Here is a 72089-nt window from a genome sequence, read left to right as displayed (position 1 = left end):
ATATGTTTACTTATCATAGTATCATGTTAACTATATATATATCCATATATATGTCATCATATAGTTTTTACAAGTTTTAACGTTCGTGAATCACCGGTCAACTTGGGTGGTCAATTGTCTATATGAAACATATTTCAATTAATCAAGTCTTATAAAGTTTGATTGCTTAACATGTTGGAAACATTTAATCATGTAAATATCAATCTCAATTAATATATATAAACATGGAAAAGTTCGGGTCACTACAGTACCTACCCGTTAAATAAATTTCGTCGCGAAATTTTAAGCTGTTGAAGGTGTTGACGAATCTTCTGGAAATAGATGCGGGTATTTCTTCTTCATCTGATCTTCATACTCCCAGGTGAACTCGGTTCCTCTACGAGCATTCCATCGAACCTTAACAATTGGTATCTTGTTTTGCTTAAGTCTTTTAACCTCACGATCCATTATTTCGACGGGTTCTTCGATGAATTGAAGTTTTTCGTTGATTTGGATTTCATCTAACGGAATAGTGAGATCTTCTTTAGCAAAAGATTTCTTCAAATTCGAGACGTGGAAAGTGTTATGTACAGCCGCGAGTTGTTGAGGTAACTCAAGTCGGTAAGCTACTGGTCCGACACGATCAATAATCTTGAATGGTCCAATATACCTTGGATTTAATTTCCCTCGTTTACCAAATCGAACAACGCCTTTCCAAGGTGCAACTTTAAGCATGACCATCTCTCCAATTTCAAATTCTATATCTTTTCTTTTAATGTCAGCGTAGCTCTTTTGTCGACTTTGGGCGGTTTTCAACCGTTGTTGAATTTGGATGATCTTCTCGGTAGTTTCTTGTATAATCTCCGGACCCGTAATCTGTCTATCCCCCACTTCACTCCAACAAATCGGAGACCTGCACTTTCTACCATAAAGTGCTTCAAACGGCGCCATCTCAATGCTTGAATGGTAGCTGTTGTTGTAGGAAAATTCTGCTAACGGTAGATGTCGATCCCAACTGTTTCCGAAATCAATAACACATGCTCGTAGCATGTCTTCAAGCGTTTGTATCGTCCTTTCGCTCTGCCCATCAGTTTGTGGATGATAGGCATTACTCATGTCTAGACGAGTTCCTAATGCTTGCTGTAATGTCTGCCAGAATCTTGAAATAAATCTGCCATCCCTATCAGAGATAATAGAGATTGGTATTCCATGTCTAGAGACGACTTCCTTCAAATACAGTCGTGCTAACTTCTCCATCTTGTCATCTTCTCTTATTGGAAGGAAGTGTGCTGATTTGGTGAGACGGTCAACTATTACCCAAATAGTATCAAAACCACTTGCAGTCCTTGGCAATTTAGTGATGAAATCCATGGTAATGTTTTCCCATTTCCATTCCGGGATTTCGGGTTGTTGAAGTAGACCTGATGGTTTCTGATGCTCAGCTTTGACCTTAGAACACGTCAAACATTCTCCTACGTATTTAGCAACATCGACTTTCATACCCGGCCACCAAAAATGTTTCTTGAGATCCTTGTACATCTTCCCCGTTCCAGGATGTATTGAGTATCTGGTTTTATGAGCTTCTCTAAGTACCATTTCTCTCATATCTCCAAATTTTGGTACCCAAATCCTTTCAGCCCTATACCGGGTTCCGTCTTCCCGAATATTAAGATGCTTCTCCGATCCATTGGGTATTTCATCCTTTAAATTTCCCTTTTTTAAAAATCCTTGTTGCGCCTCCTTTATTTGAGTAGTAAGGTTATTATGAATCATTATATTCATAGATTTTACTCGAATGGGTTCTCTGTCCTTCCTGCTCAAGGCATCGGCTACCACATTTGCCTTCCCCGGGTGGTAACGAATCTCAAAGTCGTAATCATTCAATAATTCAATCCACCTACGCTGCCTCATATTCAGTTGTTTCTGATTAAATATGTGTTGAAGACTTTTGTGGTCGGTATATATAATACTTTTGACCCCATATAAGTAGTGCCTCCAAGTCTTTAATGCAAAAACAACCGCGCCTAATTCCAAATCATGCGTCGTATAATTTTGTTCGTGAATCTTCAATTGTCTAGACGCATAAGCAATCACCTTCGTTCGTTGCATTAATACACAACCGAGACCTTGCTTTGATGCGTCACAATAAATTACAAAATCATCATTCCCTTCAGGCAATGACAATATAGGTGCCGTAGTTAGCTTTTTCTTCAATAACTGAAACGCTTTCTCTTGTTCATCATTCCATTCAAATTTCTTCCCTTTATGCGTTAATGCAGTCAAGGGTTTTGCTATTCTGGAAAAGTCTTGGATGAACCTTCTGTAGTAACCAGCTAGTCCTAAAAACTGGCGTATGTGTTTCGGAGTTTTCGGGGTTTCCCACTTTTCAACAGTTTCTATCTTTGCCGGATCCACCTTAATACCTTCTTTGTTCACTATGTGACTAAGGAATTGAACTTCTTCCAACCAAAATGCACACTTTGAAAACTTAGCGTACAATTCTTCCTTCCTCAATACTTCTAACACCTTTCTCAAATGTTCACCGTGTTCTTGGTCATTCTTTGAGTAAATAAGTATGTCATCAATGAAAACAATGACAAACTTGTCAAGGTATGGTCCACACACTCGGTTCATAAGGTCCATGAACACAGCTGGTGCATTAGTTAAACCAAACGGCATGACCATAAACTCGTAATGACCGTAACGTGTTTTGAAAGCAGTCTTTGGAATATCATCTTCTTTCACCCGCATTTGATGATACCCGGAACGTAAGTCAATCTTTGAATAAACAGACGAGCCTTGTAGTTGATCAAATAAGTCGTCGATTCTCGGTAGTGGGTAGCGGTTCTTGATGGTAAGTTTGTTCAACTCTCGGTAGTCGATACACAACCTGAATGTACCATCTTTCTTCTTGACAAACAAAACAGGAGCTCCCCACGGTGATGTGCTTGGTCGAATGAAACCACGCTCTAAAAGTTCTTGTAATTGGCTTTGCAGTTCTTTCATCTCGCTGGGTGCGAGTCTGTAAGGAGCACGAGCTATTGGTGCAGCTCCTGGTACAAGATCTATTTGAAATTCAACGGATCGATGTGGGGGTAATCCCGGTAATTCTTTCGGAAATACATCGGGAAATTCTTTTGCAATGGGAACATCATTGATGCTCTTTTCTTCAGTTTGTACTTTCTCGACGTGTGCTAGAATAGCATAGCAACCTTTTCTTATTAGTTTTTGTGCCTTCAAATTACTAATAAGATGTAGCTTCGTGTTGCCCTTTTCTCCGTACACCATTAAGGGTTTTCCTTTTTCTCGTATAATGCGAATTGCTTTTTTGTAACAAACGATCTCTGCTTTCACTTCTTTCAACCAGTCCATACCGATTATCACATCAAAACTCCCTAACTCTACTGGTATCAAATCAATCTTAAATGTTTCACTAACCAGTTTAATTTTTCGATTTCGACATATATTATCTGCTGAAATTAATTTACCATTTGCTAATTCGAGTAAAAATTTACTATCCAAAGGCGTCAATGGACAACTTAATTTAGCACAAAAATCTCTACTCATATAGCTTCTATCCGCACCCGAATCAAATAAAATGTAAGCAGATTTATTATCAATAAGAAACGTACCCGTAACAAGCTCTGGGTCTTCCTGTGCCTCTGCCGCATTAATATTGAAAACTCTTCCGCGGCCTTGTCCATTCGTGTTCTCCTGGTTCGGGAAATTTCTAATAATGTGGCCTGATTTTCAACATTTATAACAAACTACATTGGCATAACTTGCTCCGACACTACTTGCTCCGCCATTACTCGTTCCGACACCATTTGTTCCTTTCGTTCTATTAGCCCCTGGTCCGTAGACCTCACACTTCACCGCGCTATGACCATTTCTTTTACACTTGTTGCAAAATTTGGTGCAGAACCCCGAGTGATACTTTTCACACCTTTGGCATAGCTGCTTCTGATTGTTGTTGTTGTTGCGGTTATTATTGTTGTTGGGATGATTGTTGTAGTTGTTGTTGTTGTTGTTGTTGTTGTTATTGCTGTTGTTGTTGTTGTTGTTGTTGTTGTTGGGCCGTTTGTTGTAGTTGCGATTGATGTTGCGATTGTTGGGATAATTGTTGCGATTATTGTTGTAATTGCTGTTGTTGTTGTATTGGTGATTCTTATCACCGTTTTCCTCCCACTTTCTTTTGACTTGCTTCACATTGGCCTCTTCAGCAGTCTGTTCTTTAATTCTTTCTTCAATCTGGTTCACTAGTTTGTGAGCCATTCTACATGCCTGTTGTATGGAGGCGGGCTCGTGTGAACTTATATCTTCTTGGATTCTTTCCGGTAATCCTTTCACAAACGCGTCGATCTTCTCTTCCTCATCTTCGAATGCTCCCGGACACAATAGGCACAATTCTGTAAATCGTCTTTCGTACGTGGTAATATCAAATCCTTGGGTTCGTAACCCTCTAAGTTCTGTCTTGAGCTTATTGACCTCGGTTCTGGGACGGTACTTCTCGTTCATCAAGTGCTTGAATGCTGACCATGGTAGTGCTTACGCATCGTCTTGTCCCACTTGCTCTAGATAGGTATTCCACCATGTTAACGCAGAACCTGTGAAGGTATGCGTAGCGTACTTCACTTTGTCCTCTTTAGTACACTTACTTATGGCAAACACCGATTCGACCTTCTCGGTCCACCGTTTCAATCCGATCGGTCCTTCGGTTCCATCAAATTCCAAAGGTTTGCAGGCAGCGAATTCTTTGTAGGTGCATCCTACACGATTTCCTGTACTGCTAGATCCAAGGTTATTGTTGGTATGTAGCGTAGCCTGTACTGCGGCTATGTTTGAAGCTAGAAAAGTACGGAATTCCTCTTCATTCATATTCACGGTGCGTCGAGTAGTCGGTGCCATTTCCTTCAAAATAGTCAAATGGAACAAGTTAATCATACAGAATATTAAGAGTAGTTAATAGTATTTCGTAGCATAATATGAACTCATTTATAAAAGCTTTTTCTTCATATTAGCGTTTTATAAGTTTAAATTCGGGTAGTACCTACCCGTTAAGTTCATACTTAGTAGCTAATATACAATTCAACTACTACAATTCTATATGAAAAACTGATTATAATAATATTTCGCGTTCAAACTTTTACACAATATTTTACAAACTTACAATACCGCTTATTTTACATATAGCATGAAATATAGCACACAATAAATTTGATACAAGATGGTTGTGAAGATAATTCTAGCTAGTACACAAGTCGTTCAGCAAAGGCAATAAAGACACGTAATTCATACGTCCAGAAACAAGTCATGCATTCTGGTTTTACTAGGATTACTTCCCATCCTTGGTCTTGTGGAACATAACCGTTATGGCCGTTGATAAGACAGCGTGTTGTAACGTCGTCAAAGGGACGAGGGTTACGTAATGTCCAACAGTCCCGTAATAATCTAAAAACCTCATTTCTTACCCCAATTACCGACTCCGTCACTTGTGGGAACGTTTTGTTTAATAGTTGTAGCCCGATGTTCTTGTTCTCACTTTGGTGAGAAGCGAACATTACTAATCCGTAAGCATAACATGCTTCTTTATGTTGCATGTTAGCCGCTTTTTCTAAATCACGAAGTCCAATATTCGGATATATTGAGTCAAAATAATTTCTTAACCCATTGCGTAAAATAGCATTTGGGTTCCCCGCAATATATGCGTCAAAGTAAACACATCGTAACTTATGAATTTCCCCAATGTGATATCCCCCATCTTTCGAACGAAAGCCTTTTATAAATCAAGGCATTCTTGGAACGTTCTTCGAATGTCTTACAAACTGATCTCGCCTTAAATAGTTGTGCCGAAGAATTCTGACCGACTCTAGACAAGATTTCATCAATCATGTCTCCGGGTAGGTCTCTTAAAATATTGGGTTGTCTATCCATTTTGTGTTTTTATACTGTAAAATAGAACAAGAGTTAGATTCATAAAAAAAAATACTTATTAATACAAGCAATTTTTACATATATCATAAAGCATAAGCACACTATATTACATATATTACACCACACGAATACAACTATCTTATTCCGACTCGCTTGTTTCTTCTTCTTCGGTTTTGGTTCGTTTTGCCAAGTTTCTAGGGATATATGATGTTCCCCTAATACGAGCCGTCGTTTTCCACATTGGTTTAGAAAAACCTGGTGGTTTAGAGGTTCCCGGGTCATTGTTACAACTTCAGGACTTCGGGAGTTGACGATACATATAAAGTTCATCGGGGTTGGAATTAGATTTCTCTATTTTTATGCCCTTTCCCTTATTATTTTATTTTGCCTTTTTAAATTCAGTTGGGGTAATTTCTATAACATCATCGGAATTCTCGTCAGAATCCGATTCATCGGAGAATTGGTAATCCTCCCAATATTTTGCTTCCTTGGCGGAAACACCATTGACCATAATTAACCTTGGTCGGTTGGTTGAGGATTTTCTTTTACTTAACCGTTTTATTATTTCCCCCACCGGTTCTATTTCTTCATCCGATTCCGATTCTTCTTCCGGTTTCGATTCTTCTTCCGGTTCCGACTCTTCTTCCGGTTCCTCTTCGGGAACTTGTGAATCAGTCCACGAATCATTCCAATTTATATTTGACTCTTCATTATTATTAGGTGAGTCAATGAGACTTGTTCTAGAGGTAGACATCTATCACATAATATCAAACGCGTTAAGAGATTAATATATCACATAATATTCACATGTTAAAAATATATAGTTTCCAACAAAATTTGTAAAGCAATCATTTTTCAAGTAAACACGGTCGAAGTCCAGACTCACTAATGCATCCTAACAAACTCAATAAGACACACTAATGAAAAATTCTGGTTCTCTAAGACCAACGCTCGGATACCAACTGAAATGTCCCGTTCTTATTGATTAAAAACGTTCCATATTAATTGATTTCGTTGCGAGGTTTTGACCTCTATATGAGACGTTTTTCAAAGACTGCATTCATTTTAAAACAAACCATAACCTTTATTTCATCAATAAAGGTTTAAAAAGCTTTACGTAGATTATCAAATAATGATAATCTAAAATATCCTGTTTACACACGACCATTACATAATGGTTTACAATACAAATATGTTACAACAAAATAAGTTTCTTGAATGCAGTTTTTACACAATATCATAAAAGCATGGACTCCAAATCTCGTCCTTATTTAAGTATGCGACAGCGGAAGCTCTTAATAATCACCTGAGAATAAACATGCTTAAAACGTCAACAAAAATGTTGGTGAGTTATAGGTTTAACCTATATATATCAAATTGTAACAATAGACCACAAGATTTCATATTTCAATACACATCCCATACATAGAGATAAAAATCATTCATATGGTGAACACCTGGTAACCGACATTAACAAGATGCATATATACGAATATCCCCATCATTCCAGGACACCCTTCGGATATGATATAAATTTCGAAGTACTAAAGCATCCGGTACTTTGGATGGGGTTTGTTAGGCCCAATAGATCTATCTTTAGGATTCACGTCACTTAGGGTGTCTGTTCCCTAATTCTTAGATTACCAGACTTAATAAAAAGGGGCATATTCGATTTCGATAATTCAACCAGAGAATGTAGTTTCACATACTTGTGTCTATTTTGTAAATCATTTATAAAACCTGCATGTATTCTCATCCCAAAAATATTAGATTTTAAAAGTGGGACTATAACTCACTTTCACAGATTTTTACTTCGTCGGGAAGTAAGACTTGGCCACTGGTTGATTCACGAACCTATAACAATATATACATATATATCAAAGTATGTTTAAAATATATTTACAACACTTTTAATATATTTTGATGTTTTAAGTTTATTAAGTCAGCTGTCCTCGTTAGTAACCTACAACTAGTTGTCCACAGTTAGATGTACAGAAATAAATCGATAAATATTATCTTGAATCAATCCACGACCCAGTGTATACGTATTTCAGTATTGATCACAACTCAAACTATATATATTTTGGAATCAACCTCAACCCTGTATAGCTAACTTCAACATTCACATATAGAGTGTCTATGGTTGTTCCGAAATATATATAGATGTGTCGACATGATAGGTCGAAACATTGTATACGTGTCTATGGTATCTCAAGATTACATAATATACAATACAAGTTGATTAAGTTATGGTTGGAATAGATTTGTTACCAATTTTCACGTAGTTAAAATGAGAAAAATTATCCAATCTTGTTTTACCCATAACTTCTTCATTTTAAATCCGTTTTGAGAGAATCAAATTGCTATGGTTTCATATTGAACTCTATTTTATGAATCTAAACAGAAAAATTATAGGTTTATTGTCGGAAAAATAAGTTACAAGTCATTTTTGTAAAGGTAGTCATATCAGTCGAAAGAACGACGTCTAGATGACCATTTTAGAAAACATACTTTCACTTTGAGTTTAACCATAATTTTTGGATATAGTTTCATGTTCATAATAAAAATCATTTTCTCCGAATAACAACTTTTAAATCAAAGTTTATCATAGTTTTTAATTAACTAACCCAAAACAGCCCGCGGTGTTACTACGACGGCGTAAATCCGGTTTTACGGTGTTTTTCGTGTTTCCAGGTTTTAAATCATTAAGTTAGCATATCATATAGATATATAACATGTGTTTAGTTGATTTTAAAAGTCAAGTTAGAAGGATTAACTTTTGTTTGAGAACAAGTTTAGAATTAACTAAACTATGTTCTAGTGATTACAAGTTTAAACCTTCGAATAAGATAGCTTTATATGTATGAATCGAATGGTGTTATGAACATCATTACTACCTTAATTTCCTTGGATAAACCTACTGGAAAAGAAAAAAATGGATCTAGCTTCAACGGATCCTTGGATGGCTCGAAGTTCTTGAAGCAGAATCATGACACGAAAACAAGTTCAAGTAAGATCATCACTTGAAATAAGATTGTTATAGTTATAGAAATTGAACCAAAGCTTGAATATGATTATTACCTTGTATTATAATGATAACCTACTGTAAGAAACAAAGATTTCTTGAGGTTGGATGATCACCTTACAAGATTGGAAGTGAGCTAGCAAACTTGAAAGTATTCTTGATTTTATGTAACTAGAACTTGTAGAATATATGAAGAACACTTAGAACTTGAAGATAGAACTTGAGAGAGATCAATTACATGAAGAAAATTAAAGAATGAAAGTGTTTGTAGGTGTTTTTGGTCGTTGGTGTATGGATTAGATATAAAGGATATGTAATTTTGTTTTCATGTAAATAAGTCATGAATGATTACTCATATTTTTGTAATTTTATGAGATATTTCATGCTAGTTGCCAAATGATGGTTCCCACATGTGTTAGGTGACTTACATGGGCTGCTAAGAGCTAATCATTGGAGTGTATATACCAATAGTACATACATCTAAAAGCTGTGTATTGTACGAGTACGAATACGGGTGCATACGAGTAGAATTGTTGATGAAACTGAACGAGGATGTAATTGTAAGCATTTTTGTTAAGTAGAAGTATTTTGATAAGTGTATTGAAGTCTTTCAAAAGTGTATAAATACATATTAAAACACTACATGTATATACATTTTAACTGAGTCGTTAAGTCATCGTTAGTCGTTACATGTAAGTGTTGTTTTGAAACCTTTAGGTTAACGATCTTGTTAAATGTTGTTAAACCAATGTTTATAATATCAAATGAGATTTTATATTATTATATTATCATGATATTATCATGTATGAATATCTCTTAATATGATATATATACATTAAATGTCTTTACAACGATAATCGTTACATATATGTCTCGTTTAAAAATCATTAAGTTAGTAGTCTTGTTTTTACATATGTAGTTCATTGTTAATATACTTAATGATATGTTTACTTATCATAGTATCATGTTAACTATATATATATCCATATATATGTCATCATATAGTTTTTACAAGTTTTAACGTTCGTGAATCACCGGTCAACTTGGGTGGTCAATTGTCTATATGAAACATATTTCAATTAATCAAGTCTTAACAAGTTTGATTGCTTAACATGTTGGAAACATTTAATCATGTAAATATCAATCTCAATTAATATATATAAACATGGAAAAGTTCGGGTCACTACACCAATGATCAGCTCTTAGCAGCCCATGTGAGTCACCTAACACATGTGGGAACCATCATTTGACAACTAGCATGAAATATCTCATAAAATTATAAAAATATGAGTAATCATTCATGACTTATTTACATGAAAACAAAATTACAAATCCTTTATATCTAATTGATGTTTGCAGCGGGGTATACGAAATAGCTATTATTTTTGCAGGAAATACTATTAAATACAATACAATTTTACACAAGATATTTATTTATTTATAGAATGGATATATTTAAACCTTGCTACAACACTTATAGGCAGTGTACCTAATCATACAATAGTGTAGTTTTTAGTAAGTCCGGTTCGTTCCACAGGGAATCTTTTTAAACAAAGCTTAACGCTATATTAGTTTACTTTTATAAAAATACAAATATATATATAAGTAATATTATTATTATAAAGGGGTTTTTTACCGTTTAATGACCGGTTTGTCGATTTTAAAACTTTAGTCGCAGTTAAAACTAAATGTAAAATATTAAAAATAAATACAAGACTTAAATTAAAGTGTAAAGTAAATAACGATAATGAAATTGCGAATAATAAAAATGCGATAAAATAAACTTGCGATAATTAAAAAGTACGATAATTAAAAGTGCAATTAAATACAATAACAATAAAAAATGCGATAATTAGAAGTGCAATTAAATATAAAATAAAGGAAATTAAATATGAAATAAAAGAATTATGCTTATTTAAACTTCCGTAATCATGATGTTTGACGTGTTGATTTTAGTTTTATGCCCATGGGTTAATTGTCCTGGATTATTTAATATGTCCGTCTGGTTTTTGTCCATAACAGTCCATCAGTCATAAATATAAAGTGCGAGTATCCTCGTCAAATTATCCTTATACCCGAAGTTAAATATTCCAACTAATTGGGGACTTAAACTGTAACAAGATTTTAATACTTTGTTTAATAATTACACCAGGATGTCGACTGAGTGTAACCCAAGGTTTTAATATTTTGTTATCAATTATACCAAGTGTCCTTGTACATAATTTCACCCTTGTTTTAATTATTCTAGTGGCTATTAATCCATTCCCGTGTCCGGTTAAATGAACGATTATTCGTACATATAAATACCCCGCCCATCGTGTCCGATCGAGTGTATATGGTAATTTATAGGGACGCCCAATTGTAAATCTTTATATTAACATTAACAAACTATCATTTAGTTAAACAAATATAAAGCCCATTAATAGCCCATAGTCTAATTTCCACAAGTGTCGTTCTTTTGTCCAAACCCCAATTATGGTAGAAAAGCCCAATTACCCAATTTTAGTAATTAGCCTAACATCATGATTACTTCGTTTTAAATAAGCATAATAATAACTTAGCTACGAGACATTAATGTAAAAAGGTTGAACATAACTTACAATGATTAAAAATAGCGTAGCGTTACACGGACAGAATTTCGACTTACACCCTTACAATATTCGCTAACATACCCTTATTATTAGAATTATAATTAAAATTAAAATTAAAATATAAATTATAAATATAAATATTACGTATGAATGGAGAGAAGAGAAAGATAGATGATTTTGTGGTGCACCAAAGCTCAATTTTTATAGGCATGTGGGCTGGAACTGGGGCTCATGCGATCGCATGGATTTATGCCTTCCAGGCCATGCGATCGCATGGCCAGCTGGGGAGGCTCATATTTGGTTGTTTTCTTCTGCCGACGGTTTTATAAATAAATATAATATATTAAATAATTATAAGAATTATTTAAATATTATATTATATTTATGTGCATAGTTGACTTGTAATTTTTAGTCCGTTGCGTCGAGCGTTGAGAGTTGACTCTGGTCTCGGTTCCGGATTTTCGAACGTCCTTACGTACAATTTAATATCTTGTACTTTGCGTTTTGAATCTTGTACTCTTGTAATTTCGAGACGTTTCTTATCAATAATTGGAACCTCTTGGATTGTATTTTGTACTTTTGAGCTTTTTGGTCGTTTGCGTCTTCAATTCGTCGAATCTGTCTTTTGTCTTCACCTTTTATTATTTAAACGAATATCACTTGTAAATAGAACAATTGCAACTAAAAGCTTGTCTTTCTTGAGGAATAATGCTATGAAATATATGTTCGTTTTTAGCATTATCAAATATTCCCACACTTGAGCGTTGCTTGTCCTCAAGCAATATCGTCTTGAAATACTAGAATCACTTCTTTATTCTTCACACTTTGTACATCAGTGACATCTATACAGCGGTATAAACAATGGTAGTAATGATGTGGTTTACAGTCCCATATGACTATATAAAAATTTAGATCCATTAAGGAAATTGGATCTTTATGAAAACATTTGATCTTTTGAAAATTAAATCTAGTTTTTACCCTAGATAAGTTTTCCGGAATAACCCTTCACCGGTGTTTGCAAAATATTTTTGTGGGTTTGGTGGGTTTCAGATTTGAAAATTTTAGCTCAAAACTTGTGGTTTTGTGTCACCCACTTGCTAACCTTGTATTAGGAAAGCAACACGTCCAGTTTACTTGTCCCGTATATTACCTTTCGATAAACTACCGTCCGGTTGTAAAGGAAAGCGTTGAACAAGCAACTGTTAAGGCAATGTCCCCTGACATGCTTTTAATTATGGTCTATAACGTGTCGGACGCAATTACTATCCTTGGTAGGAGCAATAGTAAAGCTCACCCTTATGATTTTTCGGTCTGGCACAAGGTCCTGTCTTTGACCATGCTATGCAACCACCGTTTTCACGGTTGACACCCGATTTGGTTCAGGTGACCTAATGAATTCCAGGTGAATTCCTAGGATTTTACGTTCAATGGTAATGAACGCATTGAAAATAGGGTTTTCAGAAAACAAATCGGTTTGTAATTTTGATCAAAATATTTTCTCGTTCAAGCTCGAGTTTAGATATCATTGAATTCCATGAGTTTGTAATTCTCAATCTTTAAGGTCAATCTCAAGGATTGAGTAATATCAGGCTTAAAAGCTGATTTTTGATCTTTTAAGGAGATTATCCTTTCTGGGGATCTGATTCATTAGTCTTATCCAGCTAATTTGCACGGTGCCTCCCCATTTTACGAGATAAATCCTTCTCATGGTTAGGATAAATCTGACCACTTGGCGACCCTGTTTGATGATGAGGTCCGTGGATTTCCTGCTGATTTTAGAGATGACTTTTCTAGATTTTTCGTCAACCTACAGCTGGTCTGGACGACAACTTCTTGACCTAAATCAAGAAGCGCGTGTCTTTTTCAGAAGACTTTACTTCCATTTAATGATGGAATTGATTCATCGTGTAGATCCATCTCTTCTTTTCTTTCATCGGGTAAAATAGTTTAGTTTAGTCCAAAGCAAAAGTATTTTCAATTATTTGTTACAGAAATATGAGACATATGTTTAAGATAACTTGGTAATTTTTCCCACACTAGGATTTTATTTTCCTTTTTATTGTTCTCTATTCCATTTTAAATGAATTTTAACATTTTGGTTTGTTTCTCAATTTATGTCCTTTCCGAGGTAACAATAATTTCGGTGTTAACACCTAGTTTTATCGTTCATAAATATGTATAAACATGATTTTGAGTTCATTTAATTGAAAATTTTGAAATTTTTTACTAGAATTGGGTAGTCAGTATATAAGACTAGGGCTGTTCTTTATTATCAGAGAGCACTAGATTCTAATACAACTACTGCTTTACTAGTATTTTTAATGGTAACCAAGTGTATAAAGATAAAAAATTTAAAAATCCGCAAGAATTTAACCCCTTCCCACACTTAAGATCTTGCAATGCCCTCATTTGCAAGAAATCAGTACAATTTAAATTATTGAGGGTGATTAGCGTAGAAATGATTAAATTTTACCAAAGTTTCCAAACATATTGGCGTTTGTTTGCTGAATGATAAATGGTGCATAGCATTTGTTCATTTCGTCTGTTGTTACATCACATTTATTTGTCATCTTGTCGTCAAAATTAGTAGCTTTTGCTGAACTTAATGCCAGTCTTTGAAAATGCGCTGTTTTACCCTGTTTTGAACAATCGAAAATATACATACATACAAGTATAATCATGCATTGCAATTTGAAATGGGACTTAATATCCCACTTTCAAATTCTAAATATGAAATATTAGTACACAATAATAATAAAATAATAAAAATTACACAAATATATCCAATAACATAAGTTTAAACATGAAAAAGTCAAAAGATAAAAACATAAAAATCATAAAAATAACCAAATGGAACTAAATCAGTCTGGATAGGGGTTCCAGTTCATCTCATCGGGTGGGTTCCATTGTTGGTTATAGGTGTTCTGATAGGCTTGGTTATAGTCATACCGGTTAAAGGGTGGTCGGATATCGGGGCTATGTGGCAAAAAATGAGCAGGTTGAGTAGGTACATAGTTATTTGGTACCTGATATGATAGCTGGCTCATGATTTGGTGCTGATGAACTAACCAGCTATCGTGTTGGCGTCGCCTATAATCCTCGTATACTCGCTCGGAGTTCCACTGCTCATACATACTATGTCTGGCCGCGTTCGTCATTGCTTCCTCATCTATACGAACGTGGACGTCAAGAATAGCATCTCGAAAGACATCCCTAATGTCTTCCGCCTCCTCCATTTCCTCGTCTGAGCCTCTCTCTACCTGAGGATGAGATCCCTCATAGGGTACTGCCTGGTTACGTCTACTTTTCAATACCTTAGCACCCACATAAACTTTCAATCCTAAGGGCTCAACCTGTTCTCTACAAATCTGTAATGGACCCCCTTGGTTCCTATCAACACCTAAATACTCTCCAATGAGAGTAACAAAAATACCTCCTCCTATTATACTCCCGTCCTGCATTCCATCTACCATTTTAGATAAATAAAAAGCAACACAGTAAGGGATATTGACAAAGCTTCTAGGATCCCGAATACACTTTAGGTAGAATAAATCATATAAGGTAATTTTTTCTTTATTATGACCTCTTTGTGTAATCGAGTTAGCCAAAAATCTATGAATAATACGAAGCTCGGCTCTGTCAATATGTGTATAGGAGTGTCCTCCTGCTCGTGTAAAAACATCAAAATGTGACATACGCCTCCAAATGGCGTCAGCGTCAAAGTTACTATCTACCCGTTCACCATAATGAATCAAGTTTGTACAATCGGGTAATAGCAACTCACCAGGAGTATATATCTGTAAAGCCCTGGCCATGTCCAGCATGGACATTCTGTACATCCTACCGCCAAGGATAAACCTAAGAAATCTTCTATCATCTATTCTAACTATATTTGTATCAAGTGATACAGTACTCATCAACTCAACACACCATTCCTTATATACAGGTCTACGAATGGTGAAAAGACGTTCCCAATCTGTAAAAGAAGAACTGCCATACCTTTGAACTAAACGCTGTTTAACACGGTCAGCTAGATGGACCGTTTCCAAAGGGGCCCAATCGATTACCCTTGGCACCTCTACATTTTTTGTTACCAATTTGAATTTGTTCCTTTGATATGTCTCGTAATCTCTCCATCTTCTATCAAATCTCAGATTAGGATGTAGAGTGTGCTCAGGAATCGTTGGGAATTCTACTGGCGGCCTCATTGGGAATACTATGAATTCATCAACAAACTGTACCGGATCATAATAAGGTATGTGCTGATCAGGCTGTTGTTGTTGTTCCTGTTGTGGTTCTTGTTCGTGTTGCATTTCTGGTTCTGGTTCTGGTGCTGGTGCTGGTCGTCTAGATGATGATGCTCCTGAACCTCCAGTATCGGCTCTCTGTAAAACACATTAAACACAAAATTTGTGCATCCAAATATGCATTAGTGTTAGCAAAATAACAACTTAAAACAATCACTATAACATGTTAAATCAAAATTAAACTTATACACATTTTCACAATTTTTCACAATTCTACACTTTTCAAATAAGCACATATGAAAATGTATACAAAATTCATAAGCATTTAACTCAAATAACATGTCAAAATATTCATTACTAATAATTAAACAAGTCTTAAATGGCAAATATATCAAATTAATCAAGTTCATGAATTTTGGACTTAAAAAGTCTACTTTAATCTCCAAAAATCATGTTTAGGATCATTGTTTGGATCATTTAACTATCTAAACATGTTACACTACTCAATTTAGCAATATTTCATGACAAAAATCGGCCATAACCTGTTTATATCAAAAAGCCCCAAATTGCTCAAGAACACAAACCCTAGATTTCTAAAAATTTTGAAGTTTTTGGCTTCAAATCATGTTAAATAGCATCAATCTAGGTTATACATGCATAAAATACTAACAATTTAACACTAATTACAATAGAAATTAACAAAATTGCATTAGGTAAAAAATTGGTAATTATCACAAAAACTAGGAATTTATAGAGTTTAGGGGTGTAATTTTTACCAATTTGCTGAAGAATGAGAATCTAGGCATGATTAGAGCAAGAAAAATGACGAATTACGGTGAATTTTGGCAAAATTTGGTGAAGATTTGAGAGTTTTTTCGGGTGTATGTGTGTGTTTTGTGTGAAGAACAGACCCACTGGACTTCTTGTATCTGGCCTGGATTTCAGCTCCATGCGATCGCATGGAGTTGAAGTGTAAAACCCATGCGATCGCATGGGGGTCCGGGTACAGTGTTTTCAGCTTTTTTTTTTTTTTTTTTTTTTTTTATAAAACCTTATACTTTATAAAACTTATAATTAATTAAATTTTAAAAATTTTGTTTTCCTTTAGGAGCGAGGGCGTTTCGGATCGTTGTCCTAGTCTGTCCCTCGACGAAATTTTAAAATTTGTCAAATCAAAGCGCGGTTTTTAAAAGTAAAGATTTTTGGGTTTTTTAATGTTTTTGGCATACTTTAATTGAATAAGATTAAAAATAATGATAATAAAAGTTCTCGTCCCTCCCTCGGGTAAAACAATTTCGGTTCAAAGACCTAGTCTTCAACTTACGACGAATTTTAAAAATCATATTTTTAACTTAATGAGATAAAGTAAATTTTTGTTTTTAAATTCACACAACTTAAATATAAAATTCAAAATTAATATTAAAAATTCACACCAAACTTAAAATTTGAAATGCATAAAATTAAAAATTCATATTTTAAAAATTAAAAATTCACACCAAACTTATATTAATTTTTCAAATATTTACAATTTTAAATATATTGATTTTACAAAGTTTACAATATTAATTTAAGATTTATATATTAATTTTAAAAACATGGTAAAAATAAAATTAAAAATCTTTTTGGCTTTTTATCCCACTTTAATCAATCAAATATTATCAAAAATATACGCCCCTCTTTTCGGTAAAGTAATTTCTGTTCCAAGACCTAATTTAACTCATGACGAATTTTTGAAATATTCTGGGTTGATTGATTAAAGATATTTATACCTTAAGAATAAACGTTAAATTTCGCAGTGATGTAATAAATTTTTGAATGATATCAATAATTTCGGTCGCCAAACCTAATTTTATTTAATACCAATTTAATACTTTATAGCGAACAAATTAGCGTTTATTATCAAAAGGTTTAAAAATAAAAATAAATAAAAAATAAAAACTGTACAGACTTACCTGTGAGATAGTATTCTTAGTTATATGATCTATCCCATTCATAAGATAGTCGGTTTAATTGGTTTTCCATAGCTACATAGGCGTAACCTCGAGCATTTAGTGTTTTTTCTTCTAAACATATGAACGGTCCGTCTCTGCATAAAGTAACAAATTCGGTATTTGAATAGGTTTGATTATTTGAACATTTACCTCCATGTGACCATTTTCCGCATTTGTGACATCGTTCTAGGTATCGTGCTCTTCTTTTCGCTGCGGATTTTGATTTTCCTTTACCAAATTGTAACTTATTATCTTCGCATCTGGATTCTTTTCTAACTCCGTCCATTCTTTCTCTGATTACTGATACTATTTCACTCGGAAGTATGTCATTATTACGTTTAGTGATCAAAGCGTGTAGCATTAGACCATGGTTTAGTTCACAGGCAGTCTTCATTTTGTAAAAACCTAAAAAAATAAAAATTCAGAATGGGGGGAGAAGACTAGTTCTTTAGGGTCTGCTAGGGAAAGACCATTCGGGTTCCATTTTCGAGAACTACACGAAAACAGACAATCTAACTCTAACAGAAATACATATTATCCTTAAAAGACTTGATTCTCCCCACACTTAGTTAGCTGTGGTGTCGAAATTATGATTAACTTCGTTGTCGACTTCCATCGGACTATCTATGTAGTGTTTAACTCTGTGACCATTAACTTTAAATTCAATCCCATTTGAATTTATTAATTCTATCGTTCCGTATGGGAAAACTCTTTTGACTATGAATGGTCCAGACCATCTTGATTTCAATTTTCCAGGAAATAGCTTGAATCGTGAATTGAAAAGAAGAACTCTGTCTCCTTCTTTAAATTCTTTTGAACTTCTGATTCTTTTATCATGCCATTTCTTCGTTCTTTCCTTATAGATTAACAAATTATCGTATGCTTCATGTCTTAATTCTTCTAATTCGTTTAGTTGACTTAATCGTAGACGTCCAGCTTCATGTAAATCAAGATTACATGTCTTCAAAGCCCAAAATGCTTTGTGTTCAATTTCTACTGGAAGATGACATGCTTTTCCATAAACAAGTCTAAAAGGTGTGGTTCCAATTGGAGTTTTGTAGGCTGTTCTAAAAGCCCAGAGTGCATCCTCCAATTTAATGGACCATTCCTTCGGATTTGATCCTACGGTTTTCTCTAGAATACGTTTTAGAGCTCGGTTGGCATTTTCAACTTGTCCACTTGTTTGTGGATGATATGCGGTGGAGATTTTATGAGTTACTCCATATCTTTTAAGAACTTTCTCAAGTTGATTATTACAGAAATGCGTTCCCCGATCACTTATTAAAGCTTTCGGTGTTCCAAACCTTGCAAAAAGACGTTTTAAAAAGTTGACTACAACTCTTGCATCGTTAGTTGGGAGAGCTTGTGCTTCCGCCCATTTAGATACATAATCAATGGCTACGAGTATATATAGATTATTATGAGATTTTGGAAATGAACCCATAAAGTCAATACCCCAAATGTCAAATACTTCACATACTTGGATGACATTTTGTGGCATTTCATCACGTTGACTTATTTTTTTGGCCCTTTGACAAGCATCACAGGATTTGCAAAGAAGGTGTGCGTCTTTGTAAATTGTAGGCCAATATAATCCAGCATCATAAACTTTTCTTGCTGTTAGTTGAGGCTCATAATGCCCTCCTGTTGGTCCTGTGTGACAATGGTTTAATATTTTACTAGCTTCATCTCCAAATACACATCGGCGTATTATTCCATCGGGACAACTTTTAAACAGATGTGGATCTTCCCAAAAATAGTGTTTTATATCACTGAAGAATTTCTTTCGTCTTTGGTACGATAATCCTTTTTCAAGGAATCCACAAACTAAGTAGTTTGCATAGTCTGCAAACCATGGGATTTCTTTATAATCTATCTTCAATAGATATTCATCAGGAAAGTTGTCTTGTATGGCCGATTCATTTAGAACTTCTAATTCGGGATTTTCAAGATGAGAAAGATGATCAGCGGCGAGATTTTCTGCTCCTCTTTTATCTCGGATTTCAATATCAAACTCTTGTAAGAGTAAGATCCAACGGATTAATCTTGGTTTAGCATCTTGTTTTGAAAATAGGTATCTAAGAGCAGAATGGTCGGTATAGACCACCGTTTTTGCTAGAACGAGATATGATCGAAATTTGTCAAAAGCAAAGACAATAGCAAGGAGTTCTTTTTCAGTAGTTGTATAGTTCGTTTGTGCTCCTTGTAACGTCTTACTAGCATAATATATAGGTTGAAATCGTTTTTCAATCCTTTGTCCTAAAACGGCTCCCATTGCAAAATCACTTGCATCGCACATTAGTTCAAATGGTAGATTCCAATTTGGTGTTATCATGATCGGCGCATTAGTGAGTTTTTCTTTAAGAATATTAAAAGATTTGATACACTCATCTGAAAAGATGAATGGAGCATCCTTTTCTAGGAGTTTATTCATAGGAGTGGCAATTTTAGAAAAATCTTTTATGAAACGTCGGTAAAAACCGGCATGCCCTAGAAAACTCCTAACTCCTCTAACATTGGTGGGATGTGGAAGTTTAGCAATTACATCTACTTTAGCTCTATCCACTTCAATTCCTTCTTTTGAAATTTTATGAAAAGAACGATGCCTTCTTTAACCATGAAATGGCATTTCTCCTAATTAAGTACTAGATTTGATTGTTCGCATCTAATAAGCATTCGTTCAAGATTAACTAGACATGATTCAAATGTATCACCGAAGACTGAAAAGTCATCCATGAATACTTCCATGCATTCTTCTATCATGTCGTGAAAAATCGCCATCATACACCTTTGAAAGGTTGCAGGGGCGTTGCAAAGTCCAAATGGCATGCGTTTGTAAGCAAAAGTACCATAAGGGCACATGAACGTGGTTTTTTCTTGATCTTCGGGTGCTATTGGAATTTGAAAATATCCGGAAAATCCATCTAGAAAACAATAGTAACTATTTCCGGCTAATATTTCCAACATTTGATCTATGAAAGGTAAGGGAAAGTGATCTTTTCTGGTGGCGTCATTTAATTTTCTATAATCAATACACACACGCCATCCTGTTACAGTCCTAGTAGGAATAAGCTCATTTTTCTCATTTGTAATGACAGTCATGCCACCCTTCTTAGGCACCCATTGAACTGGGCTTACCCATGGACTATCAGAGATTGGATAAATTAAACCTGCATCTAGCAGTTTAATAATATCTTTCTTAACTACATCTTGCATATTAGGATTTAGTCTTCGTTGGCGTTGCACATACGTTTTATGACCTTCTTCCATAAGATTTTATATGTGCAATACGAAGGACTTATTCCTTTAATATCATGAATCTTCCATGCAATGGCTGGTTTATGAGCTTTTAACACAGAAATGAGTTGTGATTTCTCATTTTCAGTAAGAGAAGACGATATTATTACAGGTAATTCAGATTCACCATGTAAATAAGCGTATTCCAAATGGTTTGGAAGTGGCTTTAACTCTAATTTTGGTGGTTCTTCTATCGATGATTTATATCGATATCTGTCTTCTTCTTTTAGCATTTGAATTTCTTCTGTTGTTGGTTCATATCCATTAGCTATAAGTGTAGCTAACATTTCAGCTTCATCAATTGGTTCATTACCTTCTCCTAAAGATTGTGGTTGTTGCATTGCTCTATCAACTGAAAAGGTAACACTCTCATCCTCTATACTTAGGGTCAATTTCTTACCGAATACGTCTATCATTGCTTTAGCCGTATTTAAGAATGGTCTTCCTAATATGAGAGGAACTTGAGAATCTTCTTCCATGTCCAGAACAACAAAATCTACTGGAAATACTAAAGTACCAACTTTAACTAGCATGTTTTCCATTATCCCTCTAGGATATTTTATTGATCTATCGGCTAGTTGTATGCTTATTCTAGTTGGTTTCAATTCTACAAGGTCTTGTTTAGCGTATAGTGAATACGGCATTAGATTTATACTAGCACCTAAGTCTGCCAATGCTTCTATTGAACTAAGACTACCCAGAAAACATGGAATTGTGAAACTTCCTGGATCAGATAGTTTTTCTGGTATCTTATTCAACAGCACTGCTGAACAATTAGCATTCATGGTAACAGCCGAGAGTTCTTCCATTTTCTTTCTATTTGAGATTAGATCTTTCAAGAATTTAGCATATCTAGGCATTCCTGAAATCACATCAATGAAAGGAAGATTTACATTTATCTGCTTAAACATATCCAAGAATTTGGATTGCTCGGCTTCAAGTTTCTCTTTCTTCATTTTACTCGGGTAAGGAAGTGGTGGTTGGTATGGTTTAACATAAGGTTTAGCCTTAACTGTGTTATCTTCATTAACCTTTTCAACTACCGGTTCTTTTTCCTTATCTTGATTAGGTTGTGGTTCTTGTGGAGTAGGAATAGCTTCATCAGAAGTTACAGGTATTTCAGGTGGTTTAAGTGTTGTACCACTTCTTGTGGTAATGGCTTTAGCTGTTTCATTCCGGGGGTTAGCATTTGTATCACTAGGTAGACTTCCCGGTTTTCTTTCACCTATTAACCTTGCTAGGTTACTTACTTCTTGTTCCAGATTTTGAATAGAAGCTTGTTGATTTCTAAATGCTTGAGCATTTTGTTCATTGGTTTGTTTCTGAGATGTGAAAAACTGCGTTTGAGTTTCAACTAGCTTCGTCATCATATCTTCTAAATTCGGCTTTTTATCATCGGTTTGTTTTGAAAATTAGGTCTTTGCTGGTTGTAAGTATTATTGGATACTTGTTGATTGCTAGGACCTTGTTGGTTGTTGTATGGAATATTTCGGTTATAATTCTGGTTTTGATTGTAAATCGGTCTTGGCGGTTGATAATTATTCTGATAATTATTTCCAGGCCTTTGGTTTATGTATGAAATATTCTCTCTTTGTTCCATTGTAAATTCAATACTGAGACAATCTTTTGTCAAATGTGGTCCTCCACACTGCTCACAACTAATTCGTATTGAGTGAATATCTTTAGTCATCTTTTCCATTCGTCTCTCGACAGCATCTATCTTTGCGGAAATGGAATCTAAGTCATGGCTAGAATCGGCTCTAGCTGCTTTAGATGATCTAACGATATCTTTTTCTTGGTGCCACTCATGTGAGTGGGAAGCAGTGTTATCAATAATTTTGTAAGCATCAGTTTCGGTTTTCTTCATAATAGAACCACCAGCTGCTATATCTATGTCTTTCCTTGTAGTGATGTCGCATCCTTGGTAGAATATTTGTACTATTTGACAGGTGTCTAAACCATGTTGCGGACATCCTCTTAACAACTTTCCATATCTAGTCCATGCCTCATATAGAGTTTCATTTGGCTTCTGTGTAAACGTAACAATTTCTGCTTGAAGTCTTACGGCTTTAGATGCAGGAAAGAATTGTTTAAGATATTTTTCAACTAAAACATCCCATGTATCGATCGCCCCTTCAGGTAACGATTCCAACCAATCTTTGGCTTCTCCCTTTAAAGTCCAGGGAAATAACATGAGATATATCTGTTCATCCTCAACTTCTCGGATTTTAAATAGTGTGCAGATCCTATTAAAGGTACGTAGATGTTCATTTGGATCTTCCTTCGGCGCACCACTAAATTGGCATTGATTAGTCACCATGTGTAGAATTTTTCCTTTGATTTCATAATCTGGCGCATTAATGTCTGGATGAGTAATTGCGTGACCTTGGCCAGTGCGTTTAGCTCTCATTCAGTCTTCCATACTTAAAGGTTCCAGATTCTCCATAATTGAATTTGTTGAATCGGAATCACTAGAGGATTCTGATTTAATGGTTCGTTCCTCAACAGTCTCTGTTTGAATGATTGGTGGTTCTGGAGGAAAATTTAATGGTTCAGGATCTACGAATCGTTCCTGAATATTCTCCGGATTCTCAATTGTGAGGTCGGGTTCAAAAAATGGATTATCGAAAATTTGAACTGGAGTACTTGGTCGACTGGATGACGATTCTAAAGAGAAATCAACGGCAGTAATATTTGCTAAATGTCTTGATCTAGTTACAGGTGGTGAACGTACAAAAGGTGGTGAACGTCTTGCTCGGTGCATTCACTGAATATCCTATTAGTTTTTAAAAGGAAAGAAAAATTATAATAAGTTATCCAATCAATAGACTTTTCTGATTTTGCCCACGTTTCGAATAGCCAAAAGATGCAGCAGAGGGGCAGGATTCGTTTGGTCTCAATATAATTGAGGACTGTTTGGCTCCAATAACCCGGTCCACGTACAAATCCAACTATTACTACGAACCAGAAAATTTTGATGTCTATTAATTTAACCACTTAAAATAAATTTTCTTAATTTTAAGAAATTTAGATAAGAAGTAGAATAAAAATCTATGTCCTAAAAACTAGAATAGCGAGAAATAAGAAAGAAAAAGAGTTCGTCGAAAAAGGTCGAAAAAGAAAAATGGTTGAAAAATAAAAGGTGACGGAAAAATAAAAGAAACTTATAAAACTTAAAAATAATTGACTAACCTAACCTTATTACTATAACTAACTTAAAATTATAATCGCAAATTGAGATTACTAATTGGAATGATAATTGATACATAGGTAAAAGTCGTCTAAAAATATTAAAGCTTACAAGTAAAACTAAATCCCAAAATAACTTAAAAAGAAACTAAACTTAAAAAGGCGTCGCAAAATTCTAAAGTACCTAAATCTTAGTCTAAAGAAAAAGCACTTAAGGAATTCTACGGCAAAGCCTAAAAATCTAGAAGTAAGAATAACTATGGCAAAAACTAAGTTTAAAACTAAATATGAGCTAAAAATACAAATATTACGCTAAAACGATTAAAAAGGGACAAAATATAAAAATATACAAAAAGTTGTAAAAAGTACAATTTTTATAAAAATATTATTTATTTATATTATTTATTTATTAAAACTATTAATTTTACAATTTAAATAAACTAATTAAACTAAAAATACAAATTAATAATAAAAACTAAATTAATATATATTATATATAACCCAAATTAGGGTTTAAATATAATAATAATAATTATTATTATTCGTAATTAATGCAGGCTGCAGTCTGGCGTGTCAGATGGGCTCATGCGATCGCATGAGTCCTCAGTTTCCCAGCCATGCGATCGCATGGGCTAGGGTTTCGGGCCACAGAGTGGGCTGCTACAGTACCGGACTCGAGTTTTAAATAATTTTTTTTTCTGTTTTTGCTGTAAAATATAAAATATAATTATTAATTAAATAAAACTTATATTTTTACAAACTAAAAAAAAAATAGAAATAAAAAAACTTTATAAAACTTAAATATTTACCAAACTCTAAAAAAAAATATTTATATTTATATTTTTGTTTTTCTTTTTATATTTTCGAATATTTAAAACGTATTTTTATAAAAACGAATTTTGATAAAAGTAAACTAAGAATCTTTTTTTTTATTAGCGTTGTGCTTCCGGCTTTTAAGCTAGATTGATGTTCCCGGCAGCGGTGCCAAAAATACTTGATGTTTGCAGCGGGGTATACGAAATAGCTATTATTTTTGCAGGAAATACTATTAAATACGATACAATTTTACACAAGATATTTATTTATTTATAGAATGGATATACTTAAACCTTGCTACAACACTTATAGGCAGTGTACCTAATCGTACAGTAGTGTAGTTTTTAGTAAGTCAGGTTCGTTCCACAGGGAATCTTTTTAAACAAAGCTTAACGCTATATTAGTTTACTTTTATAAAAATACAAATATATATATAAGTAATATTATTATTATAAAGGGGGGTTTTTACCGTTTAATGACCGGTTTGTCGATTTTAAAACTTTAGTCGCAGTTAAAACCAAATGTAAAATATTAAAAATAAATACAAGACTTAAATTAAAGCGTAAAGGTTGAACATAACTTACAATGATTAAAAATAGCGTAGCGTTACACGGACAGAATTTCGACTTACACTCTTACAATATTCGCTAACATACCCTTATTATTAGAATTATAATTAAAATTAAAATATAAATTATAAATATAAATATTACGTATGAATGGAGAGAAGAGAAAGATAGATGATTTTGTGGTGCACCAAAGCTCGATTTTTATAGGCATGTGGGATGGAACTGGGGCTCATGCGATCGCATGGATTTATGCCTTCCAGGCCATGCGATCGCATGGCCAGCTGGGGAGGCTCATATTTGGTTGTTTTCTTCTGTCGACGGTTTTATAAATAAATATAATATATTAAATAATAATAAGAATTATTTAAATATTATATTATATTTATGTGCATAGTTGACTTGTAATTTTTAGTCCGTTGCGTCGAGCGTTGAGAGTTGACTCTGGTCCCGGTCCGGATTTTCGAACGTCCTTGCGTACAATTTAATATCTTGTACTTTGCGTTTTGAATCTTGTACTCTTGTAATTTCGAGACGTTTCTTATCAATAATTGGAACCTCTTGGATTGTATTTTGTACTTTTGAGCTTTTTGGTCGTTTGCGTCTTCAATTCGTCGAATCTGTCTTTTGTCTTCACCTTTTATTATTTAAACGAATATCACTTGTAAATAGAACAATTGCAACTAAAAGCTTGTCTTTCTTGAGGAATAATGCTATGAAATATATGTTCGTTTTTAGCATTATCACTAATCCATACACCAACGACCAAAAACACCTACAAACACTTTCATTCTTCAATTTTATTCATCTAATTTATCTCTCTCAAGTTCTATCTTCAAGTTCCAAGTGTTCTTCATAAATTCTACAAGTTCTGGTTTCATAAAATCAAGAATACTTCCAAGTTTGCAAGTCTACTTCCAAGCTTTCTAATCCATTCCAAGTAATCATCTAAGATTAAGGAACCTTTGTTATTTATAGTAGGTTATCTTTCTAATTCAAGGTAATATTCATATTCAAACTTTGATTCAATTTCTACAACTATAACAATCTTATTTCGAGTGAAAATCTTACTTGAACTGTTTTCGTGTCATGATTCTGCTTCAAGAAATTTCAAGCCATCCAAGGATCCTATGAAGCTAGATCCATTTTTCTCATTTCTAGTAGCTTTATCCAGAAAACTTGAGGTAGTAATGATGTTCATAACATCATTCGATTCATACATATAAAGCTATCTTATTCGAAGGTTTAAACTTGAAATCACTAGAACATAGTTTAGTTTATTCTAAACTTGTTCGCAAACAAAAGTTAATCCTTCTAACTTGAATTTTAAAATCAACTAAACACATTTTCTATATCTATATGATATGCTAACTTAATGATTTAAAACCTGGAAACACGAAAAATACCGTAAAACTGGACATACGCCGTCGTAGTAACACCGCGGGCTGTTTTGGGTTTGATAATTAAAAACTATGATAAACTTTGATTTAAAAGTTGTTCTTATGGGAAAATGATTTTTTTTTATGAACATGAAACTATATCCAAAAATCGTGGTTAAACTCAAAGTGGAAGTATGTTTTTCAAAATGGTCATCAAGACGTCGTTCTTTCGACTGAAATGACTACCTCTTACAAAAACGACTTGTAACTTATATTTCTGACTATAAACCTATACTTTTTCTGTTTAGATTCATAAAATAGAGTTCAATATGAAACCATAGCAATTTGATTCACTCAAAATGGATTTAAAATGAAGAAGTTATGGGTAAAACAAGATTGGATATTTTTTGATTTGTGTAGCTACGGGAAATATTAATAATTCTATACAAATCATATCCTAGCTAACTTATATTGTATTATACATGTAATCTAATATATTATGTAATCTTGGGATACCATAGACACGTATGCAAATGTTTTGACATATCATATCGACCCATGTATATATATTATTTGAAACAACCATAGACACTCTATATGCAGTAATGTTGGAGTTAGCTATACAGGGTTGAGGTTGATTCCAAAAATATATATACTTTGAGTTGTGATCTAGCCTGAGACGTGTATACACTTGGTCGTGGATTGATTCAAGATAATATATATCGATTTATTTCTGTACATCTAACTGTGGATAACTAGTTGTAGGTTACTAACGAGGACAGCTGACTTAATAAACTTAAAACATCAAAATGTATTAAAAGTGTTGTAAATATATTTTGAACATACTTTGATATATATGTACATATTTGTTATAGGTTCATGAATCGACCAGTGGCCAAGTCTTACTTCCCGACGAAGTAAAAATCTGTGAAAGTGAGTTATAGTCCCACTTTTAAAATCTAATATTTTTGGGATGAGAATACATGCAGGTTTTATAAATGATTTACAAAATAGACACAAGTACGTGAAACTACATTCTATGGTTGAATTATCGAAATCGAATATGCCCCTTTTTATTAAGTCTGGTAATCTAAGAATTAGGGAACAGACACCCTAATTGACGCGAATCCTAAAGATAGATCTATTGGGCCTAACAAACCCCATCTAAAGTACCGGATGCTTTAGTACTTCGAAATTTATATCATATCCGAAGGGTGTCCCGGAATGATGGGGATATTCTTACATATGCATCTTGTTAATGTCGGTTACCAGGTGTTCACCATATGAATGATTTTTATCTCTATGTATGGGATGTGTATTGAAATATGAAATCTTGTGGTCTATTGTTAGGATTTGATATATATAGGTTAAACCTATAACTCACCAACATTTTTGTTGACGTTTAAAGCATGTTTATTCTCAGGTGAATATTAAGAGCTTTCGCTGTTGCATACTAAAATAAGGACAAGATTTGAAGTCCATGTTTGTATGATATTGTGTAAAAACTGCATTCAAGAAACATATATCAATGTAATATATTTCTATTGTAAACCATTATGTAATGGTCGTGTGTAATCAGTATATTTTAGATTATCGTTATTTGATAATCTACGTAATGTTTTTTTTTAAACCTTTATTGATAAAATAAAGGTTATGGTTGTTTTAAAAATGAATGCAGTCTTTGAAAAACGTCTCATATAGAGGTCAAAACCTCACAACGAAATCAATTAATATGGAACGTTTATAATCAATATGAACGGGACATTTCAGCTCGGGCATTGGATTTATATCCCGAGTTAAATGAAAATGATTTAAAGTGGTTCTTGGTACATGGGAAGGTGTTTGGGCAGGAACCATTTAGTGAAAGTGATTATTGGCCAACGGTGGCGAAAGGTGATGCGGGTCCTTTTAGTTCAAGTAGGAGTGTTCAGTCAATGCTTCGACTTCGGAGGACCGGATGATTTTTAAGATGATTGCTCACATGTTTATGGCTAGAGGAAATGCGAATAAGATTCAGCGAAGAGATCTGTGGATTCTTCAGCAGATTAAATTGCGAGAGCGGATTGACGTCCCTTGTATGTTAGGAGCATGGTTACAGGAGATTGGAACAGATAAACGAACAGAACGCCCGTTGTTAGATGGGCACTTGGTGACTAGATTTGCTCGGGTGTTTTCAGTCCCGACTAATAGGTGTAGTATGTTGGGGGTTGAGGCAATGCCCACTAATATTCTGTTTTTCTCAAAAGCTGAGTTTATTCGAAGAGGTCCACAAGGTTAGGTTTTGGTGGATGATGAGCAACGAAAACCAGGAGACGGGGCTGGACGTGGTCGTGGACGTGGTGTTAGTCGATCCACGTATGAAGCAGGTAGCTCGAGTGCTGCGAACGTACAGGGTACGTGGACACTTGGTGAAGAGAGTTGGAATTCGTTGGTTAACAGTGTAGATGGTATTCATCTGGAGTTTCGGGACAGCCGGTCAGTGTATGATGCTCAGGTTGAGCATAATCAGAGGATGTTAGAGGAGCAGCGCAGGCATAACGAGGATATGAGGGTTTGGCACCAGAATAGTTATGGTGCGATTAACACAGCGCTGGGACAGTTCGGAACAGAGATGGGTCGTTTGGGTGAGCGAGTTGACAGGGTAGAGTATGATGTGAGGGGAATTCAGGCCCACAATCAGTGGGAGGTTCATTAGAGACAAATTCAGAGACAGATGCGTCAGAACCCGGAGGCTTATATTCTGACGCGGACTACCATTCCTGATTATATATTCGTTACTCCTCCGAGGCCAGATCCATCATATGACCCGTACCAGGCTTGTCAGGATACTTATGGTGTGGATTGGGACCTGTTCAGAGACTTGTGGCCGAGGAATGATTGATTGTTGAGCATGTCATGTTGTATTTGTTTGAAACTATTTACTTTTCATTTGGTATGTACTTAAATAAATATATTCTCTGATTGTGTACTTTGAAACTTATTTGAGGGACAAGGCATTTCGGCATCGGATGGTGCCACCTTGTCCTGTTATGTAGTTCGTTTGTTTTTCTTTTCTTAGGTTTGTTGGTGAAACGATTTTTCAAGTCTGACATTAAGTTCAGCAAAACTGCATGATTGATGATATTGGTGTGATGATCGGGAATGGACAATGTTCTTATGCTGGCAGTTAGTTTAGCGCCATCTGTCACTGGCATTCCGCGATCAGTGGTTAAGCTCAATAAGTTTTTATATTTTCTTTCTCACATAACCCTTTCGATTTTTAACTAATTTTGATCTCAAGTGATGGGGACATTACTTGATCTCAAGTGTGGGGTGGGGGATGTAAAATCTCTCGGGTTGGTTGTTAATGGAATCATCATCATATTAGTTTTGATTTAAAAAGACTTGACGTTTCACGGGTTTTGGTCGTAAAAAAAATGAAAAATTAGGGGTAAAATATAAAAAAAATAGAAAAGTTAGTTTAAAAATAAAAAAAAGTAGAAAAAACAATTGAAAATTCGGCCAAAACCTTTATTATGAATATTGGCTTGGTATTTTATGGCATATTTCGTGATTTCAAAGAAGTCAAAATTGTCCCACATGTTCATTTTCTTAGACATGAGATCCTACGAGTTTGGGGAACTCAATAGTAGGTCACCTGTACCAAAACGGGTGTAAACCATGAGAGAGCGGTGATTGCATAGCGTGATTGTGACCGAATCACGTGCCAGATCACAAACTTTTGGTTACTTGGTATAGCAGACTTCCGAAACTATATCATTTTATTATTACATCATTTAATGGTGTGATACTGTGGGAAGAGGAGCCTAGAGCTTCACCAGTGTTATCCTTTTTAGGAACAATAGCTACGTGCTTGTGTTTGCTTAGACAACACAACCCATAGCCAAAAGCTATGGCACCCAAAGGTTTTTGGGATTTAAACCGAGTGTCAATTGAAATATATTGGCATTCCCGAGTGAGTCAGATCCACTCATTAAGGAAGTAAAGTCTTCCGACCGTTTCACTTGGTACGTATACCTCTTAACCTGTACCATTTCATTACCCATCATTTCACGATGAGGTACTGTTAGAGGTGAAAGTCTTGAACTTTCAAAACATGTTCATTATTTTGAATGTGAAATCCTACATGAACATTAAAATTCATACGTAGGTCACTTGCACCAAGGCGAGTGTCAACCGTATGAATGGTGATAGTAGCGTGTGGTCGAAACCGGACCATGCGCTAGATCGAAAACTTTAACAGGGCGATCCTCATTGTTTCTCCTAACAAGGACAATGTTGCACCCGACCACTTTATTTAACCACACAGGATGTATCCATTCCATCCTAAAGGGAGTCAAGTCTCTCGAACGACACACTTGCTGATTTGTTTCAGAAGTTGTAGTCCAGACCAGTTATAGGGTGACGAAAAATCTTGAAAAGTCATTGCTAAAATTGACTGGAAATCTATCAGGCCTCAACGTCAAACAGGGAAACTGGTACTTGATGTTTTGCGAGGTGTATATAAAATAGCTTATATTTTACAAGGAAATACTATTAAATACGATACAATTTTACTCAAGATATTTATTTATTTATTGAATGGATATACTTAAACTTTGCTACAACACTTATAGGCAGTGTACCTAATCGTACAGTAGTGTAGTTTTTAGTAAGTCCGGTTCGTTCCACAGGGAAAATCTTTAAACAAAGCTTAACGCTATATTAGTTTAAATTTATAAAAATACAAATATATATATATAAGTAATATTATTATTATAAAGGGGGGTTTTTACCGTTTAATGACCGGTTTGTCGATTTTAAAAACTTTAGTCGCGGTTAAAACCAAATGTAAAATATTAAAAATAAATAAAAGACTTAATTTAAAGCGTAAAGTAAATAACGATAATGAAATTGTGATAAATAAAAATGCGATAATTAAAAAGTACGATAATTAAAAGTGCAATTAAATAAAATAACAATAAATAAAAGTGCGATAATTAGAAGTGCAATTAAATATAAAATAAAGGAAATTAAATATGAAATAAAAGAATTATGCTTATTTAAACTTCCGTAATCATGATGTTTGACGTGTTGATTTTAGTTTTATGCCCATGGGTTAATTGTCCTTTGTCCTGGATTATTTAATATGTCCGTCTGATTTTTGTCCATAACAGTCCATCAGTCATAAATATAAAGTGCGAGTGTCCTCGTCAAATTATCCTTATACCCGAAGTCAAATATTCCAACTAATTGGGGACTTAAACTGTAACAAGATTTTAATACTTTGTTTAATAATTACACCAGGATGTCGACTGAGTGTAACCCAAGGTTTTAATACTCTGTTATCAATTATGCCAAGTGTCCTTATACATAATTTCACCCCTATTTTAATAATTCTAGTGGCTATTAATCCATTCCCGTGTCCGGTTAAATGAACGATTATTCGTACATATAAATATCCCGCCCATCGTGTCCGATTGAGTGTATATGGTTATTTATAGGGACGTCCAATTGTAAATCTTTATATTAAAATTAACAAACTATCATTTAGTTAAACAAATATAAAGCCCATTAATAGCCCATAGTCTAATTTCCACAAGTGTCGTTCTTTTGTCCAAACCCCAATTATGGTACAAAGTCCAATTACCCAATTTTAGTAATTAGCCCAACATCATGATTACTTCGTTTTAAATAAGCATAATAATAACTTAGCTACGAGACATTAAATTAAAAAGGTTGAACATAACTTACAATGATTAAAAATAGCGTAGCATTACACGGACAGAATTTCGACTTACACCCTTACAATATTCGCTAACATACCCTTTAAAATTAAAATTAAAATTAATATATATATATATATATATATATATATATATATATATATATATATATATATATATATATTACGTATATATTGAGAAAGAGATAGATTATATGGATATTTTTGCGATCAAACTGCGTTTGCTTTTATAGGGATTTGAGTCCAGGTGAGCTCCGCGAGTCGCGGCCTTTTCCCTCTTTGAACTCCGCAAGTCGCGGAGTTCGATTTTACAGCTCACACCATTTTGGAGCCTTTCTTGCCGACGGATTATTATATAAATATAATTTATATATATAATTTATATAATTAATTATATATTATATTATATTTATATACATAGTTAACTTGTAATTTTTAGTCCGTTGCGTCGAGCGTTTAGAGTTGACTCTGGTCCCGGTTCCGGATTTTTGAACGTCTTTGCGAATAATTTAATATCTTGTACTTTGCATTTTGAATCTTGTACTCTTGTAATTTCGAGACGTTTCTTATCAATAATTGGAACCTCTTTGATTGTATTTTGTACTTTTGAGCTTTTTGGTCGTTTGCGTCTTCAATTCGTCGAATCTGCCTTTTGTCTTCACCTTTTATTATTTAAACGAATATCACTTGTAAATAGAACAATTGCAACTAAAAGCTTGTCTTTCTTGAGGAATAATGCTATGAAATATATGTTCGTTTTTAGCATTATCAAATATTCTCACACTTGAGTGTTGCTTGTCCTCAAGCAATATAGTCTTGAAATACTAGAATCACTTCTTTATTCTTCACACTTTGTACATCAGTGATTTCTATACGGCGGTATAAACAATGGTAGTAACGATATGGTTTACAGTCCCACATGACTATAAAATTTAGATCCTTTAAGGAAATTGGATCTTTATGAAAACATTTGATCTTTTGAAAATTTTAATCTAGCTTTTACCCTAGATAAGTTTTCCGGAATAACCCTTCACCGGTGTTTGCAAAATATTTTTGTGGGTTTGGTGGGTTTCAGATTTGAAAATTTTAGCTCAAAACTTGCGGTTTTGTGTCACCCACTTGCTAACCTTGTATTAGGAAAGCAACACGTCCAGTATACTTGATCCGTATATTACCTTTCGATAAACTACCATCCAGTTGTAAAGGAAAGCGTTGAACAAGCAACTGTTAAGGCAATGTCCCTTGAAATGCTTTTAATTATGGTCTATAACGTGTCGGATGCAATTACTATCCTTTGTAGGAGCAATAGTAAAGCTCACCCTTATAATTTTTCTGTCTGGCACAAGGTCCTGTCTTTGACCATGCTATACAACCACCGTTCTTACGGTTGACACCCGATTTGGTTCAGATGACCTAATGAATTCCAGGTGAATTCCTAGGATTTTACGTTCAATGGTAATGAACGCATTGAAAATAGGGTTTTCAGAAAACAAATCGGTTTGTAATTTTATCAAAATATTTTCTCGTTCAAGCTCGAGTTTAGATATCATTGAATTCCATGAGTTTGAATTCTCAATCTTTAAGGTCAATCTCAAGGATTGAGTAATATCAGTCTTAAAAGCTGATTTTTGATCTTTAAGGAGATTATCCTTTCTGGGGATCTGATTCATTAGTCTTATCCAGCTAATTTGCACGGTGCCCCCCATTGTACGAGATAAATCCTTCTCATGGTTAGGATAAATCTGACCACTTGGCGACCCTGTTTTATGCTGAGGTCCGTGGATTTCCTGCTGATTTTAGAGATGACTTTTCTAGATTTTTCATCAACCTACAGCTGGTCTGGACGACAACTTCATGACCTAAATCAAGAAGCGCGTTTCTTTTTTGGAAGACTTTACTTCCTTTTAATGATGGAATTGATTCATCGTGTAGATCCATCTCTTCTTTTCTTTCATCGGGTAAAACAGTTTAGTTTAGTCCAAAGCAAAAGTATTTTCAGTTATTTGTTACAGAAATATGTGACATATGTTTAAGATAACTTGGTAATTTTTCCCACACTTGGCTTTTATTTTCCTTTTTATTGTCCTCTATTCCATTTTAAATGAATTCTAACATTTTGGTTTGTTTCTCAATTTATGTCCTTTCCAAGGTAACAATAATTTCGGTGTTAACACCTAGTTTTATCGTTCATAAATATGTATAAACATGATTTTGAGTTCATTTAATTGAAAATTTTGAAAATTTTTACTAGAATTGGGTAGTCAGTATATAAGACTAGGGCTGTTCTTTATTATCAGAGAGCACTAGATTCTAATACAACTACTGCTTTACTAGTATTTTTAATGGTAACCAAGTGTTTAAGATAAAAATTTTAAAAATCCGAAAGAATTTAACCCCTTCCCACACTTAAGATCTTGCAATGCCCTCATTTGCAAGAAATCAGTAATAATTTAAATTATTGAGGGTGATTAGCGTAGAAATGATTAAATTTTACCAAATTTTCCAAACATATTGTTGTTTGTGTTGAATGATAAATGGTGCACATCATTTGTTCATTCCTTCTTGTTGTTATATCACATTTATTTTGCATCTTGTCGTCAAAATTATTTTCTTTTGCTGAACTTAATGTCAGTCTTTGAAAATACGTTGTTTTACCCTGTTGTGTACATAAGATAAACTGCAAACATATATACATATTTTTGAAGTTTGGTATATTACCCCACATTCAAACATTATTAAAATCTAAAAATAAAAATTAGTAAATTATAAAAACTAATACAATTCCAACATAAGTATTAAATGTATCAACATTACAAATTATAAAATAAATAAAACTAAGTAGACTAGGGATGATACTGATACCAGTAGGGATTCCATGCATAACCATATGTGTTATAAAATGCTTCGGCTGGGTTATACGTAGGATACGGTGGTTGGATCTCTATAGACCAGGGAGGAAATACGGGTGATGGAGTAGGAATATAGTTTCTACCTACATGTTGGCAATGAGCTATAATTCGGTTTTGATGAACTTGCCAATCTTCAAATGCTCGATGTCTAGCATTTTCATACTCTTGTGAAGCTATAAACCTTTGCATTTCTGTCATTTCATTTCCTCCTCCCACATTACCTGGCTGTTGGTTTCTCTCAACCTGTGGATGTCTACCATGGTATTGTACTGCGGCGTTATTTTGCCTCTTCAAAACCGTCGCACCATGGTATACATTTAAACCTATTGTATCGCGGGGTTCTGGTTCTTCGACTAATAATCCCCCCCGACTTATATCCACACCGAGATATTCAGCAATCAAAGTAATAAATATACCACCTCCTATTATGCTATGCGGTCTCATCCCCCTAACCATAGCTGATAAATAATAACCCACACAATAAGGTATACTTACAGCGCTTTATGGGTCTTGAATACACATGTGGTAAAACAAATCCTGTTCATTTACCTTTTCCTTATTCTTACCTCGTTGTGTAATCGAATTGGCTAAAAACCTATGAATTACTCTTAACTCTGCTCTATCTATATCCAAATAAGAGTAATTTCCCCCTTTAAATCGGTGATGGCTAGTCATTTGACTCCATACACCATGTGTATCAAAATTTTCATCAATCTTTCTACCATTTAATATCAACCCTCTACAATCGGCAGATGCTAACTCCTCAGGCATATATATATGTAAGGCCTGAGCCATGTCTAGTAAAGACATGTGGCGCATCGAACCTCCTAACAAAAATCTAATAAAAGATCGATCGGTTAAACTAACTACCCGATCATTTATTTCTATACTACACAATAATTCTTCACACCATACTTTATATACAGGTCTACGTATGCTGAATAATCGTACCCAATCGTTAAAAGTAGAATTACCATACCTCTGTGTAAGTAATTCTCTAATTGGCCCGGCTAATTCTACAGCTTCTAACGGTGCCCATTCTATTACCCTAGGTACTTCAACAACTTTAGAATGAAGAGTATGCAAACCCCTTTGGTATTTTGGATAATCTATCCAACGTCTGTCAAATTTCAAGTTCGGGTGCAAATCTTCCAAGTGCATATCTGAAAATGTCATAACTGGATGAGGTATATCTTGTTTGTAGTAGTTATCCACCTCCTGTTGTTCCGCATTCTCAGCATGAGCATTGCGAGCTTGGGATGAAGATTCACCCCTTTCAGTCTGCAAAACACATCAAACACAATTTTTGTGCATCCAAATATGCATTAGTGTCAGCAAAATCATCAATCAAAATAATTACAATGACATGTTCAATTTATATCAAACTTAAGCTTATTTTCATATTTTTATCAAATCTACACTTTTTCAAATAAGCATATACGAAAATGTTCGCCAAGTTCATAAGCATTCAACTTAAATAACATGTCAAAATAATCATTACTAGCAATTAAACAAGTTTCAAATGGCATTATCTCTTAAAAATCAAGTTCATGAATTTTAGACTTGAAAAAGTCCACTTTAATTCTCAAAATCATGTTTAGGCTCAAAGTTTGGATCATTTAACTACCTAAACATGTTACACTACTTAATTTAGCAATAATTCATGACAAAAATCGGCCATAACCTGTTTATATCAAAAAGCCCCAAATTGCTCAAGAACACAAACCCTAGATTACTCAAAATTTGAAGTTTAAGGCTTCTAATCATGTTAAATAGCATCAATCTAGGTTATACAAGCATAATACATAAGCAATTTAAGCATAATTATACTAAAAAGTATCAAAATCGAATTGGGGAAAAAATTGCTCAAGAACACCAATTTTCGGATTAAATGGTGTTTAGGTGTAGAAATTTACCATTTTTCTTGAGTAATTCCTTGATAGCATCCTTCTCAACATGATTTTAGTAAAAGATTTGATGAAAAACGGTCAAAAATTGCGAATTTGGTGTGTGTTTTTCGGTATTTTCGGGTGTATTTTCGCAGTTTGGAGTGTGGTTGTGGGTGGACTGATCTGTTTCTTTGCGTTTTATTTTTTTTCTGGGTTTTTGGTCCTCCGCGAGTCGCGGCATTTGGACCTTACAAACTCCGCAACTCGTGGCGTTTGTTTTTTTTTTTTTTTATATAAAACCTTATACTTTATAAAACTTATAATTAATTAAATTTTAAAAATTTGTTTTTCCTTTAGGAGCGAGGGTGTTTCAGATCGATGTCCTAGTCCGTCCCTCGACAAAATTTTAAAATTTGTGAATTCAAAGCGCGGTTTTAAAAGTAAAGATTTTTGGGTTTTTTTAATGTTTTTGGCATACTTTAGTTTAATAAGATTAAAAATAATGATAATAAAAGTTCTCGTCCCTCCCTCGGGTAAAGCAATTTCGGTTCAAAGACCTAGTCTTCAACTTACGACGAATTTTAAAAATCATATTTTTAACTTAACGAAATAAAATAAATTTTTGTTTTTAAATTCACACCAAACTTAAATTTAAAATGCATAAAATTAAAAATTCACACCAAACTTATATTTAATTTTGTTGTTATACATACAAACTTATATTAAAAATATTAAAATTTTTCAAATATTGACAAACTTAAATATATTGATTTTACAAAGATTACAATATTAATTTAAGATTTATATATTAATTTTAAAAACATGGTAAAAATAAAATTAAAAATCTTTTTGGCTTTTATCCCACTTTAATCAATCAAATATTATCAAAAATATGCGCCCCTCTTTTCGGTAAAGTAATTTCGGTTCCATGACCTAATTTAACTCATGACGAATTTTTGAAATATTTTGGGTTGATTGATTAAAGATATTTATACCTTAAGAATAAACGTTAAATTTCGCAGTGATGTAATAAAATTTTGTATTATATCAATAATTTCTGTCGCCAAACCTAATTTTATTCAATACCAATTTAATACTTTATAGCGAACAAATTAGCGTTTATTATCAAAAGGTTAAAAATAAAAATAAAAATAAAAACTGTACAGACTTACCTGTGAAATATATATTTCTTAGTTATATGATCTATCCCATTCATAAGATAGTCGGTTTAATTGGTTTTCCATAGCTACATAAGCGTAACCCCGAGCATTCAGTGTTTTTTCTTCTAAACATATGAACGGTCCGTCTCTGCATAAAGTAACAAATTCGGTGTTTGAATATGTTTGATTATTTGAACATTTACCTCCATGTGACCATTTTTCGCATTTGTGACATCTTTCAAGGTGTCGTGCTCTTCTTTTCGCTGCGAATTTTGATTTTCCTTTACCAAATTGTAACTTATTATCTTCGCATCTGGATTCTTTTCTTACTCCGTCCAATCTTTCTCTGATTACTGATACTATTTCACTCGGAAGTATGTCATTATTACGTTTAGTGATCAAAGCGTGTAGCATTAGACCATGGTTTAGTTCACAGGAAGTCTTCATTTCGTAAAAACCTAAAAAAAAATAAAAATTCAGAATGGGGGGGAGAAGACTAGTTCTTTAGGGTCTGCTAGGGAAAGACCATTCGGGTTCCATTTTCGAGAACTACACGAAAACAGAAAATCTAACTCTAACAGAAATACATATTATCCTTTAAAAGACTTGATTCTCCCCACACTTAGTTAGCTGTGGTATCAAAATTGTGATTAACTTCATTGTCAACTTCCATTAGACTATCTATGTAATGTTTAACTCTGTGACCATTAACCTTAAATTCAATCCCATTTGAATTTATCAATTCTACTGTTCCGTATGGGAAAACTCTTTTGACTATGAATGGTCCAGACCATCTTGATTTCAATTTTCCAGGAAATAGCTTGAATCGTGAATTGAAAAGAAGAACTCTGTCTCCTTCTTTGAATTCTTTTGAACTTCTGATTCTTTTATCATGCCATTTCTTCGTTCTTTCCTTATAGATTAACGAATTTTCGTATGCTTCATGTCTTAATTCTTCTAATTCGTTTAGTTGACTTAACCGTAGACGTCCAACTTCATGTAAGTCGAGATTACATGTCTTCATAGCCCAAAATGCTTTGTGTTCAATTTCTACTGGAAGATGACATGCTTTTCCATAAATAAGTTTAAAAGGTGTGGTTCCAATTAGAGTTTTGTAGGCTGTTCTAAAAGCCTAGAGTGCATCCTCCAATTTAATGGACCATTCCTTCGGATTTGATCCTACGGTTTTTTCTAGAATACGTTTTAATGCTCGGTTGGTATTTTCAACTTGTCCACTTGTTTGTGGATGATATGCGGTGGAGATTTTATGAGTTACTCCATATCTTTTGAGAACTTTCTCAAGTTGATTATTACAGAAATGAGTACCCCGATCACTTATTAAAGCTTTCTGAAATGTCCCGTTCTTATTGATTAAAAACGTTCCATATTAATTGATTTCGTTGCGAGGTTTTGACCTCTATATGAGACGTTTTTCAAAGACTGCATTCATTTTTAAAACAAACCATAACCTTTATTTCATAAATAAAGGTTTAAAAAGCTTTACGTAGATTATCAAATAATGATAATCTAAAATATCCTGTTTACACACGACCATTACATAATGGTTTACAATACAAATATGTTACATCGAAATCATTTTCTTGAATGCAGTTTTTACACAGTATCATACAAACATGGACTCCAAATCTTGTCCTTATTTTAGTATGCAACAACGGAAGCTCTTAGTATTCACCTGAGGATAAACATGCTTTAAACGTCAACAAAAATGTTGGTGAGTTATAGGTTTAACCTATATATATCAAATCGTAACAATAGACCACAAGATTTCATATTTCAATATACATCCCATACATAGAGATAAAAATCATTCATATGGTGAACACCTGGTAACCGACATTAACAAGATGCATATATAAGAATATCCCCATCATTCCGGGACACCCTTCGGATATGATATAAATTTCGAAGTACTAAAGCATCCGGTACTTTGGATGGGGTTTGTTAGGCCCAATAGATCTATCTTTAGGATTCGCGTCAATTAGGGTGTCTGTTCCCTAATTCTTAGATTACCAGACTTAATAAAAAGGGGCATATTCGATTTTGATAATTCAACCATAGAATGTAGTTTCACGTACTTGTGTCTATTTTGTAAATCATTTATAAAACCTGCATGTATTCTCATCCCAAAAATATTAGATTTTAAAAGTGGGACTATAACTCACTTTCACAGATTTTTACTTCGTCGGGAAGTAAGACTTGGCCACTGGTTGATTCACGAACCTATAACAATATATACATATATATCAAAGTATGTTCAAAATATATTTACAACACTTTTAATATATTTTGATGTTTTAAGTTTATTAAGTCAGCTGTCCTCGTTAGTAACCTACAACTAGTTGTCCACAGTTAGATGTACAGAAATAAATCGATAAATATTATCTTGAATCAATCCACGACCCAGTGTATACGTATCTCAGTATTGATCACAACTCAAACTATATATATTTTGGAATCAACCTCAACCCTGTATAGCTAACTCCAACATTCACATATAGAGTGTCTATGGTTGTTCCGAAATATATATAGATGTGTCGACATGATAGGTCGAAACATTGTATACGTGTCTATGGTATCTCAAGATTACATAATATACAATACAAGTTGATTAAGTTATGGTTGGAATAGATTTGTTACCAATTTTCACGTAGCTAAAATGAGAAAAATTATCCAATCTTGTTTTACCCATAACTTCTTCATTTTAAATCCGTTTTGAGTGAATAAAATTGCTATGGTTTCATATTGAACTATATTTTATGAATCTAAACAGAAAAATTATAGGTTTATAGTCAGAAAAATAAGTTACAAGTCGTTTTTGTAAAGGTAGTCATTTCAGTCTAAAGAACGACGTCTAGATGACCATTTTAGAAAACATACTTCCACTTTGAGTTTAACCATAATTTTTGGATATAGTTTCATGTTTATAATAAAAATCATTTTCTCAGAATAACAACTTTTAAATCAAAGTTTATCATAGTTTTTAATTAACTAACCTAAAACAGCCCGCGGTGTTACTACGACGGCGTAAATCCGGTTTTACGGTGTTTTTCGTGTTTCCAGGTTTTAAATCATTAAGTTAGCATATCATATAGATATAGAACATGTGTTTAGTTGATTTTAAAAGTCAAGTTAGAAGGATTAACTTTTGTTTGCAAACAAGTTTAGAATTAACTAAACTATGTTCTAGTGATTACAAGTTTAAACCTTCGAATAAGATAGCTTTATATGTATGAATCAAATGATGTTATGAACATCATTACTACCTTAATTTCCTTGGATAAACCTACTGGAAGAGAGAAAAATGGATCTAGCTTCAATGGATCCTTGGATGGCTCGAAGTTCTTGAAGCAGAATCATGACACGAAAACAAGTTCAAGTAAGATCATCACTTGAAATAAGATTGTTATAGTTATAGAAATTGAACCAAAGTTTGAATATGATTATTACCTTGTATTAGAATGATAACCTACTGTAAGAAACAAAGATTTCTTGAGGTTGGATGATCACCTTACAAGATTGGAAGTGAGCTAGCAAACTTGAAAGTATTCTTGATTTTATGAAACTAGAACTTTTGGAATTTATGAAGAACACTTAGAACTTGAAGATAGAACTTGAGAGAGATCAATTAGATGAAGAAAATTGAAGAATAAAAGTGTTTGTAGGTGTTTTTGGTCGTTGGTGTATGGATTAGATATAAAGGATATGTAATTTTGTTTTCATGTAAATAAGTCATGAATGATTACTCATATTTTTTTAATTTTATGAGATATTTCATGCTAGTTGCCAAATGATGGTTCCCACATGTGTTAGGTGACTCACATGGGCTGCTAAGAGCTGATCATTGGAGTGTATATACCAATAGTACATACATCTAAAAGCTGTGTATTGTACGAGTACGAATACGGGTGCATACGAGTAGAATTGTTGATGAAACTGAACGAGGATGTAATTGTAAGCATTTTTGTTAAGTAGAAGTATTTTGATAAGTGTCTTGAAGTCTTTCAAAAGTGTATGAATACATATTAAAACACTACATGTATATACATTTTAACTGAGTCGTTAAGTCATCGTTAGTTGTTACATGTAAATGTTGTTTTGAAACCTTTAGGTTAACGATCTTGTTAAATGTTGTTAACCCAATGTTTATAATATCAAAAGAGATTTTAAATTATTATATTATCATGATATTATGATGTACGAATATCTCTTAATATGATATATATACATTAAATGTCGTTACAACGATAATCGTTACATATATGTCTCGTTTCAAAATCATTAAGTTAGTAGTCTTGTTTTTACATATGTAGTTCATTGTTAATATACTTAATGATATGTTTACTTATCATAATATCATGTTAACTATATATATAACCATATATATGTCATCATATAGTTTTTACAAGTTTTAACGTTCGTGAATCACCAGTCAACTTGGGTGGTCAATTGTCTATATGAAACCTATTTCAATTAATCAAGTCTTAACAAGTTTGATTGCTTAACATGTTGGAAACATTTAATCATGTAAATATCAATCTCAATTAATATATATAAACATGGAAAAGTTCGGGTCACTACAGTACCTACCCGTTAAATAAATTTCGTCCCGAAATTTTAAGCTGTTGAAGGTGTTGACGAATCTTCTGGAAATAGATGCGGGTATTTCTTCTTCATCTGATCTTCACGCTCCCAGGTGAACTCGGGTCCTCGACGAGCATTCCATCGAACCTTAACAATTGGTATCTTGTTTTGCTTAAGTCTTTTAACCTCACGATCCATTATTTCGACAGGTTCTTCGATGAATTGAAGTTTTTCGTTGATTTGGATTTCATCTAACGGAATAGTGAGATCTTCTTTAGCAAAACATTTCTTCAAATTTGAGACGTGGAAAGTGTTATGTACAGCCGCGAGTTGTTGAGGTAACTCAAGTCGGTAAGCTACTGGTCCGACACGATCAATAATCTTGAATGGTCCAATATACCTTGGATTTAATTTCCCTCGTTTACCAAATCGAACAACGCCTTTCCAAGGTGCAACTTTAAGCATGACCATCTCTCCAATTTCAAATTCTATATCTTTTCTTTTAATGTCAGCGTAGCTCTTTTGTCGACTTTGGGCTGTTTTCAACCGTTGTTGAATTTGGATGATCTTCTCGGTAGTTTCTTGTATAATCTCCGGACCCGTAATCTGTCTATCCCCCACTTCACTCCAACAAATCGGAGACCTGCACTTTCTACCATAAAGTGCTTCAAACGGCGCCATCTCAATGCTTGAATGGTAGCTGTTGTTGTAGGAAAATTCTGCTAACGGTAGATGTCGATCCCAACTGTTTCCGAAATCAATAACACATGCTCGTAGCATGTCTTCAAGCGTTTGTATCGTCCTTTCACTCTGCCCATCAGTTTGTGGATGATAGGCAGTACTCATGTCTAGACGAGTTCCTAATGCTTGCTGTAATGTCTGCCAGAATCTTGAAATAAATCTGCCATCCCTATCAGAGATAATAGAGATTGGTATTCCATGTCTGGACACGACTTCTTTTAAATACAGTCGTGTTAACTTCTCCATCTTGTCATCTTCTCTTATTCGCAAGAAGTGTGCTGATTTGGTGAGACGATCAACTATTACCCAAATAGTATCAAAACCACTTGCAGTCCTTGGCAATTTAGTGATGAAATCCATGGTAATGTTTTCCCATTTCCACTCCGGGATTTCGGGTTGTTGAAGTAGACCTGATGGTTTCTGATGCTCAGCTTTGACCTTAGAACACGTCAAACATTCTCCTACGTATTTAGCAACATCGACTTTCATACCCGGCCACCAAAAATGTTTCTTGAGATCCTTGTACATCTTCCCCGTTCCAGGATGTATTGAGTATCTGGTTTTATGAGCTTCTCTAAGTACCATTTCTCTCATATCTCCAAATTTTGGTACCCAAATCCTTTCAGCCCTATACCGGGTTCCGTCTTCCCGAATATTAAGATGCTTCTCCGATCCTTTGGGTATTTCATCCTTTAAATTTCCCTCTTTTAAAACTCCTTGTTGCGCCTCCTTTATTTGAGTAGTAATGTTATTATGAATCATTATATTCATAGATTTTACTCGAATGGGTTCTCTGTCCTTCCTGCTCAAGGCATCGGCTACCACATTCGCCTTCCCCGGGTGGTAACGAATCTCAAAGTCGTAATCATTCAATAATTCAATCCACCTACGCTGCCTCATATTCAGTTGTTTCTGATTAAATATGTGTTGAAGACTTTTGTGGTCGGTATATATAATACTTTTGACCCCATATAAGTAGTGCCTCCAAGTCTTTAATGCAAACACAACCGCGCCTAATTCCAAATCATGCGTCGTATAATTTTGTTCGTGAATCTTCAATTGTCTAGACGCATAATCAATCACCTTTGTTTGTTGCATTAATACACAACCGAGACCTTGCTTTGATGCATCACAATAAATCACAAAATCATCATTCCCTTCAGGCAATGACAATATAGGTGCCGTAGTTAGCTTTTTCTTCAATAACTGAAACGCTTTCTCTTGTTCATCCTTCCATTCAAATTTCTTCCCTTTATGCGTTAATGCAGTCAAGGGTTTTGCTATTCTGGAAAAGTCTTGGATGAACCTTCTGTAGTAACCAGCTAGTCCTAAAAACTGGCGTATGTGTTTCGGAGTTTTCGGGGTTTCCCACTTTTCAACAGTTTCTATCTTTGCCGGATCCACCTTAATACCTTCTTTGTTCACTATGTGATCGAGGAATTGAACTTCTTCTAACCAAAATGCACACTTTGAAAACTTAGCGTACAGTTTTTCCTTCCTCAATACTTCTAACACCTTTCTCAAATGTTCACCGTGTTCTTGGTCATTCTTTGAGTAAATAAGTATGTCATCAATGAAAACAATGACAAACTTGTCAAGGTATGGTCCACACACTCGGTTCATAAGGTCCATGAACACAGCTGGTGCATTAGTTAAACCAAACGGCATGACCATAAACTCGTAATGACCGTAACGTGTTCTGAAAGCAGTCTTTGGAATATCATCTTCTTTCACCCGCATTTGATGATACCCGGAACGTAAGTCAATCTTTGAATAAACAGACGAGCCTTGTAGTTGATCAAATAAGTCGTCGATTCTCGGTAGTGGGTAGCGGTTCTTGATGGTAAGTTTGTTCAACTCTCGGTAGTCGATACACAACCTGAATGTACCATCTTTCTTCTTGACAAACAAAACAGGAGCTCCCCACGGTGATGTGCTTGGTCGAATGAAACCACGCTCTAAAAGTTCTTGTAATTGGCTTTGCAGTTCTTTCATCTCGCTGGGTGCGAGTCTGTAAGGAGCACGAGCTATTGGTGCAGCTCCTGGTACAAGATCTATTTGAAATTCAACGGATCGATGTGGGGGTAATCCCGGTAATTCTTTCGGAAATACATCGGGAAATTCTTTTGCAATGGGAACATCATTGATGCTCTTTTCTTCAGTTTGTACTTTCTCGACGTGTGCTAGAACAGCATAGCAACCTTTTCTTATTAGTTTTTGTGCCTTCAAATTACTAATAAGATGTAGCTTCGTGTTGCCCTTTTCTCCGTACACCATTAAGGGTTTTCCTTTTTCTCGTATAATGCGAATTGCATTTTTGTAACAAACGATCTCTGCTTTCACTTCTTTCAACCAGTCCATACCGATTATCACATCAAAACTCCCTAACTCTACTGGTATCAAATCAATCTTAAATGTTTCGCTAACCAGTTTAATTTCTCGATTTCGACATATATTATCTGCTGAAATTAATTTACCATTTGCTAATTCGAGTAAAAATTTACTATCCAAAGGCGTCAATGGACAACTTAATTTAGCACAAAAATCTCTACTCATATAGCTTCTATCCGCACCCGAATCAAATAAAACGTAAGCAGATTTATTGTCAATAAGAAACGTACCCGTAACAAGCTCCGGGTCTTCCTGTGCCTCTGCCGCATTAATATTGAAAACTCTTCCGCGGCCTTGTCCATTCGTGTTCTCCTTGTTCGGGCAATTTCTAATAATGTGGCCCGGTTTTCCACATTTATAACAAACTACATTGGCATAACTTGCTCCGACACTACTTGCTCCGCCATTACTCGTTCCGACACCATTTGTTCATTTCGTTCTATTAACCCCTGGTCCGTAGACCTCACACTTCGCCGCGCTATGACCATTTCTTTTACACTTGTTGCAAAATTTGGTGCAGAACCCCGAGTGATTCTTTTCACACCTTTGGCATAGCTGTTTCTGATTGTTGTTGTTGTTGCGGTTATTATTGTTGTTTGGATGATTGTTGTAGTTGCTGTTGTTGTTGTTATTGTTGTTGTTGTTGGGCCATTTGTTGTAGTTGCGATTGATGTTGCGATTGTTGGGATAATTGTTGCGATTATTGTTGTAATTGCTGTTGTTGTTGTATTGGTGATTCTTATCACCGTTTTCCTCCCACTTTCTTTTGACTTGCTTCACATTGGCCTCTTCAGCAGTCTGTTCTTTAATTCTTTCTTCAATCTGGTTCACTAGTTTGTGAGCCATTCTACATGCCTGTTGTATGGAGGCGGGCTCGTGTGAACTTATATCTTCTTGGATTCTTTCCGGTAATCCTTTCACAAACGCGTCGATCTTCTCTTCCTCATCTTCGAATGCTCCCGGACACAATAGGCACAATTCTGTGAATCGTCTTTCGTACGTGGTAATATCAAATCCTTGGGTTCGTAACCCTCTAAGTTCTGTCTTGAGCTTATTGACCTCGGTTCTGGGACGGTACTTCTCGTTCATCAAGTGCTTGAATGCTGACCACGGTAGTGCATACGAATCGTCTTGTCCCACTTGCTCTAGATAGGTATTCCACCATGTTAACGCAGAACCTGTGAAGGTATGCGTAGCGTACTTCACTTTGTCCTCTTCAGTACACTTACTTATGGCAAACACCGATTCGACCTTCTCGGTCCACCGTTTCAATCCGATCGGTCCTTCGGTTCCATCAAATTCCAAAGGTTTGCAGGCAGTGAATTCTTTGTAGGTGCATCCTACACGATTTCCTGTACTGCTAGATCCAAGGTTATTGTTGGTATGTAGCGCAGCCTGTACTGCGGCTATGTTTGAAGCTAGAAAAGTACGGAATTCCTCTTCATTCATATTCACGGTGTGTCGAGTAGTCGGTGCCATTTCCTTCAAAATAGTCAAATGGAACAAGTTAATCATACAGAATATTAAGAGTAGTTAATAGTATTTCATAGCATAATATGAACTCATTTATAAAAGCTTTTTCTTCATATTAGCGTTTTATAAGTTTAAATTCGGGTAGTACCTACCCGTTAAGTTCATACTTAGTAGCTAATATACAATTCAACTACTACAATTCTATATGAAAAACTGATTATAATAATATTTCGCGTTCAAACTTTTACACAATATTTTACAAACTTACAATACCGCTTATTTTACATATAGCATGAAATATAGCACACAATAAATTTGATACAAGATGGTTGTGAAAATAATTCTAGCTAGTACACAAGTCGTTCAGCAAAGGAAATAAAGACACGTAATTCATACGTCCAGAAACAAGTCATGCATTCTGGTTTTACTAGGATTACTTCCCATCCTTGGTCTTGTGGAACATAACCGTTATGGCCGTTGATAAGACAGCGTGTTGTAACGTCGTCAAAGGGACGAGGGTTACGTAATGTCCAACAGTCCCGTAACAATCTAAAAACCTCATTTCTTACCCCAATTACCGACTCCGTCACTTGTGAAAACGTTTTATTTAATAGTTGTAGCCCGATGTTCTTGTTCTCACTTTGGTGAGAAGCGAACATTACTAATCCGTAAGCATAACATGCTTCTTTATGTTGCATGTTAGCCGCTTTTTCTAAATCACGAAGTCCAATATTCGGATATATTGAGTCAAAATAATTTCTTAACCCGTTGCGTAAAATAGCATTTGGGTTCCCCGCAATATATGCGTCAAAGTAAACACATCGTAACTTATGGGTTTCCCAATGTGATATCCCCCATCTTTCAAACGAAAGTCTCTTATAAACCAAGACATTCTTGGAACGTTCTTCGAATGTCTTACAAACTGATCTCGCCATAAATAGTTGTGCCGAGGAATTCCGACCGACTCTAGACAAGATTTCATCAATCATGTCTCCGGGTAGGTCTCTTAAAATATTGGGTTGTCTATCCATTTTGTGTTTTTAAACTGTAAAATAGACAAGAGTTAGATTCATAAAAAAAATACTGATTAATACAAGCAATTTTTACATATATCATAAAGCATAAGCACACTATATTACATATATTACACCACACGAATACAACTATCTTATTCCGACTCGCTCGTTTCTTCTTCTTCGGTTTTGGTTCGTTTTGCCAGGTTTCTAGGGATATATGATGTTCCCCTAATACGAGCCGTAATTTTCCACATTGGTTTAGAAAAACCTGGTGGTTTAGAGGTTCCCGGGTCATTGTTACAACTTAAGGACTTCGGGGGTTGACGATACATATAAAGTTCATCGGGGTTGGAATTAGATTTCTCTATTTTTTTGCCCTTTCCCTTATTATTTTCTTTTGCCTTTTTAAATTCAGTTGGGGTAATTTCTATAACATCATCGAAATTCTCGTCGGAATCCGATTCATCGGAGAATTGGTAATCCTCCCAATATTTTGCTTCCTTGGCGGAAACACCATTGACCATAATTAACCTTGGTCGGTTGGTTGAGGATTTTCTTTTACTTAACCGTTTTATTATTTCCCCCACCGGTTCTATTTCTTCATCAGGTTCCGATTCTTCTTCCGGTTCCGATTCTTCTTCCGGTTCCGACTCTTCTTCCGGTTCCTCTTCGGGAACTTGTGAATCAGTCCACGAATCATTCCAATTTACATTTAACTCTTCATTATTATTAGGTGAGTCAATGGGACTTGTTCTAGAGGTAGACATCTATCACATAATATCAAACACGTTAAGAGATTAATATATCACATAATATTCATATGTTTAAAAATATATAGTTTCCAACAAAAATGTTAAGCAATCATTTTTAAAGAAAACACGGTCGAAGTCCAGACTCACTAATGCATCCTAACAAACTCAATAAGACACACTAATGCAAATTTTCTGGTTCTCTAAGACCAACGCTCTGATACCAACTGAAATGTCCCGTTCTTATTGATTAAAAACGTTCCATATTAATTGATTTCGTTGCGAGGTTTTGACCTCTATATGAGACGTTTTTCAAAGACTGTATTCATTTTTAAAACAAACCATAACCTTTATTTCATAAATAAAGGTTTAAAAAGCTTTACGTAGATTATCAAATAATGATAATCTAAAATATCCTGTTTACACACGACCATTACATAATGGTTTACAATACAAATATGTTACATCGAAATCATTTTCTTGAATGCAGTTTTTACACAGTATCATACAAACATGGACTCCAAATCTTGTCCTTATTTTAGTATGCAACAACGGAAGCTCTTAGTATTCACCTGAGGATAAACATGCTTTAAACGTCAACAAAAATGTTGGTGAGTTATAGGTTTAACCTATATATATCAAATCGTAACAATAGACCACAAGATTTCATATTTCAATATACATCCCATACATAGAGATAAAAATCATTCATATGGTGAACACCTGGTAACCGACATTAACAAGATGCATATATAAGAATATCCCCATCATTCCGGGACACCCTTCGGATATGATATAAATTTCGAAGTACTAAAGCATCCGGTACTTTGGATGGGGTTTGTTAGGCCCAATAGATCTATCTTTAGGATTCGCGTCAATTAGGGTGTCTGTTCCCTAATTCTTAGATTACCAGACTTAATAAAAAGGGGCATATTCGATTTTGATAATTCAACCATAGAATGTAGTTTCACGTACTTGTGTCTATTTTGTAAATCATTTATAAAACCTGCATGTATTCTCATCCCAAAAATATTAGATTTTAAAAGTGGGACTATAACTCACTTTCACAGATTTTTACTTCGTCGGGAAGTAAGACTTGGCCACTGGTTGATTCACGAACCTATAACAATATATACATATATATCAAAGTATGTTCAAAATATATTTACAACACTTTTAATATATTTTGATGTTTTAAGTTTATTAAGTCAGCTGTCCTCGTTAGTAACCTACAACTAGTTGTCCACAGTTAGATGTACAGAAATAAATCGATAAATATTATCTTGAATCAATCCACGACCCAGTGTATACGTATCTCAGTATTGATCACAACTCAAACTATATATATTTTGGAATCAACCTCAACCCTGTATAGCTAACTCCAACATTCACATATAGAGTGTCTATGGTTGTTCCGAAATATATATAGATGTGTCGACATGATAGGTCGAAACATTGTATACGTGTCTATGGTATCTCAAGATTACATAATATACAATACAAGTTGATTAAGTTATGGTTGGAATAGATTTGTTACCAATTTTCACGTAGCTAAAATGAGAAAAATTATCCAATCTTGTTTTACCCATAACTTCTTCATTTTAAATCCGTTTTGAGTGAATCAAATTGCTATGGTTTCATATTGAACTATATTTTATGAATCTAAACAGAAAAAGTATAGGTTTATAGTCAGAAAAATAAGTTACAAGTCGTTTTTGTAAAGGTAGTCATTTCAGTCTAAAGAACGACGTCTAGATGACCATTTTAGAAAACATACTTCCACTTTGAGTTTAACCATAATTTTTGGATATAGTTTCATGTTTATAATAAAAATCATTTTCTCAGAATAACAACTTTTAAATCAAAGTTTATCATAGTTTTTAATTAACTAACCTAAAACAGCCCGCGGTGTTACTACGACGGCGTAAATCCGGTTTTACGGTGTTTTTCGTGTTTCCAGGTTTTAAATCATTAAGTTAGCATATCATATAGATATAGAACATGTGTTTAGTTGATTTTAAAAGTCAAGTTAGAAGGATTAACTTTTGTTTGCAAACAAGTTTAGAATTAACTAAACTATGTTCTAGTGATTACAAGTTTAAACCTTCGAATAAGATAGCTTTATATGTATGAATCGAATGATGTTATGAACATCATTACTACCTTAATTTCCTTGGATAAACCTACTGGAAGAGAGAAAAATGGATCTAGCTTCAATGGATCCTTGGATGGCTCGAAGTTCTTGAAGCAGAATCATGACACGAAAACAAGTTCAAGTAAGATCATCACTTGAAATAAGATTGTTATAGTTATAGAAATTGAACCAAAGTTTGAATATGATTATTACCTTGTATTAGAATGATAACCTACTGTAAGAAACAAAGATTTCTTGAGGTTGGATGATCACCTTACAAGATTGGAAGTGAGCTAGCAAACTTGAAAGTATTCTTGATTTTATGAAACTAGAACTTTTGGAATTTATGAAGAACACTTAGAACTTGAAGATAGAACTTGAGAGAGATCAATTAGATGAAGAAAATTGAAGAATAAAAGTGTTTGTAGGTGTTTTTGGTCGTTGGTGTATGGATTAGATATAAAGGATATGTAATTTTGTTTTCATGTAAATAAGTCATGAATGATTACTCATATTTTTTTAATTTTATGAGATATTTCATGCTAGTTGCCAAATGATGGTTCCCACATGTGTTAGGTGACTCACATGGGCTGCTAAGAGCTGATCATTGGAGTGTATATACCAATAGTACATACATCTAAAAGCTGTGTATTGTACGAGTACGAATACGGGTGCATACGAGTAGAATTGTTGATGAAACTGAACGAGGATGTAATTGTAAGCATTTTTGTTAAGTAGAAGTATTTTGATAAGTGTCTTGAAGTCTTTCAAAAGTGTATGAATACATATTAAAACACTACATGTATATACATTTTAACTGAGTCGTTAAGTCATCGTTAGTTGTTACATGTAAATGTTGTTTTGAAACCTTTAGGTTAACGATCTTGTTAAATGTTGTTAACCCAATGTTTATAATATCAAAAGAGATTTTAAATTATTATATTATCATGATATTATGATGTACGAATATCTCTTAATATGATATATATACATTAAATGTCGTTACAACGATAATCGTTACATATATGTCTCGTTTCAAAATCATTAAGTTAGTAGTCTTGTTTTTACATATGTAGTTCATTGTTAATATACTTAATGATATGTTTACTTATCATAATATCATGTTAACTATATATATAACCATATATATGTCATCATATAGTTTTTACAAGTTTTAACGTTCGTGAATCACCAGTCAACTTGGGTGGTCAATTGTCTATATGAAACCTATTTCAATTAATCAAGTCTTAACAAGTTTGATTGCTTAACATGTTGGAAACATTTAATCATGTAAATATCAATCTCAATTAATATATATAAACATGGAAAAGTTCGGGTCACTACACTTTCGGCGTTCCAAACCTTGCAAAAAGACGTTTTAAAAAGTTGACTACAACTCGTGCATCGTTAGTTGGGAGAGCTTGTGCTTCCGCCCATTTAGATACATAATCAATGGCTACGAGAATATAGAGATTATTATGAGATTTTGGAAATGGACCCATAAAGTCAATACCCCAAATGTCAAATACTTCACATACTTGGATGACATTTTGTGGCATTTCATCACGTTGACTTATTTTTCTGGCCCTTTGACAAGCATCACAGGATTTGCAAAGAAGGTATGCGTCTTTGTAAATTGTAGGCCAATAGAATCCAGCATCATAAACTTTTCTTGCTGTTAGTTGAGGCCCATAGTGCCCTCCTGTTGGTCCTGTGTGACAATGGTTTAAAATTTTACTAGCTTCATCTCCGAATACACATCGGCGTATTATTTCATCTGGACAACTTTTAAACAGATGTGGATCTTCCCAGAAATAGTGTTTTATATCACTGAAGAATTTCTTTCGTTTTTGGTACGATAATCCTTTTTCAAGGAATCCACATACTAAATAGTTTGCATAGTCTGCAAACCATGGAATTTCATTATAATGTATCTTTAATAGATATTCATCAGGAAAGTTGTCTTGTATGGCCGATTCATTTAGAACTTCTAATTCGGGATTTTCAAGACGAGAAAGATGATCAGCGGCGAGATTTTCTGCTCCTTTTTTATCTCGGATTTCAATATCGAACTCTTGTAAGAGTAAGATCCAACAGATTAATCTTGGTTTGGCATCTTGTTTCGAAAATAGGTATCTAAGAGCAGAATGGTCGGTATAGACCACCGTTTTTGCTAGAACGAGATATGAACAAAATTTGTCAAAAGCAAAGACAATAGCAAGGAGTTCTTTTTCAGTAGTTGTATAGTTCGTTTGTGCCCCTTGTAACGTCTTACTAGCATAATATATAGGTTGAAATCGTTTTTCAATCCTTTGTCCTAAAACGGCTCCCATTGCAAAATCACTTGCATCGCACATTAGTTCAAACGGTAGATTCCAATTTGGTGTTATCATGATCGGCGCATTAGTGAGTTTCTCTTTAAGAATATTAAAAGATTTGATGCATTCATCTGAAAAGATGAATGGTGCATCTTTTTCTAGGAGTTTATTCATAGGAGTGGCAATTTTAGAAAAATCTTTTATGAAACGTCGGTAAAAACCGGCATGCCCTAGAAAACTCCTAACTCCTCTAACATTGGTGGGATGTGGAAGTTTAGCAATTACATCTACTTTAGCTCTATCCACTTCAATTCCTTCTTTTGAAATTTTATGTCCAAGAACGATGCCTTCTTTAACCATGAAATGGCATTTCTCCCAATTAGGAACTAGATTTGATTGTTCGCATCTAATCAGCATTCGTTCAAGATTAGCTAGACATGTTTCTAAAGTATCACCGAAGACTGAAAAGTCATCCATGAAAACTTCCATGCATTCTTCTATCATGTCGTGAAAAATCGCCATCATACACCTTTGAAAGGTTGCAGGGGCGTTGCAAAGTCCAAATGACATGCGTTTGTAAGCAAAAGTACCATAAGGGCACGTGAACGTGGTTTTCTCTTGATCTTCGGGTGCTATTGGAATTTGAAAATATCCGGAAAATCCATCAAGAAAACAATAATAACTATTTCCGGCTAATCTTTCCAACATTTGATCAATGAAAGGTAAGGGAAAGTGATCTTTTCTGGTGGCGTCATTTAATTTTCTATAATCAATACACACACGCCATCCTGTTATAGTCCTAGTAGGAATAAGCTTATTTTTTTCATTTGCAATGACAGTCATGCCACCCTTCTTAGGCACGCATTGAACTGGGCTTACCCATGGACTATCAGAAATTGGATAAATTAAACCTGCATCTAGCAGTTTAATTATTTCTTTTTAACAACATCTTGCATATTCGGATTTAGTCTTCGTTGGCGTTGCACGTACGTTTTATGACCTTCTTCCATAAGGATTTTATGTGTGCAATACGAAGGACTTATTCCTTTAATATCATGAATCTTCCCTGCAATGGCTGGTTTATGAGCTTTCAACACAGAAATGAGTTGTGATTTCTCATTTTCAGTAAGAGAAGACGATATTATTACAGGTAATTCAGATTCACCATGTAAATAAGCGTATTCCAAATGGTTTGGAAGTGGCTTTAATTCTAATGTCGGTGGTTCTTCTATCGATGATTTATATCGATATCTGTCTTCTTCTTTTAGCATTTGAATTTCTTCTGTTGTTGGTTCATATCCATTAGCTATTAGTGTAGCTAACATTTCAGCTTCATCAATTGGTTCATTACCTTCTCCTAAAGAACATTCTCCTGTTCCTTGTAATTCTGGAAATTCTTCTAACAATTTTGCATGTGAATCTATAGTTTGAATATAATTACATGTATCATCTGCAGATTGTGGTTGTTGCATTGCTCTATCAACTGAAAAGGTAACACTCTCATCCTCTATACTTAGGGTCAGTTTCTTACCAAACACGTCTATCATTGCTTTAGCCGTGTTTAAGAATGGTCTTCCTAATATGAGAGGAACTTGAGAATCTTCTTCCATGTCCAGAACAACAAAATCTACTGGAAATACTAAAGTACCAACTTTAACTAGCATGTTCTCCATTATCCCTCTAGGATATTTTATTGATTGATCGGCTAGTTGTATGCTTATTCTTGTTAGTTTCAATTCTCCAAGGTCTAGTTTAGCGTATAGTGAATAGGGCATTAAATTTATACTAGCACCTAAGTCTGCCAATGCTTCTATTGAACTAAGACTACCCAGAAAACATGGAATTGTGAAACTTCCTGGATCAGATAATTTTTCTGGTATTTTATTCAACAGCACTGCTGAACAATTAGCATTCATAGTAACAGCCGAGAGTTCTTCCATTTTCTTTCTATTTGAGATTAGATCTTTCAGAAATTTAGCATATCTAGACATTCCTGAAATCACATCAATGAAAGGAAGATTTACATTTATCTATTTAAACATATCCAAGAATTTGGATTGCTCGGCTTCAAGTTTCTCTTTTTTTATTTTACTCGGGTAAGGAAGTGGTGGTTGGTATGGTTTAACATAAGGTTTAGCCTTAACTGTGTTATCTTCATTAACCTTTTCAACTACCGGTTCTTTTTCCTTATCTTGTTCAGGTTGTGGTTCTTGTGGAGTAGGAATAGCTTCATCAGAATTTTCAGGTATTTCAGGTGGTTTAAGTGTTGTACCACTTCTTGTGGTAATAACTTCCGACTCAATTAAGTTTCCGTTTACCTTACATTTCGTGTAACAAACATAGAAACGTGTCCTGCGGAACAGGAACGTGCAACTCTTCTAAATGCACCAACTATTGAAGACAAACTTCTCTTCATAGGAAAACCAGTTGAAACCGGGGATCGTAAAAAAAAAAAAAAAAAAAAAATCCAAATTCATGAGAACACTCAAGGACGTACCTTCACTTATTCATAGCATTGACATCTCCGGTCTCGAGTGAGAGGCATCGATTATTATTTCCAACTAAATTTCGGGACGAAATTTCTTTTGAGGTGTGGATAATGTAACATCCCGCATTTTTCCGTTAAATTATTTTAACGCCCGTCTTTTTCTTTTTAAATAATACCCTTCATATCTAGATTCGTATCCTTTGTTAAGTAACATTTTAAATATTCTCGTTATCGGATTTTTAATATCTCCCGTACTTCCGTGTAATTTAAAATAATTCGTTTGGTCAATTCACGCACCCGCAACCGAACGCGAGGGACTAGTTTCGCCATTGGAGCAAAGATGTGACTAGCTTGACTAGTCAACACCCACCTCCCCATTTTCCTTTTCATTTTCATTTCCATTTTCTTTCTATACTTTCCAATTTTCTCTCAAACACCACTACAAAGAATCATCATCTAAATTCGGATTTGGAAGCTTCAACCAAAACAAAATACATATTTGGAATCCTCTCTTCATCCTCTTCAATTTGATACCAACTTCATCTCATTTGGGTAACTTTCTAAAATCACTAATTTTATGTGTTCTTGAGATTTTTGAGTTATAAAGTTGTTAATTAGTGTCTATGGCTCATTGTGATGTCGTGTATGTAATTTATATGCTCGATTCGTTGTTTTTGGTGTAACTAGTTCAATATGAAAATTACTTGCTAAATCCTTGATTTTGGATGATCAAATGTTGTTAGATTGTTAAAGTGCATGTTTTAAAAGTGTTACTAGTATCATTGGCTTCGTTTTGATGTATAGGTTGATTAAGGAAACTCCAAGAACATGATTAATGATTTTGTGAACTTGGATTAGGGTTTGATGAGCTTTACATGAACTTTTGATGCGTCAAATGCTATGAGATATTGTTGTTAAGTGTTTTGTTGCAATGTGTGTTTGATTACCTTCGAAACGGCATAACATACATGTAAATTGGTTGCCCGAATCATAAAATGCGTTTTTGGAACTTGAACTTTGATTATGAATGTTTAATTGCGGTTTTTGGTTGTTGTAAGTGGAAGTTTGATTGATGAAATGCGTTTAGATGTTTTCCTTGTCAAAATACCTTTCCGATGGTATAAGATACATGTTTTAAGTGTTTTCGGTGCATGAGATGTGTTAAATTGTATTTTGGTTCGTGACTTGGACCATTTTTCTGCAAACTGCATGTTTCCCAGGTATTGCGCGCCGCGCATATACCCGCGCGCCGCGCAGAATTAGAAATCCCAGATGTTTGCCTTCGTGGTTAAGTTCTGACCAGGATTTACACTTGGGTGCGCGCCGCGCAACCCATAGCGCGCCGCGCATACTGCCCAGCTCATTTTGTCTTTGTTTTTCATGTCACAAAAATGTTTCCCGCTTTACTATAACCCCGTTTACCATGAAACTTGACTATTATGCTTGTATATGACTTCTCATCATGAGAAAATTGTCGGACACCCGACCCGACCCCGTTGACTTTGACTTTGACCAAGTTTGACTTTTAGTCAAACTTAACCAAACGATTATACAATCGTTCTAACATGCTTAACTACTTGTGTCGTGCATGAAACTTGACAAATTGATCCACGTGCTATATTAATCGAGTCGTAATGAGCCATAGGACTAATTGAACATCTTTGACCCTTCGTGACTATCGTTATTGATACAACCTATTTGTTTAGGTCAAGACTAGCATTGTTTCTTGCACGTTTACTTGTCGAAGTACTTTGTGGTTCGTGCATACAAGGTGAGATCATAGTCCCACTTTTTACTCTTTTGAACTTACTTTTGGGATGAGAAAACATAAACGATTCTTTTGAACTAAGTGAACACAAGAATGGGAAAACAAACATTCTACATACGAGTTTAGAACGAAAATCCTCAATCCGATTATCATTAGTTACATCAGATGGTGTAAGCGAGAACTTATGTTATATGGCCATATGGGTTTGACAACCCTCATCTTTGACGGTTCGCTACCGTTTACGGATGAAATATATTTTCGAGAATCAGTGTTTGTTCTAGCACTATTGATGGGGTATTCAACGGACGGAATGTTAAGTTTTGATAATTGGGTGCTCGTGAATATTAACTTTTAGAATGTGTTACTATTATTTCAACTTTGCAAACCTTGTGGTTCGACTTACTTACTTTTACTCACTTACTTACTTAAACCTATGATTTCACCAACGTTTTCGTTGACAGATTTCTATGTTTTTCTCAGGTCTTGCACGATATGTGATACATGCTTCCGCTCACTATTTGATACTTGCATTGGATGTCGAGTATACATGCATTACTTGGAGCGTCTTTTGACTTTACTTTAAACCGTGTCGCCTAGATTTCAAATGTACTTATAACCTTGTAACTTAACTTTTGGTTGAACAATTCTTGTAAACTTTGAAAACAATCTTTATTTTGAAATGAGGGTGACATATTTTGGTCAAACATTGTCATAAAGACTTGACGATTTGTCGGGGTCGCTACAAGTGGTATCAGAGCCTTGGTTGTAGGGATTTAGAGTTCATTTGTGTCCACCCCGATTCATAGGGTACATAGGTGAATCTAGACTACAACCGGCATATAGACTGAAGTAGGAATTACTTGACTATTTGTGCATTTATACTCGAACTCTTCTATCATATCTAACTCGTATTCGATCTTGATCTTACGTTGATAAATTTTGTTGATGCGCCACCTTGACTTTATGAAGTAATGTTAAATGCACATGAGAATCAGGGTAATATAATTTCCGGGATTATATTACGGTGATTCACATGGACGTTCCGACATTATGACATAAAGAATTTAAGGCGAGTCAAGGAAAATTTTCTCTCTATCCTTATTCCATACTCCGGTTAGTATTGTTGAAAATACTAACCAACGATATTCTTGTGTCATGAAGGAACAATGGCTCTCCAAGGTCAACACAATACCCCTTTCGAAACTCTAGGACAAGCTCTTCAACGAATGATAACCACCGCCGTGGGTACGGCCGTGGCCGATCACTTTTCCAACAACACCAATCATGGAGCCGGTAATCCAAGCGAAGGTTGCTCCTACAAGAACTTCATGAAGTACAACCCTCCCACTTTCGATGGAACCGGAGGACCGACTACTCTCACCCGATGGTTTGAACAAATGGAGACCGTTTTTAACACAAGCGGTTGTCGAGACCAAGATAAGGTCAAGTTTTCCACCCTCACTTTCACCGGCATTGCTCTCTCGTGGTGGAACAAGTACGTACAATCGATGGATAGCGATGAAGCCCACACACTCTCTTGGACCGAATTAAGAGAAAGAATGATCACCGAATACTTCCTACGCGACGAGACTCGAGGGCTCGAACAGGGTCTAAGGAATTTAAAAACGGTCGGGAACGACCTCGAAGCTTATAATCAACGGTTTATCGAACTAGTCTCAATGTGTCCAAATCTCACGACTCCCGAATCCCTAAGGGTCGAACTTTACATGGATGGCCTCCCTAAGAGCATTCAACACGGGGTAATAATATCCCAACCCCCTAACCTACAAGAGGCTTTAACAACGGCCCGCCAAACTTTAGGAACGACGAATGAAATGAAAGCACCGACACCAATGGTCGAGAGCCACCCGAGTAACAACAAAAGAAAATGGGAAGCCTCGCAACCAAGCAACCACAACAATAATAACATCTCCAAGAAGCCTTTCACCCTCGGCCGCAAGAAAGGCTATGCCGGAAAACTACCTTTTTGTAACGAATGCCACAAGCATCACTTTGAAGGATGTGGCAGGTTTCGCCACCGGCGCCAAGGAAGTGGTCACGTCGCCAAACGTTGTGGAAGTACCACCCCCGTCGCTCGAATGATGCCCAACGCACACAGGACGGGTGCTTGTTTCGAATGTGGTCAACTGGGTCATTTTAGGAATGAATGCCCAAATAAGAAAATCAACCCCAACGCACGCCGTTGAACTTTCAACATCAACGCCTAGGATGCCCGAGACGACGATGGACTAGTCACGGGTACGTTTCTTCACAACAAACCGTATATTTCATACTTATTCGATTCGATTACCGCTAGACGTTTTACAACCGAGACCTTGACTTGTACTCTTTACATTCCACCTTTTTCCTCTAGATACTACTTAGGCAACGTAAGCGACCAACGGAAAGATACTGTGTGTCTATAAATTTTATCGGAGGATATGCGTTAAGAAATTGGACTCGACACCTATAGAACTAAGGAGCTCAGAACCTATTCGTTAGGGAGAAATTGTTTCCCTACAACTAGGTATAGATTATTGTGAACCGAGTAATTTTCGGTTGGAAACCGATACCCTCTTCCTCGTATCCATTACCTCATGATTATTTGCGTGGATCCCGTGTATTCCAAATCGACCTCCGTTCCGGTTATCATCAATTGGGGGTTAAGGGAGACGAAGTCTCCTAAGCCATTTTCCGAACTCGCAACGTTAGTTGTAAATCTCTCTTAGTACCCTTCAATTTATTTAGGACTCTGTCCGTATCCATGAACCTCCTAAACCACGTATGAAAACTTATCTAGACAAATCCGTTATCGTATTTATACATGATATCTTGACCTATTCAAGTAAAGAAGGAAAACGAACAACATCTCCGTCTTACGCTCGAACTTTTGAGAAAAGAGCAACTCTATACCGAATTCTTCGAGTGAGGATTTTGGTTAAACGAAGTTCAATTTCTAGACCCTGTTGATAGTGGTCAAAGTATTTCAATACATCTCACAATCGAAACCACACGTAACCGGGAAACTCTCACGACTCAGACTTGTACTCGTAAAATCTTCGATCTCACCGGTTGTTACCGCAGATTCATTTTCGACTTTATCTCGTGATGCTCGTTCTTTACCCTCGATAACTCATTAAGGTAGAAATTTAAACCTCTCCGTGTTCGAACCTTGAACGTAATTTTGCATGCAAACCTTTCTAGCTAAATTCGTATAGCACATAACGGAACTCAATATGGAAATAATTCTACTTAAACGCCCGAAAGGCATACTCTCTCGACTCGAAATCAACGGAACTGAAATTCGTTATTTTTGCACGAAGAATTCAAATACATAATTGTTGATCCGATCAACTTTTCTCGTCATCACGTACCACACTACGTACCTCTGTTATTCCACCGTTACCGTCTGATATTACTGGAACTTAAGATAACCCGCAATCCAAGGATACATCACTCTTATTTGACATAACGTCCTTGTGTTTCTGATAATCGGCCAACTACTATTCAACCCCGAACTATACAACTACGTGTACTATCTCGATTTTCTTTCAAACTTCAACTTTTGACAACTAGATGCACAATACGGCGACCTTGAGATGTAAACTCATCCTATTCTAAGACCTCATTTCACTCCTATCTTTATCGCTCGCACTTCCGTTTAAGGAAACTCCTTGTGACATTTCTCCATGGATAGAGAAACTCCTCATATTACCTTAACATTCGCCACGAGGGTGAATAGTCCTAACGAACATATTTCGAACCCTAACTGACTTGTTCAAACATATCTTAAGAGATTCTATTCCAGTACGGTGTATCTTCGTCATTTATCCTGTATCGAAATACTCGTTTCACTTCTAGTGTCACAAGAAACCTTGGGAACCCGCTTAGACATGAGTACCGCGTACCACCCACAAACTGACGAACCGAGCAAACGAACGATTTACGTCTTGGAAAGACATGTCAAAAACTCGTATTGTCACCTTTAGTAGATCACTCTTACAACAGTAGTTACCACTCGTGTGTTCACGCGCACTTTCCGAAACCCTATATGACCGCTAATGTCATACCCCTGTTCATTTAACCAAAGCATCAACCACCGAAATCTGAACTCCATCAAGAAACAACAATTGAAATCATTCAAATCCGAGGAGGGCTCGAGACGATCCGTAGTCGCCAAAAGAGTTATACCAAACTTAGATGAAAACCTCACAAATCCCAGTGTGTAACCGCGTAATATTGAGAAACCGCACCTTGGAAAGGTGTAATCCATTTTGGGAAATCGAGAAAGGCTATAGCCTCAATATTGAACCTTTTGAAACCTTGGGGCGTATTGGAACCGCTTCCTACCGTTTAGAACTTCCGACTCAATTAAGTTTCCGTTTACCTTACATTTCGTGTAACAAACATAGAAACGTGTCCTGCGGAACAGGAACGTGCAACTCTTCTAAATGCACCAACTATTGAAGACAAACTTCTCTTCATAGGAAAACCAGTTGAAACCGGGGATCGTAAAAAAAAAAAAAAAAAAAAAAAAAAAAATCCAAATTCATGAGAACACTCAAGGACGTACCTTCACTTATTCATAGCATTGACATCTCCGGTCTCGAGTGAGAGGCATCGATTATTATTTCCAACTAAATTTCGGGACGAAATTTCTTTTGAGGTGTGGATAATGTAACATCCCGCATTTTTCCGTTAAATTATTTTAACGCCCGTCTTTTTCTTTTTAAATAATACCCTTCATATATAGATTCGTATCCTTTGTTAAGTAACATTTTAAATATTCTCGTTATCGGATTTTTAATATCTCCCGTACTTCCGTGTAATTTAAAATAATTCGTTTGGTCAATTCACGCACCCGCAACCGAACGCGAGGGACTAGTTTCGCCATTGGAGCAAAGATGTGACTAGCTTGACTAGTCAACACCCACCTCCCCATTTTCCTTTTCATTTTCATTTCCATTTTCTTTCTATACTTTCCAATTTTCTCTCAAACACCACTACAAAGAATCATCATCTAAATTCGGATTTGGAAGCTTCAACCAAAACAAAATACATATTTGGAATCCTCTCTTCATCCTCTTCAATTTGATACCAACTTCATCTCATTTGGGTAACTTTCTAAAATCACTAATTTTATGTGTTCTTGAGATTTTTGAGTTATAAAGTTGTTAATTAGTGTCTATGGCTCATTGTGATGTCGTGTATGTAATTTGTATGCTCGATTCGTTGTTTTTGGTGTAACTAGTTCAATATGAAAATTACTTGCTAAATCCTTGATTTTGGATGATCAAATGTTGTTAGATTGTTAAAGTGCATGTTTTAAAAGTGTTACTAGTATCATTGGCTTCGTTTTGATGTATAGGTTGATTAAGGAAACTCCAAGAACATGATTAATGATTTTGTGAACTTGGATTAGGGTTTGATGAGCTTTACATGAACTTTTGATGCGTCAAATGCTATGAGATATTGTTTTTAAGTGTTTTGTTGCAATGTGTGTTTGATTACCTTCGAAACGGCATAACATACATGTAAATTGGTTGCCCGAATCATAAAATGCGTTTTTGGAACTTGAACTTTGATTATGAATGTTTAATTGCGGTTTTTGGTTGTTGTAAGTGGAAGTTTGATTGATGAAATGCGTTTAGATGTTTTCCTTGTCAAAATACCTTTCCGATGGTATAAGATACATGTTTTAAGTGTTTTCGGTGCATGAGATGTGTTAAATTGTATTTTGGTTCGTGACTTGGACCATTTTTCTGCAAACTGCATGTTTCCCAGGTATTGCGCGCCGCGCATATACCCGCGCGCCGCGCATAATTAGAAATCCCAGATGTTTGCCTTCTTGGTTAAGTTCTGACCAGGATTTACACTTGGGTGCGCGCCGCGCAACCCATAGCGCGCCGCGCATACTGCCCAGCTCATTTTGTCTTTGTTTTTCATGTCACAAAAATGTTTCCCGCTTTACTATAACCCCGTTTACCATGAAACTTGACTATTATGCTCGTATATGACTTCTCATCATGAGAAAATTGTCGGACACCCGACCCGACCCCGTTGACTTTGACTTTGACCAAGTTTGACTTTTAGTCAAACTTAACCAAACGATTATACAATCGTTCTAACATGCTTAACTACTTGTGTCGTGCATGAAACTTGATAAATTGATCCACGTGCTATATTAATCGAGTCGTAACGAGCCATAGGACTAATTGAACATCTTTGACCCTTCGTGACTATCGTTATTGATACAACCTATTTGTTTAGGTCAAGACTAGCATTGTTTCTTGCACGTTTACTTGTCGAAGTACTTTGTGGTTCGTGCATACAAGGTGAGATCATAGTCCCACTTTTTACTCTTTTGAACTTACTTTTGGGATGAGAAAACATAAACGATTCTTTTGAACTAAGTGAACACAAGAATGGGAAAACAAACATTCTACATACGAGTTTAGAACGAAAATCCTCAATCCGATTATCATTAGTTACATCAGATGGTGTAAGCGAGAACTTATGTTATATGGCCATATGGGTTTGACAACCCTCATCTTTGACGGTTCGCTACCGTTTACGGATGAAATATATTTTCGAGAATCAGTGTTTGTTCTAGCACTATTGATGGGGTATTCAACGGACGGAATGTTAAGTTTTGATAATTGGGTGCTCGTGAATATTAACTTTTAGAATGTGTTACTATTATTTCAACTTTGCAAACCTTGTGGTTCGACTTACTTACTTTTACTCACTTACTTACTTAAACCTATGATTTTACCAACGTTTTCGTTGACAGATTTCTATGTTTTTCTCAGGTCTTGCACGATATGTGATACATGCTTCCGCTCACTATTTGATACTTGCATTGGATGTCGAGTATACATGCATTACTTGGAGCGTCTTTTGACTTTACTTTAAACCGTGTCGCCTAGATTTCAAATGTACTTATAACCTTGTAACTTAACTTTTGGTTGAACAATTCTTGTAAACTTTGAAAACAATCTTTATTTTGAAATGAGGGTGACATATTTTGGTCAAACATTGTCATAAAGACTTATGACCAGGTAATGGGACCCACGTAGTCGATGCCGTCACTTGACGATTTGTCGGGGTCGCTACAAGTGGTATCAGAGCCTTGGTTGTAGGGATTTAGAGTTCATTTGTGTCCACCCCGATTCATAGGGTACATAGGTGAATCTAGACTACAACCGGCATATAGACTGAAGTAGGAATTACTTGACTATTTGTGCATTTATACTCGAACTCTTCTATCATATCTAACTCGTATTCGATCTTGATCTTACGTTGATAAATTTTGTTGATGCGCCACCTTGACTTTATGAAGTAATGTTAAATGCACATGAGAATCAGGGTAATATAATTTCCGGGATTATATTACGGTGATTCACATGGACGTTCCGACATTATGACATAAAGAATTTAAGGCGAGTCAAGGAAAATTTTCTCTCTATCCTTATTCCATACTCCGGTTAGTATTGTTGAAAATACTAACCAACGATATTCTTGTGTCATGAAGGAACAATGGCTCTCCAAGGTCAACACAATACCCCTCTCGAAACTCTAGGACAAGCTCTTCAACGAATGATAACCACCGCCGTGGGTACGGCCGTGGCCGATCACTTTTCCAACAACACCAATCATGGAGCCGGTAATCCAAGCGAAGGTTGCTCCTACAAGAACTTCATGAAGTACAACCCTCCCACTTTCGATGGAACCGGAGGACCGACTACTCTCACCCGATGGTTTGAACAAATGGAGACCGTTTTTAACACAAGCGGTTGTCGAGACCAAGATAAGGTCAAGTTTTCCACCCTCACTTTCACCGGCATTGCTCTCTCGTGGTAGAACAAGTACGTACAATCGATGGATAGCGATGAAGCCCACACACTCTCTTGGACCGAATTAAGAGAAAGAATGATCACCGAATACTTCCTACGCGACGAGACTCGAGGGCTCGAACAGGGTCTAAGGAATTTAAAAACGGTCGGGAACGACCTCGAAGCTTATAATCAACGGTTTATCGAACTAGTCTCAATGTGTCCAAATCTCACGACTCCCGAATCCCTAAGGGTCGAACTTTACATGGATGGCCTCCCTAAGAGCATTCAACACGGGGTAATAATATCCCAACCCCCTAACCTACAAGAGGCTTTAACAACGGCCCGCCAAACTTTAGGAACGACGAATGAAATGAAAGCACCGACACCAATGGTCGAGAGCCACCCGAGTAACAACAAAAGAAAATGGGAAGCCTCGCAACCAAGCAACCACAACAATAATAACATCTCCAAGAAGCCTTTCACCCTCGGCCGCAAGAAAGGCTATGCCGGAAAACTACCTTTTTGTAACGAATGCCACAAGCATCACTTTGAAGGATGTGGCAGGTTTCGCCACCGGCGCCAAGGAAGTGGTCACGTCGCCAAACGTTGTGGAAGTACCACCCCCGTCGATCGAATGATGCCCAACGCACACAGGACGGGTGCTTGTTTCGAATGTGGTCAACTGGGTCATTTTAGGAATGAATGCCCAAATAAGAAAATCAACCCCAACGCACGCCGTTGAACTTTCAACATCAACGCCTAGGATGCCCGAGACGACGATGGACTAGTCACGGGTACGTTTCTTCACAACAAACCGTATATTTCATACTTATTCGATTCGATTACCGCTAGACGTTTTACAACCGAGACCTTGACTTGTACTCTTTACATTCCACCTTTTTCCTCTAGATACTACTTAGGCAACGTAAGCGACCAACGGAAAGATACTGTGTGTCTATAAATTTTATCGGAGGATATGCGTTAAGAAATTGGACTCGACACCTATAGAACTAAGGAGCTCAGAACCTATTCGTTAGGGAGAAATTGTTTCCCTACAACTAGGTATAGATTATTGTGAACCGAGTAATTTTCGGTTGGACACCGATACCCTCTTCCTCGTATCCATTACCTCATGATTATTTGCGTGGATCCCGTGTATTCCAAATCGACCTCCGTTCCGGTTATCATCAATTGGGGGTTAAGGGAGACGAAGTCTCCTAAGCCATTTTCCGAACTCGCAACGTTAGTTGTAAATCTCTCTTAGTACCCTTCAATTTATTTAGGACTCTGTCCGTATCCATGAACCTCCTAAACCACGTATGAAAACTTATCTAGACAAATCCGTTATCGTATTTATACATGATATCTTGACCTATTCAAGTAAAGAAGGAAAACGAACAACATCTCCGTCTTACGCTTGAACTTTTGAGAAAAGAGCAACTCTATACCGAATTCTTCGAGTGAGGATTTTGGTTAAACGAAGTTCAATTTCTAGACCCTGTTGATAGTGGTCAAAGTATTTCAATACATCTCACAATCGAAACCACACGTAACCGGGAAACTCTCACGACTCAGACTTGTACTCGTAAAATCTTCGATCTCACCGGTTGTTACCGCAGATTCATTTTCGACTTTATCTCGTGATGCTCGTTCTTTACCCTCGATAACTCATTAAGGTAGAAACTTAAACCTCTCCGTGTTCGAACCTTGAACGTAATTTTGCATGCAAACCTTTCTAGCTAAATTCGTATAGAACATAACGGAACTCAATATGGAAATAATTCTACTTAAACGCCCGAAAGGCATACTCTCTCGACTCGAAATCAACGGAACTGAAATTCGTTATTTTTGCACGAAGAATTCGAATACATAATTGTTGATCCGATCAACTTTTCTCGTCATCACGTACCACACTACGTACCTCTGTTATTCCACCGTTACCGTCTGATATTACTGGAACTTAAGATAACCCGCAATCCAAGGATACATCACTCTTATTTGACATAACGTCCTTGTGTTTCTGATAATCGGCCAACTACTATTCAACCCCGAACTATACAACTACGTGTACTATCTCGATTTTCTTTCAAACTTCAACTTTTGACAACTAGATGCACAATACGGCGACCTTGAGATGTAAACTCATCCTATTCTAAGACCTCATTTCACTCCTATCTTTATCGCTCGCACTTCCGTTTAAGGAAACTCCTTGTGACATTTCTCCATGGATAGAGAAACTCCTCATATTACCTTAACATTCGCCACGAGGGTGAATAGTCCTAACGAACATATTTCGAACCCTAACTGACTTGTTCAAACATATCTTAAGAGATTCTATTCCAGTACGGTGTATCTTCGTCATTTATCCTGTATCGAAATACTCGTTTCACTTCTAGTGTCACAAGAAACCTTGGGAACCCGCTTAGACATGAGTACCGCGTACCACCCACAAACTAACGAACCGAGCAAACGAACGATTTACGTCTTGGAAAGACATGTCACAAACTCGTATTGTCACCTTTAGTAGATCACTCTTACAACAGTAGTTACCACTCGTGTGTTCACGCGCACTTTCCGAAACCCTATATGACCGCTAATGTCATACCCCTGTTCATTTAACCAAAGCATCAACCACCGAAATCTGAACTCCATCAAGAAACAACAATTGAAATCATTCAAATCCGAGGAGGGCTCGAGACGATCCGTAGTCGCCAAAAGAGTTATACCAAACTTAGATGAAAACCTCACAAATCCCAGTGTGTAACCGCGTAATATTGAGAAACCGCACCTTGGAAAGGTGTAATCCATTTTGGGAAATCGAGAAAGGCTATAGCTTCAATATTGAACCTTTTGAAACCTTGGGGCGTATTGGAACCGCTTCCTACCGTTTAGAACTTCCGACTCAATTAAGTTTCCGTTTACCTTACATTTCGTGTAACAAACATAGAAACGTGTCCTGCGGAACAGGAACGTGCAACTCTTCTAAATGCACCAACTATTGAAGACAAACTTCTCTTCATAGGAAAACCAGTTGAAACCGGGGATCGTAAAAAAAAAAAAAAAAATCCAAATTCATGAGAACACTCAAGGACGTACCTTCACTTATTCATAGCATTGACATCTCCGGTCTCGAGTGAGAGGCATCGATTATTATTTCCAACTAAATTTCGGGACAAAATTTCTTTTGAGGTGTGGATAATGTAACATCCCGCATTTTTCCGTTAAATTATTTTAACGCCCGTCTTTTTCTTTTTAAATAATACCCTTCATATCTAGATTCGTATCCTTTGTTAAGTAACATTTTAAATATTCTCGTTATCGGATTTTTAATATCTCCCGTACTTCCGTGTAATTTAAAATAATTCGTTTGGTCAATTCACGCACCCGCAACCGAACGCGAGGGACTAGTTTCGCCATTGGAGCAAAGATGTGACTAGCTTAACTAGTCAACACCCACCTCCCCATTTTCCTTTTCATTTTCATTTCCATTTTCTTTCTATACTTTCCAATTTTCTCTCAAACACCACTACAAAGAATCATCATCTAAATTCGGATTTGGAAGCTTCAACCAAAACAAAATACATATTTGGAATCCTCTCTTCATCCTCTTCAATTTGATACCAACTTCATCTCATTTGGGTAACTTTCTAAAATCACTAATTTTATGTGTTCTTGAGATTTTTGAGTTATAAAGTTGTTAATTAGTGTCTATGGCTCATTGTGATGTCGTGTATGTAATTTGTATGCTCGATTCGTTGTTTTTGGTGTAACTAGTTCAATATGAAAATTACTTGCTAAATCCTTGATTTTGGATGATCAAATGTTGTTAGATTGTTAAAGTGCATGTTTTAAAAGTGTTACTAGTATCATTGGCTTCGTTTTGATGTATAGGTTGATTAAGGAAACTCCAAGAACATGATTAATGATTTTATGAACTTGGATTAGGGTTTGATGAGCTTTACATGAACTTTTGATGCGTCAAATGCTATGAGATATTGTTGTTAAGTGTTTTGTTGCAATGTGTGTTTGATTACCTTCGAAACGGCATAACATACATGTAAATTGGTTGCCCGAATCATAAAATGCATTTTTGGAACTTGAACTTTGATTATGAATGTTTAATTGCGGTTTTTGGTTGTTGTAAGTGGAAGTTTGATTGATGAAATGTGTTTAGATGTTTTCCTTGTCAAAATACCTTTCCGATGGTATAAGATACATGTTTTAAGTGTTTTCGGTGCATGAGATGTGTTAAATTGTATTTTGGTTCGTGACTTGGACCATTTTTCTGCAAACTGCATGTTTCCCAGGTATTGCGCGCCGCGCATATACCCGCGCGCCGCGCAGAATTAGAAATCCCAGATGTTTGCCTTCGTGGTTAAGTTCTGACCAGGATTTACACTTGGGTGCGCGCCGCGCAACCCATAGCGCGCCGCGCATACTGCCCAGCTCATTTTGTCTTTGTTTTTCATGTCACAAAAATGTTTCCCGCTTTACTATAACCCCGTTTACCATGAAACTTGACTATTATGCTCGTATATGACTTCTCATCATGAGAAAATTGTCGGACACCCGACCCGACCCCGTTGACTTTGACTTTGACCAAGTTTGACTTTTAGTCAAACTTAACCAAACGATTATACAATCGTTCTAACATGCTTAACTACTTGTGTCGTGCATGAAACTTGACAAATTGATCCACGTGCTATATTAATCGAGTCGTAACGAGCCATAGGACTAATTGAACATCTTTGACCCTTCGTGACTATCGTTATTGATACAACCTATTTGTTTAGGTCAAGACTAGCATTGTTTCTTGCACGTTTACTTGTCGAAGTACTTTGTGGTTCGTGCATACAAGGTGAGATCATAGTCCCACTTTTTACTCTTTTGAACTTACTTTTGGGATGAGAAAACATAAACGATTCTTTTGAACTAAGTGAACACAAGAATGGGAAAACAAACATTCTACATACGAGTTTAGAACGAAAATCCTCAATCCGATTATCATTAGTTACATCAGATGGTGTAAGCGAGAACTTATGTTATATGGCCATATGGGTTTGACAACCCTCATCTTTGACGGTTCGCTACCGTTTACGGATGAAATATATTTTCGAGAATCAGTGTTTGTTCTAGCACTATTGATGGGGTATTCAACGGACGGAATGTTAAGTTTTGATAATTGGGTGCTCGTGAATATTAACTTTTAGAATGTGTTACTATTATTTCAACTTTGCAAACCTTGTGGTTCGACTTACTTACTTTTACTCACTTACTTACTTAAACCTATGATTTCACCAACGTTTTCGTTGACAGATTTCTATGTTTTTCTCAGGTCTTGCACGATATGTGATACATGCTTCCGCTCACTATTTGATACTTGCATTGGATGTCGAGTATACATGCATTACTTGGAGCGTCTTTTGACTTTACTTTAAACCGTGTCGCCTAGATTTCAAATGTACTTATAACCTTGTAACTTAACTTTTGGTTGAACAATTCTTGTAAACTTTAAAAACAATCTTTATTTTGAAATGAGGGTGATATATTTTGGTCAAACATTGTCATAAAGACTTATGACCAGGTAATGGGACCCACATAGTCGACGCCGTCACTTGACGATTTGTCGGGGTCGCTACACCAATCTTTGGCTTCTCCCTTTAAAGTCCAGGGAAATAACATGAGATATATCTGTTCATCCTCAACTTCTCTTATTTTAAATAGAGTGCAGATCCTATTAAAGGTACGAAGATGTTCATTTGGATCTTCCTTCGGCGCACCACTAAATTGGCATTGATTAGTCACCATATGTAGAATTTGTCATTTGATTTCATAATCTGGAGCATTAATGTCTGGATGAGTAATTGCTTGACC

The sequence above is a fragment of the Rutidosis leptorrhynchoides genome, chromosome 7 (genome assembly GCF_046630445.1).
Source record: "Rutidosis leptorrhynchoides isolate AG116_Rl617_1_P2 chromosome 7, CSIRO_AGI_Rlap_v1, whole genome shotgun sequence".
NCBI classification, from domain to species: Eukaryota; Viridiplantae; Streptophyta; class Magnoliopsida; order Asterales; family Asteraceae; genus Rutidosis; species Rutidosis leptorrhynchoides.
This window is presented reverse-complemented; position numbering follows the sequence as displayed.